At 45.4% G+C, this 72089-nt stretch overlaps 1 protein-coding gene across 1 annotated transcript; it reads left to right on the forward strand.

Annotated features, from left to right (window-relative positions):
* The first annotated feature begins 31291 nt into the window (after window positions 1-31291).
* Window positions 31292-59035, forward strand: NEUROD1 (neuronal differentiation 1). Its single transcript, XM_069616078.1, has 2 exons — window positions 31292-31478; window positions 35184-59035. Exon 2 carries the CDS (start codon window positions 35193-35195, stop codon window positions 36258-36260), a length of 1068 nt encoding a protein of 355 aa, XP_069472179.1. The 5' UTR covers window positions 31292-31478; window positions 35184-35192; the 3' UTR covers window positions 36261-59035.
* Window positions 59036-72089: the final 13054 nt, after the last annotated feature.

Below are 72089 nucleotides of genomic sequence, written 5' to 3' on the forward strand. Positions count from 1 at the left end.
TAAAGGCACAGTGCAAATTTTTAAGTTGTTGGAGGCAATGTCCAAAGTCCTCAGCTCTCCTCACCAATAACACCTGACACTCAGCTCCTCACTCTCGAATTGATAGTTCCTCTCAATTAAGAAGTATTGTGCCCTTGTCCTGACGGTGTTCTTCTTATTCCGGAACAACAGCTCAGCGAATTAACTCTATTAGACAGAACAGCTTAGCTCCTCGACAGGATTCACTGCCTTTTGAAGGGCATTAGGTGAGCCTGTACTTTTCACTCATACTGGCAGAATGACAATAGACCATATTAACATCATTGGCAGCTCAAAGCGATTTCGAAGTGGTAATGATAATATAGTTTGGGGGCACCACTCCATGGAAGTGGTTTAAAGTGGAATTGATATACAGTGTGGAGTTTGGAAGAGAAGAAGCATGAAAGAAATCGCGTCATTTTTAAACTGTTATTTTGAACATTTCCTTTGATCAGAGGTCAACTGCCAGCTCCACCCCTCTGAACTCTGCCTTCTCAGATTTCCACCCCTCCTCCAATCTCCGCCCCCACCACGGCCCTGGTGGGATCCCCCACCAATTATTTTCCATTTCCAGCACTGTATGGCGTTAACTGCAAAAAAGATAAAAAGCAGCCGTCAACAGACCTGTACCTCTCTCTATTATTAAACCCAGTGCGTCGCCCTAGGCAAAGGTTCTTAATTTTTTGGTTTTGGCTGACGGGGGTCTGTGGAGTGCTCGCTCGATGTGCTGGCAGGACGACTATGGTGTCTTCTGTGTTTTGTGTCTGTCACCGCTTGAACACTGTGTATAGTTTAGTAAGGTTGTCAGGGACAACCCGGTCACATGGTCGTGTAGCTAATGCTTACAATGTACTGCTATCATGTGCACTATCTTAAGCTGGTTACTGTAATGTTTCCCAGATTCTGGCATGCTCCTACCAGATTACTCCTAATGATTCTATTAAAATAATTCTGTGTTACAGATCTCTGGGATCGGCTATTACATTCTTGGAAACTATGGATACTTTTTTAGGGGTGGAAGCTATCACCCAATCCAAGATCTTTATATTGGGAGATTTAAATGTCTGGTGCAATGCGCCTGATAACAATGATTGCAAACATCTAACTGATATACTGGACTCTCATAATCTCTGTGTTCTCCCCACTCATTTAAGTGGACATTATTTAGATCCAATTGTATCACGAGGGATCATTTTACAAGATTTAGATATTGAACCTATGACCTGGTCGGACCATTTTATGGTCCAGTTTACTTGGTCTCAAGAATTGAATATTGCTGGTAGTAATACACTACCCACTTCAGAACTCCATCGTCGAAAGAAAGACCAGGATTGTATTTCTGACAATGATCTTTTGAATGGTACCTCCACTATATGTGAAGGAGAAATAGGGACGGATGGGTATACGAGGCTAATGCGACAACTTCCATTAAACTGTGACATCATCGCACCACTAAAAGCCTCAAAATCAACATCGAGGATTAGGAATCAGTGGTTTGATAAACATTTTAAGTGTTATCAATCAGCTCATAGAAAAGCGGATAAGAAATGGCTTATGACCAGAGCCACTGTAAATCATGCGATAGCCAAGCTGGCTTTAAAAACATACAAAGCTGAAATTGTGCAGGCAAAAGCACAAAGCCTACAAAAACAATACATCTAGCAGCCAACAGACCTAAGGAGCTATTCTCAGCTATTAGATCTATTTCTAATCCAAGTTGTATAAACTCTAGTCTGCCTCCATCTCAGAAGATGGCAAATGACTAACATTTTTTTTCTTGACATAATCAAGCAGATTAGAACTGACATTGATGGGCATTTATTTAAATACGACCCTGTCTTTAAGTAAACCAGAGTCAATGGCAGATAAAGCGATCTATTCAGCGGAGATTAACTTTACTCCAGTTGGTAGAGAAACTATTGAAAAATGATTGCTACTTCTCAAGCCAACCAGCTTTGTTTATGATCCAATTCTAGCCTATCTGGCAAAACAACTTGCCCAGGCTTTGAGTGAACCTATTCAAGCACTTATAAATGCCTCACTGGATCAGGGCTTTGTGCCAGAGGAGTTGAAAAAGTCTTATCTGACACCGTTGCTAAAAAAAACAACCCTGGACCCAATATCTTGGCTAATTATCGCCCTATTGCAGGATTACTATGGCCGACAAAAATCCTTGAAAAAGTCGTAACCTCTCGGTTTCAGGATAATTTGGATGCCAATAATATCCTGGATGTCCATCAGTCCGGCTTTAGGCTGGGACATGGGACAGAGACTGCCTTAGTAAAAGTCTGGGATGATCTACTAGGAAATGCAGATAAGAGGGATATTAGCATGCTGGCCATGCTTGACTTGTCTGCAGCATTTGATACTGTCATACATGCTTGGCTCTAGGTTAACATCTTTTGCACAGGTATCAGAAAAAGCATTGAAGTGGTTTACCTCCTTTCTTACCAACCGTTTTCAACAAGACTGGTCAGTATGTCTCTGAAAAGCTGGCCGTACTGTGTGTTGTACCGCAGGGTTCGTCCTTGTCAACTGTTTTATTTAATTAGTATATTTTTCCATTGCTAAACTTTTTTGTAGAATTTGATCTTCAGTACCATTCTTATGCAGAAGATACCCAGATTTATGTGAGTTTGAAAGAACCACTGGAGGCAAAACAGAGCACATATTACAGTGCGCAGAGAGACTCCTCCATTGGATGGTTGAAAATACACTTACTAGTAAGACGGAAATTATTATTTTTGGATCAAAAAACAAATTGGGAAATATTTTCCCCATATTAGCATGTCCAACTCTTTTTGGAACTGCTTCCAAATTTACTGACTTTGTAAAGAACCTGGATTGCAATTTACAAGTAAATCAGATCATTAAGTCGGTATATTATCAACTGAAGATTCTGAAACCAATTCTTCCACTGGTGGCTGAGCATGACCGGGCAGTGGTGGTGGGTACCCTTGTTAATGCTAGACTGGACTCCTGCAATGCGCTCTTGGTAGGTAGTCCGAAATATCAGCTAAAGCGCCTTGCAGTGGCCCAAAACTCAGAAACACGGCTGATTTTCTCATTGCCCTGGAAATCATCAGTCTCTGATTTCTGTAGAAGACTTCACTGGTTGCCAGTTGAACAACGGATACGATTCAAAGTACTGTGTCGTGTGTTCAGATGTATTCATGAACTGGCACCGCTATATTTGTCATCCAAAATCAAGATCTATAAACCTACACAGTGTTTGCGATCCTTAGGTCAGGGCCTGTTGCTGATTCCTTCATCCAAAACTATCTGGGATGAGAGACGTTTTTTGGTGGCTGGCCCCCGGCCTGGAATTCACTTTGTCTTTATCTTTGACAGATTGAATCTATGGTCGTTTTTATGAAGAAACTGAAAATCTATCTGTTCATATAAACTTGCAATATCTAACCTCATGGTTATGCTATTATGATTTGATCTGCGCCTAGATTCAGCTTGCTGCTTGGTTCCTATGGATATGTGCAATATAAATTCCCAACATAACATAATTGTATCAAGCAGTATATATCTTATATAGTGGTCAACATATTACATGTCAATCCGAATGTATGTGCATGGTTTGTGTATGCCTATTATATAACTCATGATAGTGTATGGATGTAAGGGAGTATCAGTCATTACAATCGGTATAGTTTGAGTATCTAGGTCTCATCAATCTCTAAAGCAGTCGTTTTTTGGTTAAATAGGCTGCTTTACATACTAGCGTGTGTTTTATTTGTATCGTGCTACTCATATATTCTATCATATGTAACAGGCGACTCTAATAGTCGCAATCCTCCCACTTGGGGATGTGGGTATCCGCCCACTTTAACCTAGATGTTCTATGAATAGACATATCCTGATGCGTGCATGCCCTATGTGCCGCTACGATTGACAATCATACGTTGTACTTATAACTGATGAATACATAACTAAATGAAGATTGATCCTTCCTTGATGGTATCTATTTATTGCACCTGTATTAGCAGTCCATAACGTTTCGTTATATTGACACTAAAATGCACAACTGAAACATAATTTCAATACTTTGAGCAGGCCCATACACTTTGTAGATATCAGTAATCACGTGGCTGCAGTCTCTTTAGTTGAATCTGAGCATTGGCAAAGACAATAGTCTTGGCTTTTGTTTAAGGATGGGACAGGCATTTGTCAGGCAGTGCCATAATAGTATTAGCTGGCCATAAGATGCAACAGCTGGAACATGGTGTGATTATCTCGGCATATGAGTGTCTGGCATATGCCTTAGACCTATAGACAAGCCAAAACTGCTGGCTTTGCCAATGTTTGTTTAGAGAGGACCTCAGTGCAAGGAACAGATATGAATCAAGTAGTTGAAGGCACACTTGTTTAAGACATTTGTATTACACCTGGGATGCACTTGTGGCTGCAATTAAGCAATGAACTCTCAACAGACAACTTAAAAATAACACTGTAAGGTCAAATCTGTATGCCAATGCTTGAAAGTGCAACCAGACTTCCTGGGACAATGTGTTTTGTCCAAGGAAGAGCAGGTAGTGGGTGGGAAATGCCATAGAGAGTAGCATTGCCAGGGGCAGTCAATGGGTTGGTAAATAACTAAACACCCGCACAAGCTGTGGATCCCTCCTCACATGGCATGGCCCTCGAAGCTTTGCTCCAAGGCAATACTTTTACAACAAACCTTAAATTGACTATAGTCAAATTACGGTAAAATCAAAGCTCTGTAGTCAGTTGTCCTCAGGTCATAGCCCATCTGTTGCTTGGCTTTTCTGGTGAGTTACTCATGTCTGATTCTTCGATTCCTTGGGAGTTGCTACTGTGGCCACCTCTGTTTGGTCCTTGGCTCCCTGGTGAGTCACTGGCAAAAATAAATGAAAGCAAAACGCTTCCATTGCAGGAGGTAACAGCTTCCCTATCCTAGTCGCCCAACTGTGGAACTCCCTCCCCTCCAACTTTAGATCTAGCCCATCCCTTTCCAGCTCAGACTTAAAATGAAAAACTGGCTCATCGCCAACAATGACCATTAGAGGCCCCCAGCCTTTTCTTCATGTATATAGGCAACCACCTACACAGTAACCATAGGTTTCCTGCACCCTCTATACCTTCCTTTACTGCCTTGCTTTTGTTTGTGCCCACCCTGACTAACACATGTAAAAATGAATAAAACAGACACTCCCTGGGCAGGGAATAAGGCACAAAAGCGCAGGCTGCGAGAGTTTAAGGAATTTTTATCTAGATCGCTGAGAGCGCTCTGACCACATCAAGGTTACAACACATTTATATAGTACATCTACATTTTTAACATATGATGCTACGTTGGACCAGGATTGGTCAGCCGTGGTGGTGTCTTAGGCGTGGGCATCATCTCTTCCTCCGGGTTGGTTGCTTGGTTGGCGGGAGGATTGACGTCATACATTTGTGCTCTGGATGGGTGAAGGTCAGGTCGATGTGAAACACGGTGGTCACTATCTAAGCCAAGAAAATACATTCTGAGTAATGCATGCACTAAATAACAGTTGATCAAAAGACTCTCAGTAGTGTATCATGTCGTTATACAAATCACTCAAGGGTTTATACCATCTACACATTTGGGTTATACAGGTCACAGGTTTAAGGGCCTTGACCACTATAATACTGTCATTGAACTATAGGGTTAGTCTCACAAGAATCTCAGGTATGTGGCACTTGTTAGTATTGGGCACGATATACTGCACAGGGGTCTAATGTTAGTTGGGGGGTCTGTTGGGTGGGCTTCATAGCGAGGTTGACAGTCTGGCACATGAAAGGGATGCCTTGCAAGGACACAGGGTTAGAATGGCAATAAGTTTCAACTGGCGAGGGTGAGCGGAAAAGACACTTTTGTGGAGATGGACGAGCTATGTGCTTGGCTCATGTTGGTTCACATGCAGGACAGTGATCTCAGAGGAAAAGGGATGTGTTACATTTATTATTTGTTGCAAGCAGCTCCGGCCTCAGCGTGAGAATGGAGCCGCAGAGTTTTCCAGTTGCAGTGGGGACGAGGGTGGGGGCCATGTGCTCCGAGCTACAGCGGCGGGCAGAATGGGAGAGATGCATTTTGTACTATCGCAGTGAGGCCTAGTTAGCAAGATGGAGTCGAAAGGGGGTACAGAAAATGCATGCCCTGTGTCCTGCTCGGTGGTCCCATCTACACGAATATAACCAAAAGTTAGTATTGCATAAGGGTGAGGAGCGTACCCACCACTAGAGGCACTTGGTCCAAGTTTTGTACTGAGAAGTGATGGTAGAGAGAGGCCCATTGGCCCCTCGCTCCCACACATTCCCTCCTTTCGTTACATCTAAAGTAACAAATACTTCTACTTTTTATTCTTTTCATTCTCCCTTCTGTAGTACTCAACCTCTGCCACCGCTTCGTCCCACGCGGGGGTAACTTTTATGGGCATCCAAGCTCTGCAAATGCTTCTAAGGCTGTTTCCTCTTCTGGCATATTCATCTGGGGTACACATTAAGTAAATACCTCCATCCCCATCTAGATCTACCCATACTTCTTGGTACCATTGTAACTCTCTTGGTTCCTTTATTGTCGTGTAATGTAAATTATCCACTATATCCCCACATTGCCTGTAAATTGCTGTCATTCTGTATTGTGGTGTGGTGTATTCCCCTGTTTGCATTTGTGCATCTATCATGGTAGCTACCGTTGTCGGTCGGCCCATTGTCACCATCATCATAGCCGAGGTTGGCATGCTTTTCTCACAACACCATAGTCCCAGTTGGCACACACAAAAGAACAGGAGCACAAAAACGATGATGGGGATCAATATTTTCATTGCCACATTTACCCATGATGGTATCCAACGGAACAAATTGTTGAACCATGCATTTTCTTCTGCTCCTCCTTCCGCTCTCATTCTCTCCCCTAAGTTGTGCACTGCGTTTATCACATGGGAGAGTTTCCCGTTATCAGCGTCTTCAGTTGGCATGAATGTGCAACACGCCCCCCCAATTTTTCGGCAAACACCACCGTCCATCGCCGTGAGGAGATCGAGGACATATCTATTTTGCATTGTCATTAGGCGCAACGCGCGGAGCTCTATCTTTATCACGTTGAACCCCTCTTCAGTGTCGTTAGCCAATCGAATGAGCTCCCAGCGCACAATCTGCAACCATTTGGCATTTGCACGTGCTTGTAGTCCAGGGGCGATAAGTGAGGCAAAGAATGTCTCTGCTGATGAAAAGAGCTTGTATTTCTGCGGGATCTCAGCAAGGAGTTTCGATGATTCGGATGAGATGTTATTGGAGGATCTTTTACTTCGTGTCAATCTTTTCTTTAGTTCATATTCTGACAATAGTTCATATGCTGGAGCTTCTGTTCTGATTAGTTGGGGCGCTGCCGATGGTTCAGCCGATTGCCCTGCTGCCGGACATGCCAGCCGATTTCTCTGCTGCCGATATGCCAGCCGATTTCTCTGCTGCCGATATGCCAGCCGATTGCTCTGCTGCCCCTTGGATGTGGCTCTCTGGTATTACCATCAGGGCTGTGTGGAGTGTCGCTAAGGCACAAGTTCCTTTCCATGATGCGGGGAGGTGCAGGTAAGCTTGTTTGCCGCAAACCTAATACATGTCCATTAGTGCAGGGGTGCCTTTCTTCATGTCGAGAATTATCACTGTTTTGTTACATCTCCTTGCTTCCCCCATGTTCACTTTCCCTTCCCCACGGAAACACAGTTCATGTGGCACTTCTTTTTGTATTTTGATAGGTTTTTCTAATGCTGTGACCCATGTTAGCTTTGTGACATGTTGCGACCAGATGGGGTCACATGCCCCTTTTATCCATTGGAAAGTGTCATTTGGTAGGCCTCGAAGCGCTTTGGCTTTGCATTGTATTGTTTCTTCGTGCCATTTATTTTCTGCAAATCGTGCCCCCTTGATGACAAGAAATGGTTCTTCCAGGCAAATTACTCCTTGGCGCCGGCTTGTGCATGTTTTCTCATTCTCCAGCTTTTCCAATGTGACAGTGTGTGCCTGGAATGTGCTCTTTATTCTGCATAAAACCAGATGAATTAAACATTGGGCCTCCGACAAGGGCACTTCCTGTGGTACTAACATTTTCAGTGTTCCTGATGCATGCGGGATGAGTGAACAGACGTAGCAGCTCTCATTTGTTGCTTGCTTTGCCGTGGCACTCATGTCAGAATACCATTTATTTGATTGATCAGGGTGGCGGGGATCTTGTATTTCATCTAACCCCAGGTCGCGATAGATGTCGTATCTTTTCCCTCCCACCCCCCTTTTTCTCCTCCTCCTCCCTTCCTGATCATTGTTTTTCACCCTTTTGTAATGTATTGGAAACATCCCAGCCCATGTTGTATCATTACTATTCAATATGGCATATGTATCATCATCAGTAGCAGCAATATTGTGTGCGGTAGGGTGTATGATTGTCTGTGCATTAATACTAGTGTTAATTAAATCATTTGTCCAAAAATAATCTCCATCGTATTCGTTATATCCATAAGCATTACTCATTTTTACATCGAAATGTAACACTGACACACTTGTTGATCCCACAGTGATATATTCTGAGGGTTGCGTTCCATCTGTTTTGTTAACATTAATTTCATGCGACTCCTGCCATATAGTCTTCACCCCAGTCCATATCATTTGCGATCCTTCTCTTATCATGTTAGCCCCACCCCCCCACTTTGCATGTCATCAACAAGAGATAAAAGGGTATAGTACCAATCTGCAAAAAACAACATTACTGACATAAAAATTGCAGCACATTTCAAAACGCATTCAACATCACTGAACCTTTTAGCCCTAATGGGGACCCTATCGCTATCTAACATTAATTCGCTCTCTCCGATCGTGGGTCGTTGGGCCATTGTTCACCTGGAGGGGCGATATTAATTCGTTAAGTCATCACAATATGTACATATATTTACATTCTTGTTCAACTTCACTTTTAATCATTATTTTCAGTCAGGCTTGTTCTGTTACTTTATTGTTCATGTACTTTTGCTGTAGAGACAACCATCAAAAAATGAAGGTGGGCGATAGAGGGGGAGAGATAGTTGAGGTATATAGACAGTATGTTGGCCAATGGAAGAGGAGAGGGGGGGAAGAGACAGAAAAGAAAGAGGGAGGAAGTAAGCTGAGCAGAGCAAAATACATATCATCATTTTTATCTCTGCATATTCTTTTACTCACTCTTTTGTTTTTTTCCTTCAACCTCATTTGTTGTCCCAGTAGCGCTGTCTTGCTCCTCCTGGGGGATTGTACTACTGTGTGCCCTCCTCACATCGGATAAGTGCACCCAATACTTCAATCCCTTCACCTTCACCGCGGTGGGTGTACTATAAATGACCTCGTAGGGGCCATGAAACCTGGGTGAATTCCACCTTCTCACAAAGCTGCGGACATACACATGTGCCCCCGACATTAGTGGCCCACTTGTACTATCTGTGGCCGGTGTAGTAGTATCAGTCATCACATTTTCAGTAAAAGGCGGCGCTATTTGTTGCGCTATGCTGCGTACTGCGCGTGTTAACTGGGTTAGGTATTCCTTGAACTCTTCCCCCAGCACTGTGCCAGCCCTGTGTGAATCCGATGCTCTTCTAATCGGGGATACTGGCGTGTGTATTCTCCTCCCAGTTACAATTTCATGGGGGCTCAAATGGTGGTCTTTACACGGTTGCGTCCTGAGTTGGAACAGTGCTAGGGGCAAGCAATAAACCCAGTTCTTTTTCAATGTGTTACACAATTTAGACAACTTACTCTTCAATAATCCGTTGATCTTTTCGACCATCCCATTCGCCATTGGGTCATACATTGAGCATAATTTGTGCTTCACCCCCAAAAGTGATGTCACTTCCTTAAAGAGGTAATTCACAAAGTGCGTGCCGTTATCTGATCTAATCACATCGCATATCCCCCATCGTGAAAACACCTCCCGCATGAGGAACTTGGCCGCACATTTCACGTCTGGGTGGGGACATGGGCCCGCTTCCACCCACCTTGAAAAGGGGCACACCACCACAATCAAATATCTTGCCCCGTTACACCGCTCTTCCATATCAGCATACTCTATGTGGAGCTCTCTAAATGGTCCTGTTGGTCGGGGCAAGGTACCACGCAGTGTTCTTAATGTCATTCCAGAATTATATGTTTGGCATGTTATACATTCTATAATGGATTTTGACAGGTGCTCTTGTAAATTGGGGACGAACCAGTGTTCCTGAATGTCTGCAGCAATGTGTTGCTTCGCTACATGGCCGGGGAAATGCAACTGTTGGAATGCTATTTCTAGTAACTCTATGGGCCTTACAACCTTTCCTGTCGTCTCTTGTCTCCAAATGAGATCTGTGGCTGATTGTGTACATCCCTGTTTGCTCCACAGTTCTTGCTCCTCTTGGGACGCTCGTTTTTGTAACTCTATTATCTGTGCTATTGGGGTATTATTGTATGCTTCCTCTCGTGGGTCTGTGGTGGTTGCTTTTGTGATGCACTCAGGTGTTGGTGTCACATTGAAATACGAGGCCTCCTTCGCAGCTGTGTCGGCTGCCGCGTTTCCCAATGAGATTGCGTCTGTGTTGTTGGTATGGGCTTGGCATTTCACCACTGCCACTACTGATGGTACTGCTAATGCATCTATCAGTTCATTCAACAATGTTGCATGCTGTACTGGAGAACCGTCTGCCCTCCTGAATCCTCTTCTATGCCACCATGACAGCCCTGAGTGCACCATGGTAGTTGCATACGCTGTGCGCAGGGCTTCAATCAAGGCAGTTAATTCTGCTGCCTGTGCTGAATAATGGGATGGGAGACGCCTTTGCACAATTGTCTCATATTCATCTTCTTCCATGCGCACTACCGCCATTCCAACGTGTTTTTCCCCTGTCTCAGGGTTTATTGATGCTGACCCATCTATGAAATATATTTCTCCCTCCTGTAGGGCATTCTCACTTGCTTTAGGGATCTCGTCACCTGCCCCCTCATATGTGGCACAATCGTGTTCTCGTATGTCCTCTTTCGTGCATGGCTCTGTAATAAATGTTGCTGGGTTCACGGTCTTGCACCTCACAACGTGTACGTTGGGGCTTGACATTATTACTTCATATGCTGTTGCTCTTTGTGTCGTTAGTGTTGATTTTGATCGCTCAAGGATGGCAGGGAATGCTCCGCATATAGCGTTATTGAACATCCCATGACAATGGTGGTGCTTTTTTCAATCACGAAGGCCGCAGCTGCGAGGGCCTGTTCGCACGCGAAATGTCCCTGCATTACTGGATCTAGTGTCCCACTGTAGTAAGCCAATGGTTTGTGACCTAGTGATGTCTTCTGTGTCAGTACTGCTGTCATCAGTGTCCCATTGCAGTGTGAAAACAAGAAAAATTCCCTCTCATAATCTGGGTTCGCGAGGACTGGGGCGTCAGCGATGAGGTCTTTTAATTTTGAGTACTGTATTATCATTTCATGCGTCCATTTTATTGTTGCCCTATTCTTCTGTGCCTCTTTTAATGCTTGTAGTAGGGGGCGTGTATATGCCGCGTAACCAAGGATCCATGCTCGGCAATAATTACAAATGCCAAGAAATGTTTGCATGTCTTTCACAGTTTTTGGTATTATTATTTTGCGTATAGCAGCTGCTATGTCTGGGAGTATTCGCTTCCCATCTTTTGAGATTAACTGTCCGAGGTATACAACCTCGGCAAGGCAATATTGCAATTTCCCTTTGTCTACCTTGTATCCTTTGGCAGCTAGCACATTCAGTAGTGCTATCGAGTCTTTTCGACACTTTTCTTCTGTATGGCTACAGACGAGCAAATCGTCTACATATTGAATGATGGTGCTCTCTACATCTATGTTTCCAATGTCTTCCCATAACACCCTGTTAAAAATGCTGGGGCTTTCACAATACCCTTGCGGGAGTCGGCAGTGTTCATATCTGTTGTTCCCTATTGTGAACGCTGTCAGGTACTGGGATCCTGGGTCGAGTGGTATGGAGAAGAAAGCATTCTTCAAGTCAATTACAGTAAAACATGTTGATTCTTTTGGCACACTGTACAATATTGATGCCGGGTTAGGCACTAATGGGAACTCTTTTTGAATGACGTCATTGAGTGGGCGGAGATCTTGGATCATCCTCCACGCCCCTCCCTTTGCTTTTTTCATTGGGAAAATCGCTGTATTACATAGGGAGGTTGATGGCACTATGATGCCTTGTTTCAGGAGTGCATTTATGGTCTCTCTAATTCCCTCCTCTGCTTCTTTTGATATGGGATATTGTTTTACTCTCGGCAGCATTGCACCTGGTTTGAGTTTTATTTTTATTGGTGTCACCTCATGCAGTAGCCCTACATCTTGGGGCCCGGTGGTCCAAATTTAAGGTGCTAATTTTGTCATGTCTTCCTCAAATATAGTCAGTGGGGCTTTAATGCTATCCATCAATGGGTTATGTGCCTCTCTGTATTGGACCATAATACCACATGGTATGCTTATTTCCATTATTATTTCTCCATCATCCTCACCATCAGTGAACAATTCCTCATCTGTTATATCTCGTAGCATTATGTTTGGGTCTATGCATAACACAGTCCTCCACTCGCACCCCTGCGCGTCCAGTCCTATGACCACAATACGTTTGCTGGATACTTGAACTGCCTCAATGTCTATGGACATTATCGTGCCTGGTACAATGTCTGTGTGTGCAATTGGGCGGAATATGAAATCTGATGGTGTTCTCCATTCTTTTCTCATTATCTCTGCCACCACTCGTGCTAACACCTTGATACCATATATGAACATGCTTATATCAATGGGTACCCCACGCACCACAACTTCATTCATTACTGTGCTGATCATCAACATTGCTCGTACTGGGCATACTCCTGGTGTTTAGCACACTATTCCTCGTTCTGTAAAAGAGATCGTCATATTCAATTTGCTCAACAAATCTCTACCCAGCAGTTTTATTGGCGCGTTTTTGTGGTACAGTAAGGGTGCGCGCACGGTTTTTCCTCCCACCGTTATATCAAGATCTTTAGTGTAAGGAACTTTTAAAATAGCCCCAGAGAACCCCTGCATCTCTAAATTCCTGCCTGAGAGCGGAAACCGCCCTTCCATAAGACATGATTTCTCTGCTCCAGAGTCTACCATAAAGATAAACTGCGTATTTCCTATCTCTGCCCCCACTATTGGTTCCTCTTCTGCACATAGGGTGGTGGATAGGACTGGACACGCAAGTGTTCCCTGTGGGCTGTCCTAATCTGAATGTCTTTCTTGCCCTGGCACGGAGAAGACAATATCTCCGATCACGGTCACGCCACGGTACGGTGCGGGCGCACCGTTTGCAGATGTTGCATAACAATTATTGGTCGCACTTCCCACTGCACTTTGTCTTGCCATCGATTGTGGTGGTGGTTGCTGTCCTTGCTGTACCTGAGGTTCGTTATAGCAGTAGTCTTGCTGTCTCCCACTTCCCATCGGTAGTCCGTAGGGGCTACCTGGGTGTGGACACCCCCACCCTTGTTCGTTCTCCATGGGCTGTTGCCCTTGGAAATACCCTGAAGGCCGCATTCTACAATCTCTAGAGTAGTGTCCCCATCTCCCACAGTTCCAACATGACCTTTGTGGTCCGCCTCTCATTCCTTGGCCACCAAATCCCCTATTTCCCATGTCTCCAAACCCCCCTCTCTGGCCACGGTACCCACCTCTTCCTCTTGCTGGTCTGTCTTGCCACTGTTGTCCACCGTATTACTCTTCTCCGTTCCACTGCCCTTGTCCTCCTGTTGCCCGCAGTGCTGCTATTGTTGCTGGTCTGTTTCCTGCTCCTTCGTCCCCCTCATTTTCTCGGTCTGTGGTTGCGCTGGCATTGACGGCGGCGACCTTCACTAATTTGTTTTGTACCAGCTTGCCTCATCTGCCAGCCTTTTTTGTGCTATCTCCTTTTCTCTCTCTTTGATCCTCCTGCAGTGGTGCACAATTATGCTCTGTATTTCAGGCCAGCCCTTGGCTTCTATCCCAGCTATTTTGTCCAAGGCCTTCTGCACCTCCTTCGGGAGCCCCTTCTTGATGATAAAATAAAACAAGGCGGTGGACTGGTTCCACGCCGTGCCAGTTTCGCTTCTCCATAAATCCTGCACCCGTAGTATGAATTGCGTAGGATCCTCGTTCTCCTCCATTGTGCACTGCATCACTAAATGTAAATCTGGAATATCTGGAAACGTGCGCCTCAATGCATCCCATACCTGTGCTCGAACATTATTGAACGCCGATCCATTGTGGCGGTCACAAGTCATTGTTACTCCGGGGTAATCCGGCCTTTTCCCACACTGCGTCTGCTTGGCCACCAATTGCTGACACTAATAAGCTCTTCACATCCCCTATAGCTAGTGGCACTCCTGCTGTATCCATTTCCCAGCCGCTCCCGACAGTGGGGGGAGGACCTTTAGCAAGTTGTTTTTATCCATTTGAGCCCACAGAATGTAATGTGGCCTACCTGCTCCTTTATGTATCAATGGCATTTGCAACTTGTGTTTCTTCCCTACCTTACTTACTGCACCTTTCTTTGTCTTACTTACCATCATATATACCCCTCGCTGTCTTAGCCTACCCTGCCATAGTGGTTGCGATGGTGTGTCTGGGTACCAGCGGTTTGGCAATGGGGACCCGGTCTCGGCAGCTGCCTCTTCATATTCGTCTAAGTCACTCCACACTTCTTCTAGTTCTGATTCTTGCTCATTGTTCCCTTCACATCCTTCTCCTCTCTCACTGTCTGGGGTGGGTGGGCGTATAATCCTCACGGGTTTGTCATTTAGATGAAATAGGAACTCCCCCGACCGCCACTCTTTCTCTTGTCCTTGTTGTATCCGTGTTCCTTGTGATGATACTGACCGTGCTGGCTCTGAGATCGCTCGTGCCACTTCCCCTGCTGTGCTCAATGTTGGTGTTAGATCCGCTATGGATAATGGTGGCACCTCTCCTCCCCCTTGCAGCATTTGGCTCCTGTCGCACAATGCTCATAGCCGCGTTATCTCCATCTGTGCATGCGCTAGCTGGCGGTCTAATTCTCCAGTGATATGTGCTAAATTCACGGGGGGTGTGCTTGTTGGGCCATACAACCCTCCTTTATCCTAGGGGGGTGGTGCTGTGGCAACTGCTCCTGTTGTAGGTGTAGGAGTTGGACATGTTGGTACGTACAGGGGCTCACTATATCCTACTGCTGGTCTGGACATTAGAGGATATATTTTAGTTGTGTCGCCTTCAGCTGTAGTGGTTGTGCACTCACCCTTTGGTGTTCCACTTACCTCTTCCTGTGTTTTCTGTGTTTCATTCACTTTCTCTTTACTTACCTCTGCTGCAGGCGTAACTTTTTCAAACATTCACCATAGGTCTAGTACTTCCCTTCTGTTTTGCAATTGTTTCCCCTTATACCTTGCTAACAAGTGTGTAGATACTAGATCTAATACTCTTTTATTGAATGACCCGCCCTCTGGCCAGATTGGTGTCACACTGTCCCCTTTTATCTCCGTCAACCATTGATCATGGTATTTTTGTATTTTCTCACTGTATAACGGAGGGTGCTGACAAATATGTGCTAGTGGTGTTATTCCTCCCATGACGATGTGTTTCCTTCTCTCCCTCTGTCTATACTTACCTTTTGACCTCCCTTTCCCCTTAATCACTTCTTCACCAGTTGGATAATATACCATGAGTTTTGTCAATTATTTGTAATTTGTATGCACATATATGTATCAAGATATATATATATATATCAACCCCCTTATCAATGTTAACCTTTTAGTCATTGCATGTTGTATGGATATTCTTGACAAAAAATGGACAGAACACAAAAGCACCTATAACACTTATCATGCACATGCACTACCTGGGCGCGTTTTCTCCCCGTTGCTCTTTTTTCCCACTCCCTTTCCCGTTTCGCCTACTCTTCTCATTCACTCCCCACCTCTTACACCCTCTTACTCTTTTCCAAGAATCCTTTGGTATCCAGAAAAACAATGTTCTAAATAACTACTCCGAGTCTACTCAATATACGAGACTCCTACTATTTTCTCTGTAACTTCACTTATTTATTCTGCACTGGACGAGACAATGCTACGCGGCGCCGCCTTCTACCCCGTTCGGGCTAGGATACCACTTCTCTTTTTCTCTTCACTTCTTACCAAAACCTAATGGCCAAATAAAGGATAGATCAGAAAAGCCTCATCATCACTCACACAGGCCCTACTCTTCCCTACTACCCGTTACCACCTGTCCCCCTATTTCCCCCTTACCTTTCCTTCGTAACCTTCGCAACCGGCACTCACGTGTTCAGTCAGGTGACCCGAGGGTCGCCGCTCGCAGTCCGACCCCAGTCAGGCTCACACCCCAACCAAGCCGTGGCCCGCCTCGGCGAGCAGCTTTTCAGTCGGGTATTCGTCAACTGGGAACCCTTGACCCTTCTTCGTAGAGCGCACAGGCTGGTCGGCTGCAGAGGCGATGGTTTCGCTGGGGGGCGTCCCGGATCTTGCCGCTCGCGCCGGCCTCGAGGCACCTCTCAGATCATGTCGCAGGGGGTCACCAAATGTTTATGCCCACCCTGACTAACACATGTAAAAATGAATAAAACAGACACTCCCTGGGCAGGGAATAAGGCACAAAAGTGCAGGCTGCAAGAGTTTAAGGAAAGTTTATCTAGATCTTTGAGAGCGCTCTGACCACATCAAGGTTACAACACATTTATATAGAACATCTACATTTTTAACATATGATGCTACGTTGGACCAGGATTGGTCAGCCGTGGTGGTGACTTAGGCGTGGGCATCATCTCTTCCTCCGGGTTGGTTGCTTGGTTGGCAGGAGGATTGACGTCAGACATTTGTGCTCTGGATGGGTGAAGGTCAGGTCGATGTGAAACACAGTGGTCACTATCTATGTTAAGAAAATACATTCTGAGTAATGCATGCACTAAATAACAGTTGATCAAAAGACTCTCAGTAGTGTATCATGTTGTTATACAAATCACTCAAGGGTTTACACCATCTACACATTTGGGTTACACAGGTCACAGGTTTAAAGGATAGTTCCGGGACTTTTTTTTTATTGTCCCTACGGTTCGGCCATGTGTTTTTAAGCATAACTCGGTAGATCGTAGAAAACTTTCCTATGGACCTTACCCGACTTTTCGTCCATTATCGCACTCGAAATCAGCCGCCATTTTCTGATAATCCTATCATTTCCCGATCGCCCTGGCTCACCTGCTTTTGCGGCACTAAATCAAATCCCCCGCCCCTGAGCCTGACATCAGCAGACGCGTACCGCCCATTTCCCAACGCCAAAGCACGTTTCGTGTCAACAATCGCTGCGCTTCAGCTAATGAAGTGTCGCCATGGAAATGGCAGGACGCCTCTTTCCTCAATAAGTATAAACACACCGTTTCACAACACACAGCAGCAGATTTTCGATTCTATTACTCTCTCTGTTTTACTTTGAGTATTCTGTGACTCGTTTCTGTGCTCTGGTCAGCTACCTTCGCCGCTTCTAGGCCTTGTGAACACCTGTACCATCTCTGTAAATTATTTTACTTTCTTTACCACACAATGGCTACAATAATGCCGTATATGTACGAGCCCGAGTACACCGAGGAAGAACTACTGGACAGGCAAGCACGCGAAAACGATGGGGATTCGGACGGCAGTTGGGAGGACCAGTCAACGGATGAAGAGCCTGGACCATGTCGCATGGACGGCGTCTCCACCTGGTGCACGTGCAATCGGTGCGAGCTAATGCCAACTGAGGAGGAGAACTGCTGCTGCCGTGAAAATTCCGGGTGCTTGGCCTACATTTCGGAAGGCGAGCCAAGTCCGCAATGCATCACCGAGCTGCCAGAGTTCAGGGAAGCCTGCCTCTCACGGACCGTGTTGAGGATGATGATGGTGCTTATGCACAAACTTCGCGGCACTGTTCGTCCGCGTAATCCGAGTAACGAGTAAGTATACTCTGGTTGTGATGTCAGTGATGCCACTACTATTTCATGGTCGTCTCCCACATATAAAATTACATCTACATATCATTCGAATGCATGTAAATTGGTTCCATATTGTGCATTTTCTAGATAGAATTTTTTTCAAAGCAGAATGACATTTTTTACCTGAATCGACAGTGATAAGAAAGTTTTGTCATTTTAATACAGTTTGCATCTTTCTTTTTCACAGGTGGTACAGGCTGGTGGCCTAGCGTTGCTTCACTTGGTGGCTTCACGGGAGGCTCGGACACCGCGTTCGGAGAGTAATACCTGCCTGTGCGGTACTTGCCATTAGACAACATTTCCCCAGCGACAGTGGACAATACCGCGGATTTTCCCTGGATGTGCTGCAACCGGAACTTTACAATGTGTAATGTTTATTATTTATGTTCAATTGAAATTAAGATCTAAAATAAAACCCAACATATATTTTAACAATGTATGTTTTGATTTTTTAAATGAATCTAGTGTGTCTCCATTGAATAGTCTTCCTGTGCCTTGTCTTGTCACACCACATGTCTCCGGCCAGCATCCTCCCTCACGCTGGCCGCCCACCTTCAATCCACATAACCGTTGAACCCATATGCAGCAGACATACATATGTTATTTTGCGGGTTGGCATCAAGCCTAGGCATCCAGGGTCTCCAGGGTGAACTGCACCCATATATTCTCCTGGGACGGTGAGGTATTTATAAACTCACCCCCCTGCCTTCCATGTACTAGATCCTGCAGCCTGCCTCTTACATGCAGTTAGATGGCTTCTCCTTGGTGAGGCCCTGCGGCAAACGAGTCTTGTCTGCACGACCACAGCCCCAATCCACCCCCCGCCCTATCAAAGGCAGTTCGCACCGGGGTACTTGCGCTGGCAAGTGGAGCTGTCAGGGAGCGATAAAGGCCAAGAGGTGCCAAAGACCATGTACACTTCAAAGTGGTCTATAGAGCATGGGTTGTTGTTCCCATGTCTACCTCCAGACCCCGTGTCTCCTGCCAAGCATCCCCCTCACGCTGGACAGCCCCCTGCAATCCACATAAGTGTGTCTCCATTCACGAGTCTTCCTGTGTCTTGTCTGCACGACCACCGCCACAATCCACCCCCCGCCCTATCAAAGGCAGTTCGCACCGGGGTACTTGTGCTGGCAAGTGGAGCTGTCAGGGAGCGATAAAGGCCAAGAGGTGCCAAAGACCATGTACACTTCAAAGTGGTCTATAGAGCATGGGTTGTTGTTTCCATGTCTACCTCCAGACCCCGTGTCTCCTGCCAAGCATCCCCCTCACGCTGGACGGCCCCCTGCAAACCGCATAATGCCACGACATATACACGTCATTCATTCACAAACACACTGTTTCGAATTCTTTATAACCCACTTCATATTTCGAATGAGAACTTCTTTGCGCTTTGCTAGTCAACCCGTGAAGGTGCTGGTTATCTGCTCTTCGTCTCTGCGAACTTCCGTGACCACTTCGAGGAAACTCGTCAGTTTGCAACCTGTGAACTGCTCCCTGTTCTTCGACAAGAAACTACTCTGATCCCGGAATCTAACTGTTTGTTCGTCAAGGTAAGGCCATGTACCATAATCATTTTGCGTCCAATTTCTTTTCGTTCAAGACAGTACATGCAAGGAACTAGTCACATGTTCTGAGTTTAGTCAAATTATTTTTCTATTTTTTTAAAGTTATTCAAATACTTATCCGCATGTGAATAACGTGTATAGTTCCAAGAACCAAAACGAACCTTGCATTGAACCATTTATGTTTCATTTAATTTTTTAACACATTGGTATTCATAGAGAATTGTTGATCTTTACTTTTCAGAACTTTCCACAATGCCTGCCTGTTCCATTGGCGGTTGCCCTTCGAAGACCCATAATAAATCTGAAGGTACTATAATGCATGTTTTCCCTAAGACAATAGATCAGATAAGAGAATGGGTCCGATATTGCGGATATCCACCGTCTGAGCTTGAAAGTAGAGTCCTAGAAGTCTTTGGGGTGATCGATACCGCATCTGCAGCAGGCACTTTAGCTCAGACATGTACTCCACATCATTGCTAATAAAGAAGAACACACTGCGAGCGAGGCGAAAATTGCTCTCAACCGCTATTCCCACTCTATTCGTCCACATCCCTCCACTGGTGAGTCAAGTTTACATATTTATCTCTCGGCCTTGCGGTAGTGTGTAGCATTAGCTAACAATAATTTCCCCATTATGTATCCACTCAATATGAAGGCGGAAGATTCTCCATCCGTGTCATTATTGCAGTCATCAGTCACTTCAAGCGCCTATCGGGTAATCTTACTTGGCTATTCTGCCACTGACTTGTTTTAGGCATGTAAATCAATAGTTTTAATTTATCGTGTAATTATTTTACCTAATGGTACACCCTTGTACTCGTCCTCTAGTCTTTGTTTTCAGTTATAATTATTGTTATCCAAAATAATGCAAGTACTGTCTTTCAGGGAGATGCTGAGGAGTCCAACGTATTGACGACAACCGTTGATGTCACTCAGATGCTCGAGGTACGTTTCCGGACAGTTCCATCGATGGAGATCATCAGATCTTGCATTCTTGTAGCATGATTGGTACACACAATGTTTCTTTCGTTTTTAGCCATTGATATGTCCTTCTGTCGTCGCCCTCCTATGTGTCTTCTTTTTTCAATATTGTGTTCATTACTAATGAAAGTCCTATGTTTCAGGGAGTCGATGGAGCATTATTCCAAGAAGAAGGGGGAGCATGCAGTTACGGGTCGGCGCAACAGCTTGCAGAAGTGTGCACCGCAGTTACATCGTCCCTTGATGTTCTTATGCATTTCGAGGTATGGATACTGACAGTTCGATCAAGCGAGATCATATGACGTGATTACATCCGCTATACTTCCTTCTTTATTAACGCAAGTACTATGTTTCAGGGAGATGACGGAGCTTCTTCTACAAGAACATCACCCCTAGTAGTTGATGCAGATTTCTGGGTGGTGACACTTCCAACGATCGAGCAAATCGAATCATATTTAGATATCCATTACTTATTTTAGACAACTGATCATTTGTGCAGGTCTATTTAGATGAGCCGTTGACGCCTGCACAAGGTGTATGTTCTTTTTAACAAAATAGAAAACCATACTAATGCAATTACTGCGTTTCAGGGAGTTACTGAAGCATCATCTTCAATAATATCATCAATGGAAGTCTATGAGGAGCCCGAGGTATGGATCTTGACAGTTCCATCTAACTAGATCAACAATGCGTGAATAATTGTCGTTTGAATGTTCTACACAAAGCGTTCATTCGTGTTTTGCTATTGAGATGTACGTGGGTATTGGTCCCCAAGTACATTTTGTGTTTTCAATATTATTATACATACTAATGAAAGTTCTATGTTTCAGGGAGTCGATGGAGCGTCAGTGCGTGATGGATGTGCTTATCATGAAAATATAGTCGTTGCAGCGCAAGAGGAAGTGGAGACATGCACACACGAGTCGGAGCAACAGCGTCCTGATGTTGAAGTTCGAGGCAAGAAAGTTTCAAAGAAAAGAAAGCAAAAGAAGGTTAGTGTCCTGGTCACTATATTATGTTGTTTTTCACTGTTAATAGTTCAATACTGTAAGTTGTGTTTAAACTGAACATCCCTTTTCCAATCTGTCCTCTAGTTGCGAGTGGGTGTACGAACTAGATCTACACAGACAGTGAAGCGAACGAGAGATGTTGCTTGTCAAACCTTTTGGCAGGGACTTGAGACTGGAGATGCATCGTGCCAATGGGAAGAATATGAAGTGATTGACAACGGAGCTATACCACCACCAGCCATTGATAGTGAATGTCCTCCTGGTAGTTCGGATGCAGTCGGAGATCAATTCACAGAATCCACACCCGCAAAAACTAAGACCGCGAGAAAGTTGAAGAAATTGTTTTATTCACCCATCGCCGGAGAAGGAACAGATGTTGCAATGGAAGAGAATGAAGTGGACGACAATGAAACACCATCAATATCACTGAACATAGCGGAAGACGATATCAGAGATTCTACCTTTCATGTGAGTGACATGTCCTCAACGTTACAGGCCGAACCAGCTGGGATGCAGAGTGACAGTATAAGGAAAGAGGCCAAATTCATTGTATTCGATAGTTGTTTGATTGATATTATTATTCGGATGAAATGTGGGCATTCGGTTGGTGGGGAAGTATGTGGGGAGCCATTGATTAATGTGACTCGTGCAATTCGAGGCACTAACCTTAAAATACATGCCACCTGTACAAAATATCATCCTTTCTCATGGTCTGCACAACCCATGCTGGGGCAACTGCCAGCAGGCAATCTACTTTGTGCAGCAGCTGCACTTTTTAGTGGTTCAAGTTTTAAAAAGTTAGAGTCTTTCTTTCAGTTTGTGGGAATCCATTTCATTGCGAAAACTTCTACAAATACCAAACCGATTATCTATTTCCAGCCATTAGCGAAGCTTGGAGAATGGAAAAAATGTCTATTGATAGTACATTCGCGGGCAAACGGTTCAGGCTAGCCGGTGATGGACAGTGCGACAGCCCAGGATTTTCAGCCAAGTACTGCACCTACCACTTTCAGGACATGGAAAGTAAGAAAATTGTGAGTTCGGTGGTCGTGCAGGTGCCACAAAGCACATCCTCAGTGGCCATGGAGAAAGTTGGCTTTGTAGCATCATTGCAAGAACTACAATCGCGGGGAATGGTGATCGACCTGATAGCCACGGACAGACACGTTTCAATTGCCAAGACAATGAGAGAAGAGTACAAAAATATAAATCACCAATTTGACGTTTGGCATCTTGCAAAAACAATCAATAAAAAAATGTCGGCTGAAGGTAAAAAAAAAGATATGCAAGGTATTTCACAGTGGTCCAAGTCAATCAGCAACCATCTTTGGTGGAGCTCAAAAACATGTGGAGGGTCGTTGGAAATTCTACTGGAAAAATGGCGGTCAGTAATGCTACACTGTATCAACGTTCACCACTGGACCACAAACCAACATTTCCACAATTGTGAACATGGCCATTTGTCCACAGAGGAGGCACGGAAGAAGAAGTGGTTGATTCCTTCATCACCCACTCACAAAGCCATTGAAAAGATTGTATTTGATAAAACTATAACAAGAGATTTGAGGGGACTCGCGGAATTCTGCCACACAGGAGATTTGGAGGTGTTCCACAATATGTCCCTAAAGTACAGGCCAAAATGATTGCATTTTGGCATGGAGGGCATGATAAATCGGACTCTTCTAGCGGTCTTGGCACATAACCATAATGTTGGCCGTCAACAAAGTAGGACGACTGGAACTTTAGGGACGCTTCGCTACAATAAGGCCTTCACTAAAAGAAGTAAACAATGGGTGATCAAACCAGTGTTTGAGGATATGCAATATGAGTTTATTGAGAGACTTATTGTTGATGTCCTAGATAGGCACATACATGGAGTTGTGAACGAACCTGTGCAGGGGACAACTGCATTGCCACCCAACATTGCCTCTGTTCCATGTCCACCTAAAGCAGCGCTCATTGAGAAATACACATCACGGTTTAAATGATTGTAATTTGATTGTCTGTTCTCTCAAGTCTCCTCATGTCGCAGGCCCATTGAATATGTGTAGCTATGTATTGTGTAAATAAAAGTGATTGCTCAGTGTACATGCAATGTGTCTCTCCACCCTTGCCCCTCCCTTCGCCGTGCAGTTGTGCGAACCACCCGGGTGTCACCTGTGACTTTGCTCTGGAGTCTCCTCATGTCGCAGGCCCATTGAATATGTGTAGCTATGTATTGTGTAAATAAAAGTGATTGCTCAGTGTACATGCAATGTGTCTATCCAACCTTGTTCATTTGCGCATTAAATTAAACCAAACAGTAATATAAATCATTTTTCAAAAAATATAGAATGTCTCCGTATTTATTGTTCTCTGGGGCTGCAAATACACGCAGACAAAATGCAAAGATGGAGTGTAAATTTCAAGTCCTGTGAGATGGCCTTACACTGAATGTAGCTAACTAGGAATGTGTGCTCGTTCAAAGTGAAGGTCAGCTGCTTTGATTTTTTGCTCGAGTGCCGGAATGGCCCACGACTCAGTATAAGGTTCTATTGTTATTTGACCTTGACATGCCGGGTCCATCCCGAAAGACTTCTTTTTGGGGGTGTGGTGCAATAACGTAAGAAACGATAATGAATAAAATTTCAGAAACGATAGCCATTTAATGTTCGTTCATTAGAAGAAATAACGTCGGTATAGAAGGAGTGGTATTTCGGGGCTGCCCTACGCACAGACACAATGGAAAAAGCAAATATAATGTAAGTAACTCTTTAGATGAGTTTATACCGCAATTTAATTACTATACAGTAGCTTTTAAGACGGGTTAAGTTGTACTTGTTCGTTCTATGTGGCATATTGTTTTGTACCGCGCACTATCTTGAGGAGAACCATCTCCTTTTACGGAAGCACCTCAAAACCTTCCTCTTTGCTTCTGCTTTCTCTCTCCCTCTCCCCTGCTACAACTGGTCCACTGTCTGCGACCTCGGTCCTGGGCCCTTCCACTCTCCACCTGCACTGCCTCCCTGTCAACCCCTGCACTGGGGGACTGTCTCAGTATCCTACAGCCCCCCCTTGACGTATTATACCCAGTTGCACTGTCCTAGCTATGAAATAATTTCCCGACCTAATATATAAAATGAATAATTTTAATAAAGATCTGATGGTGAGACTAATTTCATTTTTTATGTTTTTCAAACAGGTACATCATTCATTATTGTATGTGTCACGAGTACCAGACACCGGCGGATGGCTTTTTTAACCGCCAGTTGCTTCTCCGCGTGAACAACGTTACCACCCTGACCATTTTATGGGACGATCGCCAAGTACAAGTATGCCCTTACGCGGTACTAACGGCTAGATGCAACATACAGACCGTTGTGGTGGCCTAGTGCCTCGTTGTTGGAACAGCCATGCGATTATCAGTGCGAACGAAGAGCTTATTTTATCGTAAACCAACACCCTGTGTACTGCACACGAACATCGCTTGCCTCAAGACGAACTATTTTGGAACGAGAGCAAAGAAAAATGCAAATTGCTGAATATTCTCTAAACATTTGATGTCCAATATATGTACTTTGCCAAATGTACAATCTTGCCGTTTGCTTTTAAACCACAGTTTCATATTCTGAATTGTGGCGCTGTATTGTGAGATGATCTAAGACCCTGTGTACAGCAAAGGAACATCGCGTGCCTCAAAACGAACTTTTTGGAAAGTGAGCAAATAAAAATGAAAATCGCTGAATATTCTCAAAACATTTGATGTCAAATAAATGTACTTTACCAAATTTACAATCTTGCGGTTTGATTTAAAAGTACAGTTTCATATTCCGAATTGTGGCGCGCTGTGTTGTGAGCTAATCTGTGTTGATTTCCGGGTTCTGTGTGGAGTCGCGTAGAAGACGCCTGGGCGCGTTTGCCTATGCAGCACAGTAACGTCACGGATAGAGGCGGGGAATATGAATGTTTTGATAAAGTCTGTTTCAGGGGCGGGGGATTTGATTTAGTGCCGCAAAAGCAGGTGAGCCAGGGCGATGGGGGGAAATGATAGGATTATCAGAAAATGGCGGCTGATTTCGAGTGCGATAATGGACGAAAAGTCGGGTAAGGTCCATAGGAAAGTTTTCTACGATCTACCGAGTTATGCTTAAAAACACATGGCCGAACCGTAGGGACAATAAAAAAAAAGTCCCGGAACTATCCTTTAAGGGCCTTGACCACTATAATACTGTCATTGAACTATAGGGTTAGTCTCACAAGAATGTCAGGTATGTGGCACTTGTTAATATTGGGCACGATATACTGCACAGGGCTCTAATGTTAGTTAGGGGGTCTGTTGGGTGGGCTTCATAGCGAGGTTGGCAGTATGGCACATGAAAGGGATGTCTTGCAAGGACACAGGGTTAGAATGGCAATAAGTTTCAAATGGCGAGGGTAAGAGGGCAAGGACACTTTTGTGGAGATGGACGAGCTATGTGCTTGGCTCATGTTGGTTCACATGTAGGACAGTGATATCAGAGGAAAAGGGATGTGTTACATTTATTATTTGTTGCAAGCAGCTTCGGCCTCAGCGTGAGAATGGAGCCGCAGAGTTTTCCAGTTGGAGTGGGGACGAGGGTGGGGGCCATGTGCTCCGAGCTACAGCGGCGGGCAAAAGGGAGAGATGCATTTTGTACTATCGCAGTGAGGCCTAGTTACAAAGATGGAGTCGAAAGGGGGTACAGAAAATGGATGCCCTGTGTCCTGCTCGGTGGTCCCATCTACGCGAATATAACCAAAAGTTAGTATTGCATAAGGGCGAGGGGCATACCCACCACTAGAGGCACTTGGTCCAAGTTTTGTACTGAGAAGTGATGGTAGAGAGGGGCCCATTGGCGCCTCGCTCCCTCACACTTTCCATGTAATTATTGTGAATAACCTTGTAATCACTATTGTACTTCTTGCTCAATACCTGATTGTATAGTTTATTTTTCACCTTGTAGCTGTGACTTTGTAAAGTACAGTTTTATCTTTGCCTGTCTAAGAAATTGCATCATCTTGTACTGCACCCCGATACCTCAGGATGAGGTGCGCATTATAAATAATAAACAAAATACAAAAATACAAACAAATTGTCTGTATGGCGTTGCTTTTTAAAGTACACTTTGAAAGGTCCACATTTCTATCTATTCTTGCATGGTGTGTCCATGCAATCGAGTTTGGCATTCATTAGAGAAGCATATGGTAACAATGGCCTCTTCAAAATCACTCTACCTCCTACCCTAACTGTCAATGCATCACAGCACACTTAAGGGCAATGAGGACACCAGATCACTCCCCCTTGCCACCCACCTCCCTTCCCCTCCCTCTACCTCAAATTCTACACCGTAACTCCCTTCACCTACCCCCTCCTCTACCTTCCCCTCACCCTCTCCTCCCCCTTGTAAATAGTTCTACTTATTGTTCGAATGACTTGTTCATGTTTGTAAATATGCTTCTCTCACTTTTGTACCTGTTGTTATATTGTAAAGCGCTTTGGCTTAAAGCGCTATATAAATTCAATAAACATAAACATAAACAACACCACACACTCCTTAACTTTACTTTATAGCATTTGTATGGCGCACCATAAACCCATAGGTGTGAGGGCGCAGACAAAAAAACATAGAAGAAAGGGGAGATAGAGAGGCTGAACGATCTAATGGAAAAAGTAACTGAGAACCAGGGGCAACTATTTGAAGAGGAAGGTTTTAAGGCCCTTCTTGAATGTATTCAGGGATGATGAATTTCTCAGTTGGTCTAGCAGAGTGTTCCAAAGCGCCGGTGCAGCTGAGGCAAAAGCACCACATTGTGCCTTTTTGCCTTTGACTCTGGGCTGCTGGAGCAGGTTCCGGTTGTTGGACCGAAGGTTTCTGGCAGAAGATTTTATTCCAATGTACCTTTGTAGGTAGGAGGGCATCTTGCCCTGAAGGCATTTAAAAGTGATGACCAGTCTGAAGGAGATTCTTGATTCCACGGGCAGCCAGTGTAGTGCTCGACGTGCCTCCGAGCCATGTACCCTGTATGCAAGACCAGGTACCACTCTAACAGCTCCGTTCTGAACCACCTGAAGGCGTTTGATGATTTTTTTACTGGAGCCTGCTAATAGGCTACAACAGTAGTCTAGTTTGGAGCCTATAATGGCTCGGGCGATGGTCTCAGCATTGGATTGGAAGATGTATGGACACAGGTGGGATAACAATTTAATATAATAGTTGGCAAAGAGACGGTACTGGCCACATAAGAATTCATCTTGAGTGATTGATCCAATACCACGCCTAGGATTTTAACCTTGGGAAGAGTGGAAATGAGAGCATCTCCCAGCTGGAAATGTTTGTAAGTTGAGTCTAATTTGGCTATGATGCTATCAGATCCTACAACCATGAGTTCTGTCTTGCTGCGATTGAGTGCAAGATTATTAAAAATCATCCATTGTTCTATCATGGCAAAGATGCGATTAAGTTCTTTTTCATCCTCCGAATGCTGGCCTGTAAGCGGGATGACACATTGAGTGTCATCTGCATAGTTGGAAAAGAGGATGCCCTCATTGGCCAGATGGGCAAAGAAAGGAGACATGAAGATGTTATAGACGCAAGGCGACAAACTGGCGCCTTGTGGCACTCCAAACAATGTCTGAATTGCAGGTGCTTTGGCATTGTTGGCACATACCCTGCTGGACCTGTTGGATAGGAATGAAGGTATCCAGTTGGTAGCGGCCTGCGAACAGTTAGCTACTGACATGAGCTTGTCTGCTAATATGGCATGATCGACGAGATCGAATGCTGCCGATTGATCTAGGGAGATCAAAAGAGCAATCTTTTGAGAGTCCATTCTTTGTAGTAACTGTGACTTAAGGTCAAGAAGCGAGGTCTCCGTACCAAACCCTTGTCTGAATCCTGACTGAAAAGGATTAAGAATAGGGTGGGCATTTAGATGTTGCGCTATTTGAATATATGCTACTCGATCCAGTATCTTGAGCAAGAAAGGAGTGTTAGTTATGGGCCTATAATTTGTAGGGACGTTTTGATCCAAGCTGGGTTTTTTCAATAAGGGAGTGACGCACGCTTGTTTCAAATCGTCTGGGACCGAACAGTTCTGCAACGAGGCATTTACAAATTTACATATGGCTTGAACAAGAGAGGGGGGACAGGTTTTGATAATTGTTGAAGCACAGGGATCCCCTGTGCAGTTGGTTGCCTTAAATTTATTAATAATGGAAGCCAACTCCTCCTCTGATATAGGTGTAAAATCAAAGATGGGGATATTGGGGTCCCTGATGAAGGTGTTACTAACTAAGTCGAAATCTGGTGTGTCCGAGGCTGCTTTTTTGGTTGCTATAGATTCCCGGATACCGTCCAATTTATTAACCATGGCGGTCTGAATATCCAAACACCACTCGTCATTTTTAATAATGGCGGATAGTGCCGGTTCTGGGACGGACTCTTGTTCTTTCAATATTTTAAATAGTTCCTTCGAGTTCGATATAGCCTGGGAGATTCTGGAATCCAGGTAGGATTTCTTGGCATCAATAACCGCCCTTTTGTAATTTTTTGCAGCTTCCTTATAGTTGGAGAGTGCTGTGGAAGATTGATTGGCTTTCCAAGAATAGAATAGCTTGAGAGAGAGGGCTTCAAGAGATTGGAGTTCGGGTGAAAACCAAGGATTAGTGAGTTTCCTTTCAATCGGTTTCTTTTTGTCTTTTATGGGAGGAGAGTGTCTGCCACTAGTTTAAGGTTAGAACAGATTTTCTTGGTAAGAATGTCAAGATTATCTGTCTCTCGGATATGTAAGGTTTGAGAAGAAAGGGATTCAATTTTGTCCGAGGTTAACAGCTTGGTATTGCGATATGTAGCAGTCACCGAGCGAACTGTTTGGACTTTAGAAACAAATGGTATAGTAATAGAAAAATGAACTGCATCATGGTCCGACCATGGGCATGGTGATACAAAGACATCATGGTGAGGGCTATTAATAACAGCTACCCAATCAAGGGTGTATCCCAAATTGTGAGTGGGGACCTGCACTATTCGAGAGAAACCCAGATCAGAGAAGGATTGCGCAAGTTCCAGTGCTGTCTGGTCATCTGGGTGACCCAGCCAATAATTAAAATCACCTAACACAATAAATTAAGCAACTCCCTGACAGACTCAAAGACAACCTCACAAACAAGTACCTTAGCAACCTGGCGTGCAGATTAACCACTGCTCCAGACAGCTCACAAAATATCTAAAATGTACACTGCTCAAGTCCAGTCTTCAGATCGGTACACATCAACATTGTAACAAAGCAAACTTGCCCTGCTCGCTCCTCCCTGCTGCTTGCTGCATTAGTCCTCTGCCCCACTGCTTGAAGTTTCTAGAAAGTGAGAAGATGGCTGAAGCTGTGTTATAAAAGATGCAATAACATAGCAAATAGATTAGCTCATTCTCCTGTGGGGCAGTACTCTGCTTGGCCCAGTCAACTTTTGTGACTGACAGCATCAGGGAAGAAAATTAATGTTGTCTCTGCCTCACTTAGTGTATCAAAGAGTCTAGTATAGTGGACTGACTGGCTGCTGAGATGATATGCCTGTCAAACCAAGGGATATACGACTGAGTCCCCCCCAATAATGCCATTCCAGGTGACAGCTTTGGGGAGCACTAACGCGGGAGCATGACAGTACACCATATTTAGTCCTACTCATTAAATCTGTTGCATTGCAAGGGCGTCTTTTTTTCAAAGATTTACAAAATGTTATCAGTAAGGCAGAGTGAGATAAAATGATTTGAGCAAGATCACACACTTTGGCTTAACAGTGAAGCAGGGATTTTAACCCACTCTACACATTTTATCACATACCTTCCACGCTTTACTTGCTACAGATATTTAAGTTTGGGATTTCAAGGCCTACAATAACACTGTCTTATAAAGTTTACTTGCAGCGTATGCAAATTGCATAGTAAGGCCACGTGACTGCTTGTAAATTCCTACAGCAGCATGCTAAATCAAAAGAATAGCATGGTAGTTTTATTTTCCACATCCCGAATGGTAAACTATAAATCCCACAATGCAAGATAATTAAAGATATTTAACCACACTGTACTTTCAGGGCTTTAAGGCACGGAACAAAATTAAGTGTGTGATAGTCAGTTATGGAGATTGTTTGACACATACATCAGCTCGTTTTTATGCATGATGTTGAGAGCACTTGGGGAGAGAGAGAGAGAGAGAGAGAAAGAGAGAGATAGAGAGAGAGAGAGAAAGAGAGAGATAGAGATGGAGAGAGAGAGAGAGAGAGAGAGAGAGAGAGAGAGAGTGTGAGTGTGTGTGTGGGGGGGGGGGGTCCATGCCTGCAAGTGACCTTGGAAATGGGGAGTGCTTGATTCTATGTTTGACTTGGGAGAAAGAAAAAAAAGCGGTGGGGAGTGCTTGATCATCTGAGCCGAGCCGGCCTGATCCTATGTTTGACTTGGGAGAAAGTAAAAAAAAGCGCCCAGGGAGTTTTTCGTGAGCCTTTGAACTAAAGGGAGCATATGAACTAGTTGTACCGCGTACCAATCAATGATTTATAGGAGGCGCTCATCTCTGGCTGCGGGTGCTGCATACAGGTTGCCTGCCCATCGCAGGCAACAGATGGCCACTTTCTAGAAAGGCCGGTGCAGCGAGCGGGCGGCACACAGATTGCCCGGTCACGTGGCACCTGGCTGGAGGTGAAGCATATGGTGCGTGCATCGGGAGCCTGCGCGACCGACGCTCGAGATGAGGGGGGGGTGCTCACTCATCACAGGAGTCGCTATATAATGTGAGCATCATTGCCCCAGTGCCACACAATATCCCAGAGCACCAGCTTCAGCACCGGGCTTCCAGGGGCATGAAGCGCAGCTAAGGAAGCCGCGGGGGAACGAGGTAAACGCCGGCCCTTCCATGACTTATTCCCTCCCTAGATATTGTATTTCCGCCATCTGCCCTGCTAGCGCTGCGCGGCCGCGGGGATTTAAAATACAATGCTGACGGTGGCACACGGATTAGCGCGGGGTCTTCCTTGGCTGTCCCTCCCAGGGCATCGTTCTGAGAGCGCCCTGTGAGGATTTCACATGCCGTGTATCCGGCAGGTGGACAGTGGCGTCGCTGGGGGCTGAGGGGCCGCCCCCCCCCCCCTGTGAATCCCTGTGCCCCCCTTGTGCCCCCCTACCTAAAATGAGCAGCGACCATGTCCTCCCCCTACTTTTGTCTGTGCCCCCCTACTTTTGTCTTTGGCCCCCTCTGTGCCCCTCCTAAATTTGATTCCTGGCGACGCCCCTGCAGGTGGATAGGGCCAGAGGCAGGCGCGTGCTACGCAAATGCAACTCTCACACACTTTCTTCACTGACTGGAACTGAAACAATGACCCAGATAACGTCGCGGCTGTGAGGATTTGTGACGGAAAGCCGATGTGTTTTTGTTGATGGATATTTAAATTGATGGGGTTGTTTCTGTAGAATGCGCGTTCTTGGCGGTAATTTCATCGCATCCATTGATATACCGCGTATACCAAACGATATAAACACTATAGCAGTGCTTGGGCTTCGACCCAAAGTTCAAGGACCTTATGTGGCGTGGTGGTGCCCAGTGGAGAAGGTAAAGGGTGGGGGTGACTTTCATGCCTGGGGGGGCGAGGGGAGGGGGGGGCATAGCTACCTGCTACTTTATGATCCTGGGCTTGGTCATCTAATCACTGTCCCGCCGCTGTATCCAAGATCTGCTGTACCAGCCGATAAGGGCCAGTGGGCGTTGATATATCCCATGAGGGCATATGGAACCACGATATCCTATATAGGTTTATCTAATATGTACGTACAGACAGACGTGTCTGCTCTATAGTAATTACTTGTTGTTAAACATTTGCCCAGGGGACATTAACACGTAAAACATCTTCTGTCCGGCAGAAGTGTGCGGGGGGGGGCTAGTATTGTCCACAGTGAGTGAATTATGTAATGTGAGGAAATTTGGATGTAGATTCAAACAACACGTTTTAATGTCAATGTGAATGTATTTGTTAATGTTCTATCGAAATCTATGCGATTCTAACCTTTTTTATATGTGGACAATCTTACTAAAGGCATTTGAAACAGGAGCCTTTAAAGTTCGATCTAATTCCGGAATTATGTCGCAAAGAATAGACAATTCTCATCAAATATCACACCACGCGCTTCTTCCGTGTCTAGTGAAAACGACCACCAATGCACCCAATCTGGAGTCTTTCCACACTACCACCTCGCCTCCACGCGCAGGCCCGTTTTGGCGACAGCCCCCGCCGTGGGCATTGCCCCGTTGCAGCTTGGGTAGATCTGTGCTCACCCAAGCACCCCAAAGCCCAGGGGCGTTGCTAGGGGGGGGCTAAGGGGGCTATAGCCCCTGATCTTTTGGTTGTAGCCCTGGATAGAATCTCAGGAGCTACAGCCAAAAGACTAGCTAGCCCCCAGTCCCAACAGTTCCGACATCAGTTTAGCCCCGGGTCTTTTCCAAACCTAGCAACTCCCCTGCCAAAGCCGATTAATGGCGTATATTTAGCCTGGGGGCAATGGTTCGCAAGTACATCCTTGGCGTGACCGGGGCTTTGCATCCGCTGGTTTCACGACGCTGTTTACAGAGAAGGGTTCGTGGATAAATGTGTCTGTGTTTCTTTGTGGGCACGGTTTGTGGCGAATGGGAGCGTCTTTAGGGCAAACGCTCGTGCAGTCCCCTCGCTGTGGCGTGCCTTTAATTTCAGGGTTTGGCTTTGAGTTCGCCTGGAGGGAGAGAGGGGCCTTGTCGCCATTTGCTACAGAGATCCGTATGTACTCTGTAGTCTACCAGGGGCCCCCAGATTACAGAAACGTTGCACGGGTGCAAGCGCAAAATTGCACAGTATTAGCACTAGGGCAAAGTTGCACAGCATTTATAAAACACTGGGAAATATTTGAAAACCATTGTGTCGTGACAAGTGCAGTTTGGCCTATTATGAGCAGCAGGGCAAAAAAAAAACGTTTTCACTGCCTTTTTGCCCAGGTGCGAAAATGTATCTTTTTTGCAGTAGGGAATTGTTTGCACAGGTGCTTATACCATGCCAAATTGCACTTGTCATGGTGTAATCATTTTCAAATATGTCCTAGTGTTTTTTTTTTAAACGCCCTAGTGCTAATACTGTGCAACTCTGCACTTCCACCAGTGCAAAGTTTCTGTAATCGTGCCCCTGCTTGGATCACAGCATGGCCAACTCACCCCTTCGCCCCTTTCCAAAGTGTACAAACTGTTGTATAGGCACATTATAAATACTCAATAAATAAATAAATAAATCGGTACAAGTACAAGCTCTAGTTGAAGCGCAAAGCTGTAACAAAAAAGCTTCGTGAATCAGGCCCAGTATGTACAAACCAAGGCGACACATCGTGAAAAGATTAGGAGAGAGTGGCCAATTACCGCACAGGACGTCCAAAACACCGTAGCCCGTGACGTCAGAGGAACGCCTTTCAGTGAATGGGGGCGTGCCTAGCCTCTTGTGATTGCATGTCATCAAACAGAGATCGCAGGTTTCCCGGGGCCCGGCGTGAGAAGTCTGCCTAGTACTGTTTGGCTCGGAATTCTGGGACTTGACGTTTCTGCTCACTTTCAAATGGAAAACAAAATATTACAAGACCCAGAATCCAAAGGACAAAAACAGAACTGGATCTACTTCTCAGAAGTGGCCACAGGAACATTGAGCGCTCTGAATACACGGCAACACAAGTTTATTTCGAGCCAAATTGAGATGCGCTGTGTTGATTGTCAGTGGCTGATATTTTCTTTCCTGGCACATGTTGATAATCTGCCAGGAATGTGTCTGGCGAGGATGGCATGCCGCTGAATTGCATTATCTGCCACTGGGCCTCCCTCTTCACTTCCTCGCTGAACCGGGGTAAGGTGCCAAGGATGAGGGCGGCCCCATTGTAATGATGGCGATTTATTCGTTGGAAGAGCTTGCATCGCATAAGGGGCGATTTGTGAGCTCTGTAAACTGCCCACACACCTCTAAAGTCTTAAAGATATACTCATTGCTGGTCATAAAATCAAGGCATTGTATCCGCAGTTCAACATAACCGATACATCTGCATGTGTCAGACAAGCAGGCGTCATGGACCTGGAATAGAAGGTTTCAGGAGATTGCAATTGTCAGTCTGTTTTTGGTTTCTTCATGCAGATACATTTCGAGCAGCCAATTGTGACTAGTTTTGGGCTTTGAGATGGGGATATGCCGATTATCAGGATGGGGCTAAGGAACTGCAGTCCGGCATGCACCCTGCTCTACCCCCCACACCCTCACTCAAATGGAACACTGTCCCATCCTCTCTCAGCTGGTATAAGTGGGGCACAGCCCGTCTCTGAAAACACTAGGCGGCTCTGTCAACTTGCATGCGTCCTTGGCTTGTGCACCAGTCATGTGCTATGCAAATGGCGAACATAATTACGCAATAATGCCACGTTCCAAGGGCATTGCCAGCTTTTAAGTCAGAAGTCTAGAGCAACATGTGTGTACCTTGCCTCGGCTGTCAGTAGCTCTCTGCCTGCCATTTAATGCCTTTTTTTCTCACTCCCCACTCTCTCTTACTGTTACAGGATCTGGAAATGACCAAGCCGCATGGAGAGGACGGGCTCTCAGTGCCCGAAGCGCAGGGCCCCAGAGGCTGGATCAGGGACCACCTGTGTGCTCAGGAGAAAGACCAAAGTCCAGAGGCACCCTCCAAAGAGGACGACGATGGGGACCCCTTCCGACCCCACGACGGGGAGGAGGAGGACGATGACTCGGATTGTGAGGATGATGGGGAACCGGAAGAGGGTGAGAACCCAGAGGACGATGACCAGCAGAGGCCAAGGCGACGGGGCCCCAAGCGGAAGAAGCTGACCAGGGCACGGCTGGAGCGCTTCCGGCTGCGACGCATGAAGGCCAACGCGCGGGAGCGGAACCGCATGCATGGCTTGAACGCTGCCCTGGACGCCCTCCGCAGGGTGGTGCCCTGCTACTCCAAGAGCCAGAAGCTCTCCAAGATAGAGACCCTGCGCCTGGCACGCAACTACATCTGGGCCCTATCCGAAACCCTGAGCTCGGGAAAGAGCCCCGACCTGGTGTCCTTCGTGCAGGCCCTCTGCAGGGGACTTTCCCAGTCCACCAGCAACCTGGTGGCCGGCTGCCTGCAGCTGAACCCCAGGACGTTCCTGCCCGAGCATAGCCAAGACTCGCCGTCTCGCGCGCCTCACCAGAGCATCGCCCTGGCACTGCACCCGTATCCCTACCAGTCCCCGGGCCTTCCCAGCCCACCCTATGGTACGACAGACGGCTCGCACCTCTTCCACGTCAAGGCCCACGCCTGCAGCTCTGTCCTGGACGCCTTTCTCGAGGGGGCACTCGCCGACTGCCCCAGCCCTTCCTCCTTTGATGGCCCCCCCAGCCCTCCCTTGAGTATCAATGGGAACTTTAGTTTCAAACACGACACACCCACGGATTTTGAGAAAAACTATGGCTTCACCGTGCACTATCCACCCAAGGGCTCTACAGGAAGCGAGAGCCAAGGATTGATGTTCTCGGGTACAGGGGCGAGCAGTGAAATCCCCTTAGACAGCGCCGTGACCTATGAACGCCAGTCCCAACAGGAGCAGGTCATGGGCACCCAGCTCAGCGCCATCTTTCAGGACTGAGGCACGTTAAAAGGAAAGTGGCGCGTCAACAGCAGCAGTGACTGGAGTAGACATGCTACCAATACAGCACCCAGTCTCCGCATCATTAAGATAACGTTATCCACCCTGGAATCCCCATCGACCTGCGAGCGAGCTGAACATCTCCCATAGACTTCAGTGGGGCCATTGCTCCAGAAAACCTACACCAGCTTTTAGAATTGTGCTCGTCTCTGTGGTCCGTCCTCGGCTCTCCTCCGAGACTCAGAGGGCTGTGCATTCGCCCCTTCTCTCTCCGCGCTCTTCTGAGTTCAGGAGAACATCACATTGACCTCTGGTTCTCGTATTTATTTTAGAGTTTGTATCCTTTACAGCGACACCATAAATGCGCGAGTAGCTCGTGCCACCGTATCCCGAGTTGCACAAGCAATCATTAGAATCTATGCAGTTTTGCTATAGTACTGACAGTGGTCCACTTGATAAAGAATATTTATATATATTTTTCGAACAGCGTTTTACTACTTGTTCTCTTTCCCATTGGACAATGGCTATCTGTTGATTTTGTACCAACTTTTTGAACCCGTGTTGTAATGTGACTTCCCCGGTTAAACCGTGCAGGTAAACCGATATACGCGCTCAGAAAGTAAGTGAAATAATGCATTATTTAACTATTCTTGATTTGCGTGGCGGACGCGTGCGTTGTTATGTTGCCTTGCCACGCATCCGTACAATATCAATGTCTTCTCGCTGTGCTCAGTGTTTTTTTCTCGAATCGTATTACCCCAACCCTCCCGCCACCCCCCTCCCCTAATCCCCACCAAAGCAAAGCCCATGTTCAGATGGAGATAACGTACACACACGCACACACAATATGAAGCCCAGCGCGCCCGTGAACGGAAGCATTAATGGATTTGTGGGAGCAGCCATTCAAACCAATTGCTGCTGGGCCATCAAAATAAAAACAGACGTTCTGCGCAGGCGCGTTCATTGGAGCCGTGGCACCTGCGTTAACACTCTAAGCCAGTGACATTCAAACTTGTTTTATCCGCTGCCCCCCACTCCCCTTGAGGAAAAATATTGCTGCCGCCCCGTCCCCCATGTCATTTCTGCTAATATATTCTAATAAAAGCAGTCACCTTACCCCGCCCCCTGGACAGCCTTCCCCCGCCCTCCAGGGGTCCATCCCCACAGTTTAAAGACACTGCTTTAACCCTTTAAATGCCAGCGACGAGCCGGCTTGTCGGTAAAAACCGTTAAGCAGATATAATTTCTGTATACACGTAAACACGCGCGCGCACACACACACATAGGCCTAGCAAGCGGTGCTCATCAAGCCATTAACGACACAACAGGCCCTTCCTTCTAGAGTGTACGCAAGGGTGTTGCTAGGCCTGGAAAAGATCTGGGGCTACGCTAATGTCGGGTGTGTAGAGACTCGAGGCCAGGTAGCCTTTTGGTTGTAGCCCCTGAGCTTCTATCCGGGGCTACAACCAAAAGACCAGGGGCTATAACCCCCTAAGCCCCCCAGAGGTCGGTCGCAATGAACCGCTTGTATCTGGGTACCCAAAAGGCTTTTCTGAAATAAACCTGCCGGCAAGTGTGTGTACATGTGCTCGTCCAAAGCGGACTCTGCTGTTGACACGGGCCCCGCGCCTCAGCCACTTCAATGAAGTCCTGTATGAGTAACGATTTAGGGCGCAGAACCAGCTTATCGCCTAATCCGGTTTGACAAGAACGTCTGATCAGTGGTGAAAGGCAGCCAAAATTCAGACCAGCAAGGAGTATGCAAGTCTCAAGAGGGGGGCTCTACGTACACCTCCCATCAACGCTAACCAGACCCTCCCCTCTCTCTTCCACACCAGCACCACACTAGCACTTAATACTTTGAGTTCACAGGATGCTTTGCTGGCCAGATTGCAAAACCGCTGGCACACACTTGTCCTAAATTTATCTCCCCATCGTGTGGCACTCGAGCTCTCATCGCGTGCCACTTAAACTGTCCCCAGGGATCATGTGCCACTCGAACTGTCCCCTCTACAAGAGGCTGACTGCCTCCCGTTCATCTGCTATAATGCCCTCTGTATGACCCATTGTGACCAAAAGAGCTTGCGTCCCTCTATGTATGCACGCAAATACTGCAAATAAGATGACACCGACCCACATGAACCGTTTAAGGAAATTGCCCAAAGAGGGGATTTAACATAACATATCCATTGCCATTTTCCAAGCGTATTTCATGATTTATTTCTGCATTGTGAGACATTTGGTGAGCGGATGTGGTGGGTGTGCAGAGTGAGCCGCGGCAATGCCCAAAACAGTGCAAGATGCGACCGTCACGTGGAGAGCGTGACTGAGAACAGAAGGTGTAGTGTCTGGAGTCTCTGTGAACATTTGGTTTGAGGCTCCAATAACCACTGCCTTCCATCTGTTCAGTTGGTGGCCCCTCCAGATCTGTGTCCCTTTCTACAGGTGCCCGGAGCTTTATGATGAAATGCTGTGCTCCCTAGTGCACCCCGCACATTGGATCCGCACGTGAAGTTCGGACCCTGCAGCAGCAGTGGCAAGGACACAGAACCCGATAAATCCGGGCTGGAAGCATTCATGCGATTGACGCTGGTGTAAAACCGAGCAGCCCTAAATCTACACAGACACCCAGGGCCGGCCTTAGGGCAGGGCGAGCCGGGCGACCTCCGGGGCGCCATTAGCCCCCCCCTACGCTAGCTCGGGGGAGTCTTTCAAGGACTCCCCCAAGCAAGCATAGAGGGAGAAGGCACAGCACGCGCCGCATTGTTATTAAATGTGCCCGTGGCGGCGGTGCACATTCAATAACAATAGGGTGCTGATGCAAAAGCACCAGTGCCCTATTGAGATGATTATCTCCCTGCATGAGCTCCCTATTCCAGTGATTAACTCCCTGCTCAGGCGCCAGATTGGGGAGTTCAAATAAAAAGAGGAGCCCGGGGCGCTGGCTCCACTAAGGCCAGCACTACAGACACCTGTGCAGAGGAGCATGCAAGAACCACAGTGAGCAATGGCTCTGAACACAGCCTGGGCTCCATTATTTTGCATGCCCCGTAGCATTTATCACTGTATGCTATGCATTGGTTCGCACCGTTATAACATTAATTGCTCAACAAAGGCACTTTTCACAAAAATGTGCATATGTATATATGCACTTATATATATATATATAAATATATATACTTCTACAAACATACAAAAAAGCCTACTTAAAAAAATGCGAAAGAACTAGAAACCGGATTGGCACATGGTTCACATTCGCCGAATGCAATAAAAAGGTCAATTGCCTGCAAAGCAATTATCAGAGAATCAACATATACCAAAGCTGCCTTAAGCCCTCAGTTATCATGGCTGCTCGCAATGCAAATATTGGTCCTCCCCGACCCACCACAGGGGCACAGACATGCCGGGCTGTGACACCCCCCACCTGTCCCAATGTTCTTATTATGGCCAAAAAGTTCTGCAACACCAGTTCCGCTCCACACTGGCATAGATGCAACCTATTATGATGACATGCCCCAGGGCCCCTCAAAACGCCATTCTTCCCGATCTGCCGGCACCTGTGGAATGCGGTTAGCCGGCAGATTGTTTAACTTTTGCGCTGAAATGTTCAATGGGCATGCAGGCCCCGTTCGTCACCAGTTCAACCTTGAAATGATCTGAGACCAGGCGAGCGACGCACCCAGGCAGAAGCGTCCAAACCAAGGAAACGGTGACAAATATGTGTAAGATCAAGTCCTTTCTGCCCAGCTGCTCCAAATCGTTGGCAACCCCCTCCTTCTCTTTTGAGATTTCACCAACGAGGGCACTTGGCACACTTGTAGGCCGCCAGAACCAATCCAGTGTATGTCGAAGGCTGCCATGTCTGATAACAATCGCAGATGCTCCCGGACCCTCTGTTCCATCCTTCATATGAACAAGTGTCCCACAACCTATATCGCCGGCCTCGCAGTAGTTCCTGCACAGAGCAATAAAAGACAGTGGGGGTTATTCCGAGTTTGGAGGCAGCCATGGTGCTATTAGCTATTAGCACCATGGCTGCCTCCAAACTCGGGTCCGGGTCTGGTTAGTCGGAATGGGGACTTACCGGGACATTCCGACCTATGCGGACCCGGTAAGTCCCGTTTCGAAAAACCATTCCCCATTCCCATTTGTGCCCCCATAGGGCTCAATGGGAATGAGGAAGGAGCTAATAACGGGCCCACAAATACCGGATCCTGTTATTAGCTCCATGGTTCCTTAACGGGTCCCGCTAAGGACGGCTGGTCAGATCAGCCGGTCCTGGTGGGACCCACTAAGGGACCTCGGAATGTGGCGGTAGAAGCTTAACGGCACCAGCATCCTTACCGGTGCCGTTAAACCCCTACCGCCATACTCGGAATGACCCCCAGTATGTTAGCGACATCAATATAAACGTACACATTCTGTCACAACCCCCCCCCACTTTGTCCGCATTCTGCTTCCTTTTGTACTCCTGACGAGTCATGAACACAGATGATGTGGCCTAATGTAACCCTTGTAGGCGTGGGACTTCCAACGCCCTATCGCTTTGATTTGCCTTTCCTCGTACCCGTACCCTGCGGCCGTGGTGGCGGCCCCAGTTTGGAAGGAATGTGCGGCAAAACCCAACCCCCGAGCCCCATTTTTTCCAAGAATTTTTAAAAGATCTTCCTAAACTGGAACCTGTATAAACAAGACCTATCCCTATGCCCTCCCCCCGCTCCGCCCTGGGAACCAGTTATGCCCGCAACCACTTTACTGGGCAAATATCTACCATCCCATGGACCGTTACCATCACCCTGGCGCCTGCCTCAACCATATGTGCGCCAGGAAATCCCTCTAGAAAGAAAGGTCTTCCCTTGATAACCCTCCCAGTTTGTCAGTTGTGGATGAGCCCACCAGTTCCCCTATTCTGAAGGCACCACAGAATGCAATAACAATGGCTGCCCTGAACAATGACACCTCCCATTCATCTCTGCAGATCCCCCTAACCCCTTCACGATAGCCACTAGCTTCTCAGGGTCGAGGGGCCACCTAAAATCTCCCGGTGGTACCACTGCCCTTTTCCAGCCGGTCAGAGGCTTCTTTACTCCAGGCTTTATTGCAAAGTCGGCGGAGGGCGCAGACCTTCCCTGTAGGCCCCATGACAGCCACCTTTGTTCTTGCCACCCCTAAAGATACCACAGCTGCCCGGAATTTAATCATCAAGTCCCTGTGAAATATGTCACTCAAGCCTAGTGCCCCACAACATTTCCCGAATACCTTAAATGATCTTTCATACACCCTTTTTGTCTTCTTTGACACTGAAACCTCGTTCGGTGAGGCAAAGTCCAGACACGAAGCTTCCAGAGTATCTCAGGAAAAGGCGACATCGCTGGGTGCACCCTCGGTAGGCACCGCTGGAACTCCTGTAGTTTGAAACGGGACAAAGCATCAGCTGCATTGTTATGAATACCTGGTACTTGTTTTGCCTGGTAGCGCACATTCCCGCTGAGACACAACAACAGCAACCTTTTCAACAACCTCCAGACCTTTGGGCACGTTGCCATCTGGTTATTAATGGAGCAGACTACAGACATGCTGTCTGACCAGAACAGCACATTCGTGCCCTTCAATTCGTCACCCCAGATTGTTTATGCCACCACTATTGGGAAAAGCTCCAGAAATGTTATGTTCCTGGTCAGCTCACCGCCTGCCCAACTGGAAGGCCACCCCTGCCTACACCTCTTGTTAACCAGGATGGCACCAAATCCCACGCTGCCTGCAGATTCAAAGAAAAGCTCCAGTTGACAACTGTCCTTAGCTTCTGTCGGCCAAACCTGCACCCTGTTGAAATTCTTCAAAAAATAGTTTCAAATCACATTGTCCTGTTTCAGTTCTCTTGACAACCTAGTGTGACGATGTGTCTTGGTCAACCCTGGCATGGCACCTGCAATTGCCCACGAGAAAGCCCTCCCCATAGGAATTAATCCTGAGTGCAAAGCTAAGCTGCCCCACCAGGCTCTGCAGTTGTCCCAACATCACTTTCTTAGCCTGAAGGCAGGTAGCCACCGCCTCCTTAAATTCCTGCACTTTGTCGTCAGGGAGCCGACATTCACCCAACTCGAGTCAATTTCAATCCCAAAGAAACAGAGAGAGGAGGTTGGACCTTCGTTTGTTTTGCTGTGATCGGCACCCCCATTACGTTTGCCACCTTCTGAAATGCCTTTGGTGCCCTAGCACACTGGTCTGTGCCCTTTTTGCCCATGAAAAGGAAATCATCCAGGTAGTGGAGAACCTCTGCACCTTTGCATTCCTTTTTTGTCACCCATTCTAAGAACGTACTGAAAGTCTCAAGATAATCACACGATATTCAGCACCCCATGGGCATACACCTGTCAAAATAATACTCCCCCACAGCTGAAAACCCAACAAGTGATAAGCCTCAGGGTGCATCATCAGTAGATGAAAAACAGCCCTAATGTCCGACTTTGCAAAAAGAGCACATTTCCCCATTCACGGTAGCTGTGCCAGAGCCCTGTCAAAGGAGCATAATTCATCATGAATATGTTTTTTTTTAAAACAACATTTTATTGTGCATATGTTGAATCTTTGAACTTTTACACATTAACAAAATAATCCCATACAAATGTACTTTGATGATAAAAATCAATAAAACACACAGTACCAAGCAATATGAAAACACTGTTATCAATAATATATTTAATCAAATAATACTCTTATCAATAATATAATTAATTAAACAATTTAAAACAAGAACATTTAAAAAATAATTTCATTTTTTAAGTGTAAACCCCAATTCATCTAGCATTCCGATAATTTCTACTGTCAGAATTACCTAATTTCCAGAGCTCATTCTGTCCCAGACTTCTTGAGGACAAACTACATTAGTTATCATAAAAAACCTACTCAAGAATTGCATTCTCACATCTCTTAAGGCAGCACATTCTACTAGTAGGTGGTGTAGATTTTCAACCGAACCCAAAACTCGACAATATCAGCACCTACATTTTTCCCGTATTGAGAGGATTTCACCCGTTGGAAGAAGGTTTAATCTAACGTGCAAACATTGAACCCTTACTCTGGAACAGGGAAATTATTTGAGATACGTTGGAAGGCGACCTCGTGGAATAACAATCTTAGCAAATTTAAAGGAGATCTTATAAACCCTTACATTTGCAATTGTCTTAATCCAATCTGTTTCTTTAACATGTTTTTTTAACAGCATCAGGGTTTGTATTGAGATCACCTCTGTGATTACCACTTACACAATGGATACTGGATACTGGATGCGTAGATCTCTAAGTCCCTAAGAAAGGGCAAACTATTTGAAGCTAATTCTCTGGCGAGATCTTGAAATAAAGTGTTTTTTTCTGAATAGAAAATTTTGTTCATGAGATTAAGTACTTTCCATTGAAACCAATATTACAGTGATAATATGCCTACCTCAAAGCAGATCGAAGGCGTCAGTCGACAGAGGTAGATAGAGTACCTTTTTCCACAAATATCTTTCGATTTTACACCATAACAGGGTTAAGCCAGGGGGTTAATTTTCACTCCATATAAAATATGTGGGACAACTTTTCCTACATAGTAAGTAAGCAAAGGCTGTATTGAATACTTACAGTATTTCCCATAGATTTTCTTCAGATGAAATCTTAACTGATCGCTTTTAGCCAGTGTCCGTCTTATAACATCCTCCCTGGATGTTCTATCTGAGAAATAAAAGCCCAGATAAATTATCTCCCTTTGGGATTCGATCTTAAAATTTTCTTTATGCCATTTCAATTTAGCTTTAGTCCCGTTCAGGTGCGAAAATTGGATCACCTGGCACTTGCTTTGATTAATTACAAGGCCATTGGTTTTGGCCTACTCACTCATTTTGTTAGTAGTCACTGCAAGTCCACAGTGGTGGAATCTATGAGCGCAATGTCATCCGCATATGCCAGCCAAGTTAGCACTTCCCCACCCAATTTCAGGGGACCCAGCCCCCCTCCCCTCAGTGCGTCCTTAAGATCAGACAAATATATAGATTGAAGAGGCAGGGGGAAAAAATGCACCCTGCCTCAGTCCCTTCAGAATTTTTATTGGGGACAACGATGACCCCTGGGAGTCCAACCTAATTCTAATCCAGGTCTCTTCATGGATATGTTCCAAGATTGCCAGGAGTACAGGTGGTATACCCCAAGCTTGCAATTTTTCTACATAACTGTTCCCTATTCACCAGGTCAAAGGCCTTTGAACAGTCTATAAAGGCCACAAAGACTTTATTCTGTGTCGACGTATGATCTTTCCCTATCTTATCCTTCAAAATCGAGAGGATCATCCCATTAAGCGTGGTGCCCATTCTTTTTCTAAACCCTGTTTGGGCCTTAGGCAACAGGCCGTTCTCTTTAACCCACTCAGTCAATTTTTCTAACACTATGGTTGTAAATATCTTGCTGCCAGGATCCAACAACGTGCTCATCCGATAATTCATCGGGTCGGCTCGATCGCCTTTTTTATGTGTAGGAATTATTATAGATTCCCTCCATGATTTGGGAATCTGGCATTTAAGTAAAATATCCTTAAACAGCAGGTCCAATATATCAGCCCACAGTTTAATGTTACTATTAAAAATGGTGTTGGACAGACTGTTGGGGCCACATGCCGATGAGGCAGATGCTTTTGAGATTATCCTTTCAATATCCCCCTTATCATAGTCTAGGGCCCACAGTTCTTGCCTATTTGCCAGCCCCAGGGATGACACATCTCCTTTTTCATTCAATGTGTCCCAATTCACTCTCCAAGCAGCTTCCGACACACCACCAGATTGGTGTACACAATGCAGATGTTCCAGTTAATTAATTAGTGCCCAAAAGTGTCTCGCGTCCCTCTTAAATAGTACCCTTAACATTTCCTCTTCTTTTTGTGGCAATCAGATACCATGCCCCCATACCCAATGTTTATAGACTTACTGAAGTTTCTTTCTCCTCTTTTTATACATTTCTATTCCGTTACAATTTAATTTAAGTTGTCTCAGATGATAACCCAACTTTTTCTTTTTCAGCCAAATTTCTTTATCAAATTGATGTTTATTCCACATTTTTGGCCTTTTCCTTTCCAGGAGGAATTCATTAACCCTTCCCCTTTGCAAAGTGAATCCAAGGTGTCTTACCCCACCAGGCCTACATATTGTTCTAGTTTCTGGGTCAATGAAGTTCCGTTTCATTTAAAATTCCGAGTCCGATTCCCTGCCGGGTTAACCATCAAATGTGTATATTGCTGGGACAAATGGTATCCCACTCTCATGTCAAAAGTAGTAATTAACATTTGACCTCAACGTAATTACATAGAACCATCAGTGGTCTGTACAGGATTACATAATCAATCATAGAGTGGGAGCCCCCTCATTTCCAGCTACGAGCAATGCTCTGGGTTGCCTCCATCATTTTATTCAAGATGTGCAAATCCCAGATTTGGCACAGATTATCCCATTTCTTTCCATTCAATCCATCTTGCACTTTCAAGCGAGTCTGACAATTCAGGCAATCTGCGTTTAGATCTCCTGACAACATAATAAAAGTGTCTGCATTTGAAAGCCATGAACTAACTAATTTGAAAATATGATTTATGAATACATCTGAACTATCCAATTGATGGTTCCAATATACATTCACAACTAGCACCCTTCTTATTTTGTCCACACACACTATTTCAATAACTACCATCAGAATCCCCTCACTTTCATTAGATAGGGTTACATCCAATGTTATTTTAGAATGTCTAGTAACAATTAATAACCCTCGTGATGGCCTATCTTTATTAGATTTCTTAGCCCCTTGTTGGATTATCGTGAAGCCATCTCAGCAAATACTCGTTATTAGCCAAGGTTCCTTGAATATGATGAGGTCAAAGACATCAAAGATATGATTCACATCCTCATACTTCAAGAAACTATTATACCCTTGCATGCTCCAGTCTAAGTAACATATGTTCTCTGTCAGAGCTTGTGTTGTACACCCAGTTGTCCCATCAATTCTTATTTTAACAGGTGCAAAAGCAGCCCCTCAATCAAACCAGGGTATTCAAGGGGTTGAATATGTGATATCCCATTATTCGAAGGACCAGCTCTCACATCCTCTAATTCCCCTTCTAGAGTAATTCACGGCACACCCAAATTTCATGATTTCATCGCTTTCCTCCAATACCATGCGTTTTACAAATGATGATTTCCAGCATATTTCAGCCAAATCACATTGTTCGCACATAGATTATATCACGTGTTGACATTTTTACCAAGCTACCTATTTGTCTTAGTACCGTTAATATATTTGATCTATTGAGCACAATATCTAAATGGATATCAGTGCACGTTTCAAAGTATAACACATTAGGTTCATGAGTTATTTTTCTGCCACTCAAGCCATTACCACCCACATTAATTGAGGACCCATAGTCTCTGCTGCTGACTAGGCCCGGTTCTGTCCTGTATCAGTGCCTTGGGTGGGCCAAAAAGATGGATTAGTCGATCCTGAGATCCCACCATGCTCTCTTGGACTTCCAGTAAATTTCTCCCATCCACTTTATGTGCACAGGATGGATTCTCTTTGGCTTGGGATTCGATGGTACAAGCAGTGGCCACCAGGTTTACCAGGTCTCCTGCTTGTGGATTAACAGCTTCCAGTCTTGTTGGTCGATTAGAATGATTGCCGACCTGTGGCCAGAGGCGTTGCTGGGGGGGAGGGTTGAGGGGGCTATAGCCCTGGGTCTTTTGGTTGTAGCCCGAATAGAAGCTCGGGGGTTACAACCAAAAAGGCTAGCTAGCCCCCAGTTCCGACAGTCTCAAAATTAGCATAGCCCCGGATCTTTTCCAGACCTAGCAACACCCCTGTCTGTGGCAGAGTAAATATGGATGCCCATCTCTCCTTAGCCAGCGATAAGGCTGATTTCTCCTTTTCCTGCTTGCCAACGATCACTTGGAACGTTTTTTCTGTCAGTCCTGGAACCACTGATGACTGTTCCTGCGCCCTATGGCTTGTCTGTATGTCAGCATTTTAAACCAAGAGTCTTTGATCGTTTTTGTCCAAGGTTGATCATTTAAATGTTGCATAGTAATTGGGTGGGCATTATTGGAGATCTGATCCCTGCCAGGATCCATGTTCTTTGGATGCTGTATCTTTTGGTCGACCATCAAGTTGATGACATATGATCCATTTGGATCGATATCTGAAGGGGCATCCTCTATGACCTGCAAAGGACTGGAAGACATACCTAGGAGAGTATAGTCGATGCATGACTCCTTTTGTGCTGTTTTCCTCTTTCAGGCAGACCTCAGTACCAGATTTCTTCCTTGTTCAGACTTCCCAGAGTCCTTCTTAAGAGCCGTGCCCCCATCAGCTCCAGACTGCGTGGTCTTCATTAATTGCATCATTTACTGAAGCCCCTTGGGGAATGATCATTTGTGAATTAACCAGTACGTCCCTGGCTCCTTCTTTGGAACAAAGTCCAGTGGGGAGAAAACCCAATATTTTTTAAAGGGGAGGCACAAGAATGGCCCTCCGACCCTACCCAATTGAACCTCTTTTTCCATTTTGTCCATCAATATCCCAGGTTGGGACGCGGCAGACCTCCAATTCTCAGGGACTGGTGGGGGAGTGAACCCCTGCACTGGGATTAAAAAATCCTGAAAAAAACCCTCAACCAATATTTTTGCATTCCCTCCCTGTGGATACCATTTGGCCAAGCCCACAATACATCTACCCGCATGTCCGAGAGAAGGCCCGCCGGGGGCTCCCCGCGAAACCCTTCGCTACGTGTGCTCTTTGATGCGTTTGCCACACTGGATTTTCCTGCGTCCCAACATCCAGCAGAATGAGCAAACATGCTTGAATTTAGATTGTCCTTGTACATGTGGTTTTATTAAATCCCCAACATGCCCCCTTCTTGTCACGAGGCCCTGCTGTTCCCGAAAGGGCTGTGCCGGTCTCCCCCCAGCGTTAACCCCTTGCTTGATGATGGGCGTGCAACTGTGCAGCTGGCCCACAAATCCATTGCCCTAGTGCCCCAGTACATAAGTGCGTTCCCAGCCATGGCACTCCTGAACCGCTCATCATAGACTAAGAAGGCCCCAAATGTACAATCGTGATACATGCTTAATACCTGATGAATGTAAGACAACAACATCTGGTGAAGTGAAGCTTGGGGAATTTCCTGAGCAATATAGCCTACAACAGTGCAAAACCAGTTGCCCAATTGGCCAGAGATCTCTCCAGAAAGAACTTTCTCTCTTTTCCTCGACCTTTGTCTCTTTAGTCTCCTCCTCTACACGCCTATACTCCAGCAGAGAAAACATGTTAATATATTTTTCTTTTGACACAAAAGGACCAAGGAAAAGGGTCTCAAGCCTGGTGTACCCTTATACATTCAAACAATAGAACTCGGGTGGATTAATTCTGTGGGGATATTTTCACAAAATATTTTAATTTTTGTTTTTAGTTCGCCCTCTAGAGAGGTACTTGAGATTACTTCAAAAAAGGGTGCTTCATAGATGAAAAAATAGTAATTTTATTTGATTTCTCTATCCACAGGGTATAAAAAGGAGGTACAGATCAACATATTTCTATTGAATCTCCCGTATTCCTCTTCTGTTCTGATCTTTCTCATGATTAGTTTTCAGAATCCAGGTTAGAGGTTATTCAATGATTCCCATCTTTTTGATTCATTGTTTTACTCGTCTGGGACTCTGAAATATCAGGAAGAGTCCCAGAGGAGTAAAATAATGAATTCAAAACCCACCTGGGCTCCCTGATTCAGGACTCCCCATCAAAAAGATGGGAATCATTTAATAACCTCTAACCTGGATTCTGAAAACTAAAATTAAAATTAAAATATATTGTGAAAATATCCCCACAGAATGAATCAATCTGAGTTCTATTGTGTGAATATATGTTTCTTTCCATATTCTTTCCTTTGTGTCTTGTGGCACATGCCAAGTTTGCATACCTGAGGCTGCTGCCCGTACTGGGGCGGAGACCAATCCTGCCTGCCCGCCCCCCTGACACACCAACCACTGCACCTGTCATGGTCATACCTGTGCCCATAGCTCCTGCATCCCGCCAGTAACATTCCATGTCACTGGCAGGTTCACAACTTCTGTTGAGGCAGATGTTCCTCCCAGACCTACAGTTATTGCCCCCACTGGGGCCATAGCTCCCCCCAAAGCTCCCAGCGGAACCTTGCTCTGTGCCCCTGTAGCCCCCTGACTCCCTGGAGCAGACACCGCTGCCTGGGGCTGCCCAACTGGTCTTCCCCTTGAGTCTCCCATAGCTGGGCTGCAGCCCATTGCCATCGTCCCCTGAGACCCACCCCCTTGTGACAAGGTAAACCCTGCTGCTGTGCCCCCCATGCAATCCCCCAAAATTGCCCCTGAAGGGCTATCCACCTCCTCCACCCAGTGGACCGGGCATCAGGATGCCACAATGTCCCGTCCGTTGCCAGTTGGTCATCCCCCAAGGGTCACTCTGTTCTATGCCACCAGACCCCCAATGGCCCACATTCTGAGGACACAAACAGTAGGTTTGTTCCCATTCAGAATTATTAAAGTTGAATAAATCACCAGTGTTTAAGCATCCTGGTCATGCGGCAGTGACAGTAAATCCAATTATTTCAAGTTTCAAGCAATGCTAGGCAAATTAATACTTAATACAATAAGATCTAAAATTGAATGATTTATTTTATATAATGAACAATCAAGGGACATACAAAGCAAAAGTGAAACATAAAATGCTTACAGAAAAACAACATAAAAAACATTAGTTGATTTTAAGCACATATGCATGTTACATGCCCAAATTCCATTCCAAAACTGCCTATAACTCAAGTAGGTCATGAAGGAGAGGCGTCAAACTAGACATCGAACAGGGTCGACTCTAAAAAGCAAGAGTCAATGTGACAATAACATACATGGACTGCAGACATAAATTAAGTAAACAATGGCTAGGGTCTATATATGCCAGGAATTGCCAGAAACGAGAGAAAAGAAGGTGAAATATCACCAGAGAACCCGGAGGTAGTCAGGGTGCCACTCCCTCCACCCATTCTGAGGGCCCCCGTTTCCCACTGGCATGGCAGAAGCAGGGGCTGATTTGCTGCCACCCTTCCTTCTTTTAGCTGGGGCAGGCAGCCCTAGGTGCTACGCTCTTCCTCCTATGCCTTGAGGGTGGCAGCGCCTCAGTGTTGTCCCCCTCTTCTGTGTCCCCCCTGCTTGAACTGATGTGGCGCTCCTAGTTAAAGAGCAAAGCACTGCATCTAACTCCTTTCCCCATAACAGGGCAATAACTGCTACCAACTTGGCTGGGTCATTGCTGAGCAATATGCTGTATCTATTGCTTTTATGAATCCTGTTTGTCTGAAAAACCTCTAAGTGTAATTCCCTTTTTCTGTTAAAGCACATGCACGTGTTTCCCAGTCTCCACCGAAGCTGAGGCTCTAAAGACACAGCGTGCCCTTTAAACATACAACCTATGCATTGCCACAGCGACCATGTGCAGATCTGCTTTGCCCTACGAACACGGCACATCCTTGTCGCACTAATACTTTCCAAGGGTTGCCCCGTGGGAACAAAACAATATTCTCAACTCTTCTTAAAAAACCACTACATCCTCGCACAAGGAACTGACACAGTAAGCCTTATACAGACATGCTTCAGAAGCGGCAGTTTTCACCAACACTCTCTCTACTGCTAACAAAACATAATTGAGAACGATTCCATTTTATCCCGCCCCCCAAACGCCACCCGCTGCCCGACCACCTACACACGCCAGGCCGGACAGCAACTGCTCTGCTCACCACCTCGCCTTCCACCTCCACGGTCATCTTACCTTGCTGCAGACTTCCTCCGTGCTGAAGACGGGAGACTCACAACCTTTCTTCAATCCGCAAGGGTTCCCTCTTCACCCGAAGGACAGCAGACAGCAATGTGGCAAACTCGAGGCAGGCAAACTCCGGAACGCTGTGCAAAGAAAACAAAGTGAAGACGGTGGTTAAGGGCTCAGGCGGAAGGAGCGGAGCAGTGACAATCCCAGCAGGATGAGGCAGAGATCTTTGGTCTCCTCGCCCGCTGGCCCCTTCTTTTATGCACCAAACTTGGCACTGCTTTGCTCCCCACGCCAAGCCCGAGCCTGAGAAACCGTCCAGCCCCCTGCTGGGGGCAAGCAGTTTCAACTGGCATCCACCAGCCACACCCCCCCCCAATCCACCCACTGAACCGCCCAACCCAGCATCCCTGCGATGGTCGGTTCTTTGCCTTAGCAGGGCGAGTGCTGTGTTAGTCAAGTGAAGAGGGCAGTATGTGTTTTGCATTTTTAATGCAAACACACAGAAATCGACTACAAAAGAGCCCACCTTTACTAGACATTCAGGGCGATATGATGGCTTCATCTGCCTAAAGAAAGGACATTGGGCCTCATTACGGGTCTGGCGGTAACCGTGCCGGTAAAACCGGCAGGTAGCTGCCGGACCTGTAAATAGTTACCGGCGCGTAGCTTGTCGGTAACACCGGGGTATTACAACCCCGGCGGCCGGAAAGTCAGGCGCTGGTAATATGTTGTTCCCCATTCCCATATAGTCCCATAGTCCCATAGGACTCTATGGGAATGGGGACCACGGAACACTGGCACTGGTAATAACAGTGCAGGTGCTTCCGTGAAACTCTGTGGGCGGGTGCCGGTCTTCCCGGCAGGTCAGACCTGCTGGGTGAGAGAGCAGCCGCCCCTCCCATGCCCCACAGAGTTGTACTTTGCCAGTCTGAAAACAATGGTGCCGGTAAACTTACCGGCACAGTTGTTTCCGGACCAGCAAGGGTGTAATGAGGCACATTGACTTCCTGAAAGCTTTCCATCCAATATATTCGAAGCCTAATGCCATCAACACTACAAGACTGTTTACTACTAGTATGCTTTTTTGGAAAAAGCAAACCGCAATGTATCGCGGGTAATGCAGACATGGAAACGTGCTTCTCGTAGTTCTTGGCTGACACTCACAGGCAACTTTACTCGACTCAGTCACAGTGCACGGCACAGGCTGCAGCCTTGCACTGAAAGCATGCAAAGCACAGATTCTGCTCCTGTGGTGGGACTCATTCATAAAAAAGGATGTTGCTTATGGGAGATGATTATGCAGAACAGGTGCGCCTCTCCTTCGGCGGAAAGGGCTCACAAACCTTGCTGCACACTGGCCACGCTTATTTAAATTCTTACCATAAACGAAAAGTAAATCTGTGCCCCCAGACCCACAGAACTCCTCCAGCTGTTGCACTTCAACAGGCGCACGGACAGGAGTTATGCGCAGTGGTCGAAGTGTACGAATAGAAGTAGTGGAACTATATTTCCTGCTGGCCTGCACCCACTCCCCACATACCACATCACCATACCGCCTCCCACACACAATACAAACCCCTAAACAAACACACCTGCCATTTAAGAAAATGTTCATTGTAGACTGCAGAGCACTGAAGGGCAAGTTTCAACTTCTTCCAAAACTTTTATTTTAAAAGTAAACCATTCCAGAACGGTTTCTTTTTAAAATAAAAGTATAGGAACAGTAAAACTTTTTTTTTTAAAGCAGCGGAGCATCGCTCACAACCGCTCCCACCCGCTCCCACCCAATGAGACCACTGGTTATGTGTCCAGAGCAATCTACGTAGACTTCAGGGAAAGGTACAATGGGGCCACAATCCCTGGAACAACCCATTTGCATTCCCCAACAATAGTGAACATAAGCCTGTAATGGGAGACGCTGGCCTGTTTTCGAAATGTTATGAAGCCGAAGTCCACTTCTGCCGTACTTAGTAGTTTGGCCTGCATTACAATACAGATAGGGAGAAATGGCATATGAGGAGTGACACACGGCTTGTAGGTGTTGTTTGGCTATTTGCCGAACCCTTTGACTGCCCATGGCCATGCTGATGCCTATAGCTATTTGCACCCTGTTCCTGCCCCTCTACGCCCAAAACAGCTCCTCATAGGAGCTCTTTGGGCTCACTTTATTCAACCCTTACCATTAGACTTTGGGGGTCATTACGACCTTGGAGGTAACCATACCGCAATTTGTGGCATGGTGACCCCCTTACCGGGTCCAGGCTCCTTGCCGCAATTTGTGGCATGGTGACGCCTTACCGGGTACCGGGTCCAGGTTCCTTGTATGAGGAATTACCAGGCCATTCCAACCTTGGAGGACCCGGTAATTCCTCATTCAAGGAACCCGGACCAGGTACATCCCCATTCGAGCCCCCATAGGGCTCAATGGGAATGGGGAGGGAGCTAACAATGGGCCCGTTAAAAACGGGCCCGTTGTTAGCTCCCTGGTCTGCTAGTGGGACCCGCTAAGGGCGCCTGGTTTCACCAGGCGCCCTTTGCGGGTCCCGCAAACAGACTCGTAATGGGGCGGTAAGGGGTTGACGGCTCCGGCACCATTACCTGCGCCGTTAACCCCTTACCGCCAAGGTCGTAATGACACCCTTTGTTCTTGAAGTGCCTGACAGTTTTTTCAAAGCGGTCTTCTCAGAGTAAATGACTTAATTGGAGCTGTAAACCTGCTACTGGTAGAAGAAAAATGTCTTAACCAGGTCTACCTTCAACCACTCAATTTATCAGCACTAAGTCCTGTTAAAAACCAGAATTGGCAAAGCCAACTGTTTTGGCTTGTGTGTAAATATTAGGCAATTGCCAGGCACTGCTATTACATGTGCAGGTACTCACACCCTTTTGCACCTGCTGCCATCAATGGCCAGTTGATACCGCTACGGCAATGCCTGGCAAATGCCTTCCACATGCCCACACAAAAGCCCAAACTGTTGGCACTGCCAATGCTTGTTTCAGAAGGTATTTACCTGTGAGTTCTTCTACATATCTAGGAAAGCTGGCACGCAAAGCAGTGTGCAACCTCATTCCCAAAATCACAAACTCATTTAGGCGTTCAGTATAATTTCTTATTGCACAAAGCAAGTCAGATGAAATATGCTACGCTGGCTGCTTCATCACCCTGTAAATCTTGGCCACTGCCCTGGCTGTATTGAGATAAGAAGCCTACTCACTAAAGCTTGTTGACTTCCAAACCATCTGCCATTTCATTGCTAACTCTTATTAAACAACTGCCACGTAATGTGGATCGAAAGAATTAACACATTCACTGTCCTGTGCTACAGAGCGGCACATCTGCGTTGATAAACTTCATAATTTCTATCTCACCTAAAGGCTTTATCCAGGGTTTTAACTCCAGATTCAAAACACATGTTACACGTATCACAGGCCACACTCAAAACCAGTGTAAAGGGCCATCATGGGGAATGTTTACTTTCTAAATAATTGAACTAAGGCTTCTTTAGCAGCTTTAAAAAGTGCCAAGGACGAGTATGCTCGTCCTTTTTGCATAGACTCACATAATAGCCTGGCAGTTAAGGGGTTAATTCCTCTTGACAACTGTCCCGGCTTAAAGCTTGTCTGGACCAATGATGCAACTGGCCAAATGTATGCAAATCAGTCTTACACTTGCCCCAAGGGAGTAATCCAGCCTGACTTGCTAGGACACCCCCCCTCTGAATGGGAACATGAGCAACCCAAGTCATATTTACTCCTTGTTGGGCCTAATCAGTGAGGTTCAAGTCTATTATCGAGGCATATTAGGCAAGGTACCTGCACCAGGGCATACCACTTCATGATCAACACTTACAGAGACTTCCTAAGAAAATGTTTCAAGCTAACACTTCTTAGTTACTAAGAATCGCTCCATGTGTTTTCATCACTGATTTCTTCAATGCAGACATTTTCCTTTATTAATTTTCACAGATGTTCAATTCAGTGCAGCAGTAAAATGTAGGGAGAGTTCCCACGTGCAACCCTCACTTAGCCCCCAACCCCTTCCCCCAAAAATATCCCTTTTGCCAAGCTTACTACATGTTTTTTTCAATTACATATTGTAGGTGAATTTCTTAGAGATGAATGTTTTGCACTGAAAAATGTGGGCAGGGAATATTCTGCAACGAAATCACTCGATACCCTAGGAATCCTTCTGGGTAGCATTATTTTCCATAATTTTCGTAGCCTGTCTGTGACACAACGGATAGAACTGAAATCACCTGTTTTCTCAGTTTTCAGTTCACATTCACCCACAAGTTTCAACCCTATCACCCCTCCTTTTTAACATCTAATTGGCTCCACTCTTGTAATTAAAAAACATGAATCTGCTATAACTGTGAAGACAGCACGCAAGCCATCTCCATAATGACTAGCAACAATGAGACCAACTCCACCCTGTTAAACTGCATCACACAGGTGACCACATGGGTGACCACAAACGACTTAAAACTCAACTTTGGTAAAAATGTAATCCTGTTAATCTCACCCAATGCAGCACAAGAATCACCACCATCTTGTCCAACACTAATGTGCTCCTACCCAAAAACCGCAAAGTAATCACGAATCTTGGCATCTTCGTGGAATAGGGGCTCACTTTAGAACCTCATATGAATGCACTAGTAAACACATTTTTCTACCAGCTTCTGCTTCACTCAGAAAGATGGACTAAGCCATTCTTCCTCTTCTACAGGACCATTGAGGCATTGCACTGGTCCCATAAAGAATCGATTATGCCAACATCTTATGCCTCAGCATTCCAGACTACCCTCAAAAAGAAACTTAAATGCATACACACTCCTGCATCCGGTCCACTTTTCTCCATACTAAAAGGAGTCTGTTCCTTGGAGATGCACCAGTTCCCAATCAAGCACCAGCCATCTGAAGGGGGATTCTCAGGTTTTGAAGCACTTGCTGGTGTTATACATAAATCAAGGTAGACTTGGCAGAGGTTGTAAGATTTAGTGGGCATGTCTCCAAGGAGGTAGCTGATCTGCAAAGTTAAGTCGAAGACAGCTTTCATATGTTTATAGAACCTGGCCATTCGTGGTCTACATAGTAAGTAGGAGGACATTTGCTCACCTTTGTCCTTGTGCATGGGTACCATGCACCCAGACTAACATGGACACCTAGGCTTTGGAGAAGGCCTTAAAGCCTAACCACCACTTAGCTCAAGATATAATCACATGACCAGAACATTTCACAGAGAAGACCGCCAGACAGTCACTGAATTCAGAAGTAAAACAAATGAAGTGATGACCGGAAGGTTTTGAATTAATGTGAACCTCTGGCATGGGTCTGTTATGATTATGATTCATTCAAAACCTCCCAGCCATCGTCTTTTTACTTACTGTATTCAGCCCATGCTTCACTGCTTACTACGTTTGTCTCCATCCGTGTTTGCCTTTTGCACATTCCACCTTTGGCCGTCCTTGGCAGACACATAACTATGAAGTTTGATTTGTGGGAGATATTAAATGTACTCCCGGGCAATAAAAGCCTACCTGTTTCAATAGTCCACTACTTCAGTAAACCATGAGTCCATAACACTGCTGCACATCCATTCATCTGTCCAAAATTGCCTTTGTGAAAATATTGACTTTTTTGAACAATTTCCCTCCAACTTTCTGAAATTCTAATCGGGATCTACTTTGGCTAGATCAACGTTCACCAAAGCTATCAGACACACGTTCCTTCTTCTGGTAGCCTCCCCCATTTCCATTCGAAGTCCCTGTTTGTTTGTTAGTCTGTGCAAACCTTCCCCTGCTGCCTCTCCCCAACTTTTCAAAATTCCTCCTGAGGTTGCAATATGGATACTGTGGGTCAGGGGACACTGTACTGCAACTTCCAGACAAGACTTTGCAGTTTGATACCACTATGGCCTTGATTGTCAGAGATCTGATCTATTTTGCTAATTCAATGTGCAGAGGAACCCCACCCGATCATGCACCCCCTATCACAACAATACCGCCCCTACATTCTGGGGCAAGAAACAGACTGTTTTTGATCTGACTATCATACAACCACAGGCAGCTTACCTACCGAAAGAAGGAAAGCAACCTGCCTGCTATTGTCTTGCTAATTAATAATGAACACAATAATCCATTTGTACAAAATCAAGTCTGAGTAACTATTCTTAACAGAAATTCTATACATTTCTCAGATATGAACATTCAAGTTATCATAAAATAAAATACATAATGCACTTTAGATTCCCCAACGCCAAGTGTTGGCATCAGAGAAAACATACATTGGAATCATATATAATCTCCTTATTCTTTATATATATTGTATATTGTCATACTCTAAATTTAGTGTATGACTGATTTCCATTGTGCATATGTATGTAAAATACATGGTGTGATGTTGGACTACTTTGTTTGCAGGCTTGGGTAAAGAATATAAGCTTTTACTTTTGGAAAGAACAAAATCTGAGTTACAGAAACATGAAAATCTAGCTAAGACATAATGCAGGGATCAAAATGTAATTTCTACTTGGCGTTATAAGTCTGCGTGCTGCAGACTCATTTCTTTTCTGTGCAGTTATTTGGGAAATGGCAATGGTCCTTTAAATTTTAAATTAGCATAATGTTCTTGAATTGTAAGTAGACAAACCAATCCCCCTCCTATCCATTTGAAGGGGAGAGATCTAGTCAGAACTTCTTCTTTATGTAGATTATGGTTTGCATAGATCAAGAAATTAAATAATTTTCTGCAAATCTGTGAATGTTTTGTGCACCATTTCACAGATCCAGACATAAAATGCTCCTGTGAAAACTGGGGGATAGATTTATTTGGCTATTGCCAGAGAATAATATCTATGCGTTTTGCAAACAAAATTCTATGGAAGTCTACTTTAAATACACATCCTCAATATTTTCCTTACAGCCCAGTCTCCATTCAGCACCTTTGCTGCTAAAGGATTCTCCAGAATGGCTTTCAATTACTATAAGTGGTTAAACTAGTTCTAGGGAAATATCTAAAGGGACAGCAATTAATTGTACCCTCTTTTCGTTTGACTTTTAAATGCCCTGGAAACGTACAGCTCCAGGCTGCTTCACCCAGTCAGCCATGCCCCCAGACTGTCCTCTGCTTTCAGAATCCCTCTCAGAAAATCTGATTCAGTCTTGAGCAAAGCTTCTGCATCCGGCTCTCTCTGGAAAGGCCTTCTTAATGGGTTCATCAGCTAACTCCAAGGTATAATCCCACATCTGCACTTCTGTTAGTCAAGGTCCCTCCATCTGAAGATTTGCCAAGAAGTCCCTGTGTGTTTGGGTTTACATGATGGATAAACCCCACCCATGCAGCATCATTTGATGCAGCTCTTTCTCATTGGATGGGGCTCATTGGTTCTCTTTAGATACCGACACTCCCAATTCTACTCTCTTTTATTTTCATTGGTCCAATGTGTTTTGCCATGTGACAATGGGAGGGCTTTCCCTCCTCCCATTAAAGTTCTGAGCAGATTTCGACTCAAAAACATTTTTCTCGATACTTTTCTGTGATGTTCTCCCATTAATATGCTTTATATACTAAAAACCACAAGACAGTTCGGAATCCATGGGCATGTTTCATGCCCCAATAACCTGTAACATGTACAAGCTATTGAAATATGTAAATGTATTAAAAATGCATTCTTATTAATGTAGTATAACTATATTTATATCACGGGAAACGGTTCACTGAACTAAAATCTGGTTTTAATTTTTAAAACAAGCAGAGTTTAGAAGTTATGATATGATAAGTCATTTATAATGTGCCTGTACACAAGTGTTTCAAGACGTGACAAGACAAGGGAGGGAAGACAGAAGGAGGACAAAACAAAGTAATGATTGAAAAGGTGATTTTATTTTTGTTCTATGTGAAATAAATACAGCAACTTTTTTAGTTCTGTGCTTTGCCTGTCACATGAAAAGTAATCCTTAACTTAAAGCCTGGCTTAGCCCTCCTTAGACCCCAAGTCATGAATCAGATTCACACAGATGGTCCTTTCTTGCCGAGCCATGGGTCAAAATGGCTGAGGCTACCTGGAACGTAGTACTTTTGGTCCATTGTATTCTAAGGAACAGATCCATTCATTATGACCATGCCATGTCTATAAATCTGATCCTTCTCCACATAAGTCAGATTTCTGGAATACAAAGTCTATATTTGTTATATTTACTTTAGCGCTGATCATATGCTCTGAATATCTCATCTGCATGTAAACTCATTTTACTGGATTTAGTTAATGATTATTGTTGTGTCTTTATTGTACCAGAGAACTGAACTTTGACCCTGCTTGCCGTTGAAATCAAGCGTCATAGATATAGAGACCAGGCCAGATTTCATCTACATTCGTCCATGTTCACATAAAATGCACAATAGAACACTATTTAATTTAAACATTTTATCTAAGAACAATGGGCCTCATTCCGACTATGGAGGTAGCCATGCTGCTTTTAGCGGCATGGCTACCCCCATTCAAGGAACCCGGACCCGGTACATACCCATTCCAATTTGAACCCCCATAGGGCTCAATGGAAATGGGGAGGATGCTAACAACGGGCCCGTTAATGACAGGCCCGTTGTTAGCATCCTGGTCAGCTCTCGGGTCCCGCTAAGGACGGCTGGTTTTACCAGGCGCCCTTAGCGGGTCCCGCCAGCAAACCTCGTAAAGAGTCGCTAGGGGGTTAACGGTGCCGGCAGCTCTACCAGTGCCGTTAACCCCCTACCACCTGGGTCGTAATGAGGCCCAATGTCTGTGAAATTGTACATTATAGAGATGAAACAGTGCATATTACAACACTGTTTTTGTGTCATTTGTGTAACATAGATGCACAAAAGGAAGAACTCTGTATTTAACGTTGGCTGGGAAAGACTTTGTGTGGTGACATTTTTACACAATAAGAATGACAAGTCATGCACAATAGGTCTTGCTTAGTGAAGTGGGTTTCATTTACATAAAATATATTTGACATGATTTGGCACTGTATAGATGATGTTTTGACAAAAAAAATAGCATTTGCAAAAATGTAGGCGTGTCTCCACTGAGAATAAGCACAGACAAATAGCCTGTCCTATGGGATTGTTACCACACAGGTTGCTGTTGGTACTCTAGTGCAGAGGAGAATTGCCTAGCATTTTGGTCCCGGATTGTCCTTAAGGCAGAACCCAAATGATATGCAAATGGATATTTCTCCTCTGGTATGGCAGAGTAAGCTAACACAAGATTGTAGGCAATCTTGAGTGTGCACTACGGTACAGACCAGGCTGTTCAAACCGTGTTCATTCACAGTAGAGGGGCTGTGACATTTTTAGCTGACAAAACACAATAGATAAAGTCACAATAACGGGGCCATTACACCCCAAGGCTTGTTATTGAAACAAATCCAGAGCTCAAAAAGGTGCCCCTCAACCATAAGAAGAGAAACAGACAATACTATCCTTGCATTTCAGTCCTTCAGGACAGTGCTAAAGCGAGTGAGTGTCACTCCTTTTCAGTAAAATGTATCCCAGACTTCCCAAATCTTAAATTTACAAAGCAATTGGTGGTTGACAATGCTTACCAAATTCCTTCTAGACAAAAACCAAGCCAATCCCCTGTGTTCTACTCAACTTCAAGGTCCTCTGTTATAAGCATGCTGCTCTGATAAATAAAACAACATAGCAAACTCCTAGTCTGGTAGGCTTTAGAAAGAAAATAATAATTCACCAAGAACTTGCAAAATAAACTGATATAGCGAGGAGGGAATTCCATGACAAAACAAAAAAGCAGGCTAAGGACCAGTAGGCTACAAGTATCATTTATACGGCTGGGCTTTTATAAGGATCTAGCTTAAGATGAGAGATCAGTCATTTTTGCATCCAGGCGCCCTGATCTCCTACCTACACAGGAATCATTGGTCTGGAATGCAAGTGCTAATGTGAGGATTATTCAGGACAAAACGCTCCTGTAGGGCTAATGTATTCTGTAGTATAATAACAGATTGTGACTGAGTGGGGTCATCTTCTGCTGTACGTTCTGCTGCTCAAAGCAGCTTCACATTGTGACTTTATAGTTAAGATAAAATGCCTCCTCACAAAACATTGTTATACACTTCGAAGCAGTTAAGTTGTTGTGGTTGTAGCCCTCCTCCTGTTTAAAAATGTCAGACTTTGGCCCTCATTATGACCCTGGCGCTAAGTGTTTAACGGCGCTGTAAAAGGCTGCGGCGCCGTTAAACACTTAGCGCCTTACTACGAGGTCCCTTTGCGGGACCCGACCTGAACGGCTGGTCTAGAGCAGTCGTTAAAGTAGGGACCCGCAAAGGGACCTTGGTGCTAAGTATGGTACCGCAATTTGCGGTACCGTACTTAGTGCCTTCCCCAGTCCCATTGAGCCCTATGGGGCAAAAAAGGGAATGGGGAAGGGCCAATGTTCAATGGGGAATTACCACCCCACCAACCTTGGAATGGGGTGGTAATTCCCCATTGAAGATTGGCGGACTCGTTACGATACCGGCACCAACCATGGTGCTAATAGCGCCATGGTTTAGCGGCAGTATCGTAATGAGGGCCTTTGACTCACCTGGGCCACACCTTAGTTGATGTTAGCTGGCACTGACTCTCCCACCTTCCAAACGCTCCCCAGGAGATAACAAGGTACGTGTGAAAAAGAGATGGGCTGGGAACATCTGGTTGGGGCAGGAGCAGGTATCTTCCATCCAGCATGCAGGGTGGAGTCAAGGAAGGCAAGGGTAATTGTGCAGTGGAATAGACTTTGGGCTGGGAACTGGGAAGAGAAATGAGGAATAATCAGTAATTGGCTTGCCCAGAGTAGACCTATACTCAGTTGCTCAGGTTTCTCGCAGACACCTACGCTCCCCAAGCAGGCTCGGACTGGCTTATGGGGCAAGAGGCCCATGGCCAAACCAAAAACGCGAAAATGCTTGTATTGGACAATTTTTTTCCTCAAAGTGGGGCCGTTGATTGGCCAATGTGGGCCAGTTTGATGAGTTATTTCACTATGCAGCTAATAGTTTTTACGAGTGTTGCTGAAAAAGATATTCTTTAAAATGTAAAATTTGCATCACATTTTATCAAAAACCTCCCCCTTCGGTATCTTTCAAACAGCGTCCCAAAAGGAATTAATTTCCATTTGCAACGGTGGGCCACTTTTTCGTTGCTGCCCGAGTCAATTTTATGCTCCTGTCCGACCCTGTACCCAAGGTTGGATAATTGGCAGGTCACCAAAATGGAAGAGGGAAGATCCTCAGAAGAAAGACTTGAACTTTGAATGGTGAGATGAATTTGGCAAGAAGGCACAGCAGAGACAGGTTCACGCGTGTAGAGTGTAGAAAGACAACGTTTTCCGGTGGGATCCTGGCAGGCCGACAACATGTTGGTAATGAAGGATGAAGGTGAAGAGCGTGGCAGTTGAGCCAGAGTTTGTAGGTGCGTCCATACTTAGATACCCATGTCTCTGCTGATAGCTGAACACGTGCAGAGAAACTTAGAGTTAACCCTTGCAGTGCCTTCAGAGTGCACCAACACCTGCAGAGCCAGTGATCTACAAGAGAACCTGAACAGATTTCTGACAAAAAGTATCCATAATGGTTATGGTTGACTAAACATGCAAGTGTCTATTATATGAGGTTTACCCTTTTGATGCACCTTCTAGTGATAGGTAACATTTGCAGAGTATAGCTTCTGCCAACTTACTCTGGAGCGGGTAGTCTCTTGACCTAACCTGTTTCCTTATAATTCACTTCATGTCCTAGTCGAAGGCTCAACCTCAGTTGTTCTGCGTCTTGTATTTCTCCTTCAACACACCAATCTTTCGCCTTTCTCGGATCCCTATTATATGAAGCTGCATGACATGGTCAGCACAATGGCACTTCGTCATAGTCACAAAATGGCTGTGACACAGAATCTGAAAGCGTCCTCACTAAATGTAAACAGCGTGTAATAAGATGGCAAATATGCGAAAAACCCAAATGCAACATCATGATACTTCAAGAAATGTATGTTTCAGACATAGGGCCTCATTACGGGTCGGGCGGTCCGGAATTAACAGTGGCGGTAAACCCGCCACCACTGTTAATTCCGGACCGCCCGATCCCGAGTCCTGCAGACAGGAGGTGATCTTCCCGCCAGGTCTGACCTGGCGGGTTGAACACCCCCCGCCTGCAGGCGGACGTCGAAACACCAGCACCATCACGAGATGGTGCCGGTGTTTCCACTTCCCCATTCCCATTGAGTCCTATGGGACTCAATGGGAATGGGGATTAACACCATTCCGTCTCCGTGACTCCCGGGACACCGGGGCTGTAATGCCCTGGTAATTCCGGGAGTCACAGAGGCGGAATGGTAATACGAGTCCGGCGGTAACCAGGCAGTTTTACCGCCGCGGTTACCGCCGGACTCGTAATGAGGCCCATAGAGCATAAATAGATGAAGCATGGTGCAATGTCTGTAGGACATTGCTAGTGAAAAGTAAAAAAAAAATGAAAGGGCGATTATAATGAACAAAAATGTAATTCTAACTATGATTGATTATAGAATGAGTCTATGGGCCTCATTACGAGTTTTGAGGCAGCCATGGAGCTATTAGCTCCATGGCTGCCTCCTAACCGGCCTCCTTTACCGGGTTCCTGCAATGGGGATTTACCGGGTCATTCCGACATAGGAGGACCCGGTAAGTCCTCCTTGCAGGAACCATTCCCCATTCCCCCATAGGGCTCAATGGGAATGGGGATGGAGGTAACACTGGGCACATTATGAGTTTCCCGTTGTTACCTCCCTCTTCCCCTCCCGGGACCCGGAAAGGACACCTTGTTATATCAGGCGTCCGATCCGGGTCCCGCAAAGGGAACCTCATGATCCGCCCTGACGGAATGAAGGGGGCCGATCCCGTACCGGCCCCCTTCCTTCCGTGAGCACAAGCCTCGTAATGACGCCATATATAACTATGGATAAAAGCCCCCTTTGAATGTTATAGTCCCATGCAAGTAGCAGTTCATAGGATGACGTATTTGATCTTTATTTCTTACTAATTTCTTTTCATTTTTTAGAAACAATTAGCACACCTAAGAGTTCTTAACACACACAATGTTGTGGGATACAAGAATAGAAAACAATCATTTTATTATTATTTATTAGTAATGTGTTACAGTTTATATTTAAACTTTACACATGCTGATAAATTATATAAGTTCATCATATTACTTATTACATATTAGTTCTAGTCAGCTAGTCAACTGATCAATTATAAAAACAGAAATATAATATAATATAAAAAAGAGAGAATATTTAAAATACCATTAAACACAAACATAGTTTGGACTTATTACACTTACAATTCTTCTGATCATTCAAACTTAATAATGATTGCACATACTAAGAATACTAAAACTCATATGACAGAGATCATGAACCCACTACCGTAATCATCAACCTGCTGTTTAGGTAATTCATATAGAGATCTTCAAGGTTCTTTCGATTTCTAACCATACTCTAAAGGTGGCGATCTGCAACTGCATACTCTGAGTGTTCATGAGGCGTTGCCAAAAGGCAGGATCCCTTATGTACTCCGTGTCATGTACAAAGTTGCTGAAATTTACTAAATAAGTATCCATCATATTTGCACATCTGGAGAGAACATGATAAGCTGTTTCTTTACATCCTTTATTCTTACAAAGTCTGCAGTATCTCTCTGTAGAGATTAAACCATTATATTTGCTTTTATTAGTCAGCAGCGGTAGATTATCAACCCTCAGTAAAAGTAGAAATCGTCTAAGTCTACTAGAGGGGGAGAGAGATAAATATGGCTGCATTTGTTTAAATGTATAGAGCATGTAATGAATAAATTTGTATTTTTGAAGCTTCTCAAGATGTGCATAATTTTCTAGCCAGTCCCAAAGGTCGATTTTTTTAGATAATGCTTTTTTTTGAGGATCAGTAAGTTTCTCTCCACTCATGGTCCAACATATTGTCCTCAGAAGGGCTTCGGTCTCCTTTTTCATATGACATTTGGTGGATTCCTTTATACTTTCCATACTGAATTCTTTTAATAGCCGAGACTCTGGATGATTGGACATCTTTAAATACAATTCTGCTCTCCTTTTCAGGACAATAGACCCCAGTGAGGAAACCCCAACTTCCAATCTTAGCAGTGCCATTGGGATAGATTGAGGGAGACCTAGTAATCTTCTCCAGAACTTCCCCTCAATCACTTGCAGCCAGCTTAAATCTATCTGTAGTAGCGCTTCCAGTCCGTAGACCACCATTGGGGTTAGTACCTGGGTGTAGATTTGACGGATACCATATAGTGACATTCCACAGTTCTGCCTTGCAAATGAACATACATGTAAACGGGAATAAGAAGTAAGGATTATGTAGCAGTAACATAAAGATATGCATGAATGACTGCAACAAATGTGTCTGTGTGCACGTGTGTACAGGCATAGACTGAAGCTATGGTGAGTGTGTGACCTATGGAACAGTGTTCCGTCCTTTACCTAACAGGGTTGAAATGCCTGACACCAATGGGAGAAGTCCCTGCAACAAATTAAGTCAAGGGCATGGCGGGATTGGAGATTAACATCATAAACGTTCTCTTAGGCAGTCTCCAGGTAATCATGTTCAGTGTTTATGGGTGATGACCACCAGCTCTGGAGATCATTATATGTACACATTCTGGCATTGGCTAAAAAAAAACATTTGGATCGTAGGAGCAGATTTGAACATCCTCAGCCCTCTTTAAGACACGATTCAAGTAAAGTGACATTCAGATATGCGAACAGATATTCTCTTAGACAGCCATTGAAACCTGATCCAGTCAACGTCTTTATGGATACAGGTGCCGCCTACCCTGATCATGGATTCAAACGCCTCGATGGATCAGATTGAGTAACAATGGAAAACCATTGTGCTGCCCTCATTAGTGACACCACGACATAGAAAAATTAGACATGAAGTAAACTCGCAGCCATGCACAAAGTTATATGAACACACACATGCTCACACAAAGAACATGCTTACACAGTCCTGTAGATAGAGGACAGATACTTATACATACTGTCAAAAGCTTTTATTATTTTTTTTCATTAGCCAAGTGCAGAAACGCTGAACATAAGGCAAAAGAAGATATGCAGAGCAAGCTTGCAGATGCTTATTGCAACTAACCCTATGGAACTACAGGATCATATAAGAGGCCTGGAAGAACTGAATACTACTAACCTATAGGAAACATAGCACGGTATAGATATATATATAAATCAAAGTATAACTATAATGCAGTTACATGAGGCCACAAGCCACAGGATGAGAGACAAAGAAAATCAGAACTAAGCTGTACAGAACATCAGATCAGGGATCACAGCCAAGGTCAGGGACAAACAGCACATTACAGAGCGTAGAGACACAGAGACACCTGCAGAAGAGCAGGTGCAGACCAGAGCATAACCTGCAGACCAGAGAGCTCCATTTTTCAGCCTTCGGTCATGTGATGCAGCCGAGCCAGAAAATGGTCATTCACTGGCGGTGGGAAGATGAATGGTTCTCAGCAACACAGATATGAAGTGAAACATGGAATTGTTAACAATGTTCCCACGTTGAGGAACGCAATACCAGCCAGCATATGCAGGAGAGCAGAATGAGTTCCATGCCTAGGACCAGATACAAGAACAAGGACAGGCACCAAACGCATACCCGCAGACACGCCAGCCCATGACACACGCACCACAAATACAGGCACCGGTGCAACAGTATTCGCAGGCACCACAGATGCAGGGTATCTCACAGCAATTATACAAGGCACAGCAAATACTGCAGATGCAGAACAGTTCACAACCCAGCAACGGGACAGTGGCACACACAGGCTCCATGACAATGGCCCTCATTACGACCCTGGTGGTAAGGGGTTTGCGCCAGCGTTATGGGGATGGGGAAGGGTAAATGGGTCAATGGGGACTTACCGCCCCGCCGACCTCGGAATGGGGCGGTAAGTCCGCCATCCGCCATGGCGTAAACGGACTTTACGCCATGGCGGAAAAGTCCGCCGATGGCGGAAAAAATCCGCCAGGGTCGTAATGAGGGCCAATGACTCCCATAAGGAAATTAGGGGGGTCACTGTAGTGGGGGACAACCCATTCTTGGGAAACAAAATGTCATTATACCCCCAATAGGACAGCCCACAGATGGACTTGATGTGGTCCATCCTATCGATTACACCCAACCCTGCAGAGGAACCGCACATAGGGGTGACGATAGGTGGCAAGGCTTTTTCCTTTCTTGTAGACACAGGGGTGACTAGATCCTGAATCTAGGAGGGGAAATATAGTATGTCAGGCGATACCATGAATGCTCAAGGGTTCTCTGTGGTGGCAGAATTGGTTCCATTTACAGACAATATTGCACTTTCCATAGGGGAGCATCACTTAGCTCTGCTCCTACTTTATTCTCGAAAGACACCCGTAAACATACTAGGGAGCGATATCATGAGCAGACCTAACATGACCATTTCATTCATCGACAAGGGGATAGTGTGTTCCACACCAGGGATACACCTTCTACTTCAGTACGGGACTGAAATAATAATAGCATGGTGCCTCCCATTTGAGTACTTATTCAGGCCAGAAATCCCATTAGATGAATTAGAGGCATTAATAGTGGGGAATGACTGGGTAGCAGTGAATGGGACAGATGACACAGGGCGATCATGGTGAGCAGTGATTTCCGTGGCAGAAGGATACAGGTTGACCGCAGTTACAGGCCAAGAACTATTCAAAGACAACAGATCAGATCACAAGATGGTATTCAAAATGACCATCATATATTGGGTGAGAATACATTACAGAGAGGTACCACATAGAATAGCGATGGCGATGAAAGCACCACCAAACTTTCTTGAAGAGGACTTGGCAAAGGTCCCCAGCATTTTATGGACCACAAGTCCCTATGAAGTGGGGCTTCGATAGGAGTAGTGAAAATAAAGCTGAAGCCAGGAGCCATCCTACCAAGAGTTAGGCAGTACCCACTATTGAGAGAGGCAGATGAAGGTATCTATGAGACTACTGCAGCACTAGTAAAGCAGGGAATCCCAGTGCCATTGGAATCACCATGCAACACGGCTGCGTGCCCTGTCAAAAAGGTGACGGCGGGGGGGTCATGGCGTTTCATACAGGACTTGCAAGATTGTAGCAGCATCATTTCCTTTAGTTGTAAATCCATGACAATTTTGGGTGGCATCCCCACGGAGGCTGCCTACTTCATGGTCATAGATTGGAAGAATGCATTCTTCTCAATACCATTACACCCAGACTCACGGGACTTCTATATAGAAATTAAAAGTGGAAACATACAAGACTTCCTCAAGGGTACTGTGAATCACTGTCGATCTTCAACAGCGTACTCCAAAAGGACCTGGGCAATGTACAGATGGAGAGCATGGTTATACAGTATGTAGATGGCATATTGATTTGCAGCAAGACAGAGGAATAGTATAGAAATTACTCAGTACACATGTTGACAGTACCAGCAGAAAAGGGTACAAGGTAGACAAAGCCAAGTTACAATATTGCCAGATAGAAGTGTTGTAAATTGGACAGATGATATCCCAAAATGACAGAAGAGTAACAACAGAAAGGGCAGAAGCAATACACAGAACAGCAAAACCCACAACTGTGAGACAGATGCAGCATTTCCTAGGACCTTTGTAAATATTGCAGAGCATGGCAATTCACCTACATCTCTTACACTAGGCCCTTATTGAGTGCACTGAAAGAATTGCAAAGAGAGGAGAAGACTTTACAATGGACAACAGAAATAACAGGCATTTGACGAGCTGAAAGAAACAATATGCACAGCTCCAGTGTTAGCGATCCCAGATTATCAAAAATAATTCTTCCTATTCTCACATTCCGATGGAGTGGTTATGACTGCAGTACTAAACCAAAAGTCAAGCATGGGGCACAAGCCTCTAGCATACTACAGTGGGAAATTAGACCCAGTCATGAGAGGACACTCTCCATGTGAACAGGCATTGGCTGCAGCACCATTCACAGTGGACAAATCAGCAAGTATTACTATGGGATGCAGCACCACTCTTTATGTGGAGCATACTCTCTTTGCAATACTCGAAACTCCAAAAAGCACATTGACAACACAGAGAGCTTTGCGGTATGAGGTACTACTGTCAAACCCAGCTCTCAAGCTAGTGAGATGCCGAATTGTCAACCCAGCGACTTTCCTCACCGACGTCTTACACAAGGGTGAATATGCACACGACTTCACAGCAAACATAGAAGAATTCAGTGACATTCGCAAGGTACAGGAGGTTGCCCTTGAGCGGAGTGCTACTTTACATTGACAGGTCATCAACAATTGACCAAAGGATTGGGGAAAGATATACTGGAACAGCCGTTGTGAGATTGAGAGCGGACGGGACAAGCGAGGTGGTGACAAGCGCACTCCTGCCGTCACACTATTCAGCACAAGCAGCATAATTAGTGGCCTTAATATTGGCACTAGAACACAACAGAGAAAAGAAAGTGACAGTGTATTCCCATTCAGCCTATGTGACATCCACAGTGCATTCTGGGCTGTTGTGTTGGCTGAGGAGGGACTTCAGGCATGTTGATTGGTCACCGGTGCAGCAAGCACTCCTATTGAGCAGTTTGATAGAAGCAATAGACCTCCCAGAGTGAATAGTAGTAGCAAAGTGCCAAGCAGACACAAGGGGGGAGGATCCTATCTCCAGGGGCAACAAAGCCACAGACGTGGAAGCAAAATTTGCACCTTCTTTGGGGACATTTCAAAACTGGAAGCATCATCCCACACACGCGATTATGCATGAACAATGATACCAAAGGAAGGGTACAACACATTGGCCTTCATTACGAGTCCGGCGCTGGACCATGGTGCTACTAGCACCATGGTCCATGCCGGACTCCGGCATGGCGGATGGCGGAATTACCGCCCCATTCCAAAGTGAGTGGGGCAGTAATTCCCCATTCACCATTTGCCCTTCCCCATTCCCATTTTTGCCCCATAGGGCATAATGGGAATGGGGAAAGGCGCTAAGTACGGTGCCGCAAATTGCGGCACCGTACTTAGCACCAAGGTCACTTTGCGGCATGGGTTTTAACGCCTGCAAAAAGCAGGCGTTAAAACCCGGGACCTCTTAATCAGGCGTTAAGGGTTAAACCCTTAACGCCTGACTTGTAATGAGGGCCATTACCAGTGACACAGATTATGGAGTTGCAGGGAGCTGCATGCAGGGAAGAAAAAGAGTTGTGGATAAAGAGGGGCTGTACAGTTCTCCGACAGACACCTTATGATGGCAAAACAATGCACGGAAAGTGGTAATGCCATTCTCATTATTGCACACTGCACTGACACAATCACACTATCCAACCCATACAGGGAAGGAGGTGCTTGCTGCTCATATTGAAGAAACATGGTTCTGTCCTAACTTTGCGGAACACATGGCTGAGTTTATGACTAATTGTCTAGTGTGTAAACAATTTACTGTAGGTCATACATTGAGGGTAATAAGAGGAGCTATACCTTGCCCAGTGGGTCCATTCCAACACCTGCACGTCAACTATGTTGACATGATCCAAGTTTGTCAAGGTTACCGCTACTTGATAATGGTTGTGTGTCCATTCTCCTGTTGGATAGGGGCCAGTCCTTGTTCCCATCCTGACACCCTTAGAGTGGCGAGATTCCTGGTCCGGGAGGAATTCCCATGATGGGGCGTGTGTGAGGTCCTGTGGTCTGACAATGGTCCTCACTTTGCCATTGAGATATTCCAACACATCACAATCTTGTTAGGAATCCAACACAAATTATCTTGTGCCTATCACCCTCAACCAAATGGGCTGTGTGAGTGCCTCAATGGCTTGCTCAAGGAAAATATAGCCAAAGCTAAAAAGGCACTGAACTAAAATTGGCTCCCTTGCCTTCCCTTATCCTTGTTCGCACTGCACAATAAGCCCGGGTCCGACCACCATTTAAACCCACATGAAGTGGTAACAGGACGGCACATTTGACTTCCCCTTGCTCCTTCCACTTGGGTAATCAAAGATGCAGAAAGCTTGTCTGATGAATTGGGTCAGGAAATGTACAAGTATACCACTTTCTTGATTGCTAGTGCCTCTTTTTTTTCTCATCAGCTGCTGAGACAACAGGAGAGGCCTGAAGCAGGAGAAGAGAGCGATAGCACCAAAGCCAACATGGACTTAATTAAGCACCCACCGTTGTATCCAGGGGACCAAGTCCTCTTACACAACTTCTCCAGAAAGTGGGATGCACTGCGGTTTACAGGACCGCACACTGTTGAAATAATAACTGAGCAAGCAGTCAAACCTGTTGGTAAGAACACTTGGAACCACCTCGGGGACATCAAGCCCTACAAAGCGGTGGCCTCTCCTAGCACCAATATAGACAGGGCCAATAATCCACAAGCAAAAGAGCAAAATAACAATTTAGACTCAGCACAACCCAGCATAGGACGTCCAATGGTTACCCGCTCACGTGCAGGTGGATAGGGCAAGGACTTCCTACACTTTCAGAGTGAGGGCACACTGTCTGGGTTTTTTCTTTCCGCACACATTCATCATGAAAGTGTGACTGTTTTTATTGCATTTGTTCCATGATTCCCCGTGATCCCCATCCTGAAACATTCCAAGGCCAATTTGTTCAATTTGTTGGGAGGTCCAACAGTACCAGAAGATGCCACCCTAATGTGTATTTCCACATCTTCATAGCCTATTTGTCACAAGTATACCCACACTTGGAAAGGGGAAATCCATCCGTACTCTCAGTATTATGTGACCCAGAATAAAATATGTGTGGGAACAGCTATTTCTTCTTGCTATGGCAGATTACCTTGTTCGCGGGCCTTGATCTAATACAATACAAACCCAATAACGCTTGTTTTGCATGTTCCAGGCGGGCAACTGATATCTTCAACTAC

This window comes from Ambystoma mexicanum, chromosome 9 (assembly GCF_040938575.1).
Source record: "Ambystoma mexicanum isolate Mex_15411 chromosome 9, UKY_AmexF1_1, whole genome shotgun sequence".
Classification (NCBI taxonomy): domain Eukaryota; kingdom Metazoa; phylum Chordata; class Amphibia; order Caudata; family Ambystomatidae; genus Ambystoma; species Ambystoma mexicanum.

Excerpts from the sequence above, each read along its gene's own strand:
- NEUROD1 (XM_069616078.1), top strand. The coding sequence starts at position 35,193 with ATGACCAAGCCGCATGGAGAGGACGGGCTCTCAGTGCCCGAAGCGCAG.